This window comes from Equus caballus, chromosome 9 (assembly GCF_041296265.1).
Source record: "Equus caballus isolate H_3958 breed thoroughbred chromosome 9, TB-T2T, whole genome shotgun sequence".
Lineage (NCBI taxonomy): Eukaryota > Metazoa > Chordata > Mammalia > Perissodactyla > Equidae > Equus > Equus caballus.
The window spans coordinates 68,768,429-68,839,294 of record NC_091692.1 but is presented as its reverse complement, the minus strand read 5'-3'; the positions used below and the strand labels follow the sequence as shown (position 1 = coordinate 68,839,294).

The following is a 70,866-nucleotide window of genomic DNA, read 5'->3' as shown; positions in this document are numbered from 1 at the left end:
TAAAAGGATCATTCACCATAATCAAGTGAGATTTATCCCTGGAATACAAGGATTGTTCAACATATTAAAATCAATAAATGTGATAAATCACATTCATAGAATGAGAAAAAAATCATACCATCAGCTCAATAGATGCAGGAAAAGCATTTGAAAAAATTCAACATTTGTTTGTGATTAAAAACTCTTAACAAATTAGGAATAGAGAGAATGTACCTCAACATAATAAAGGCCACATATGAAAAGCTCACAGTTAACATCATTCTAAATAGTGAAAGATTAAAAGCTTTTCCTCTGGATCAGGAACAAGACAAGGGTGACAACTCTTACCACTCTTATTTAACACAGTGCTAGAAGTCCTAGCTGGAGCAACCAGGCAAGAAAAAGAAATAAAGTCTTCAGAATTGGAAAGAAAGAAATTAAATTCACTCTATTTGCAGTTGACATGATTCTGTGTGTAGAAAATAGTAAAGACTCCACCAGAAAACTGTTAGATCTAATCAATAAACTCAGTAAAGTTGCAGGATACAAAATTAACATACAAAATTCAGTAGGGTTTCTATCCACTAACTACGAATTATCTGAAAAGGAAATAAAGAAAACAATCTCATTTACAATAGCATCAAAAAAATAAGATACTTAAGAATAAATTTAACAAGTAGGTGAAAGATCTATACACTGAAAACTATAAGACACTAATAAATCGAAGAAGACAGAAACAAATGGGAAGATATCTCATGTTCATATTGGAAGAATTAATATTATTAAAACATCCATACTACCAAAACTCATCTAAAGATTCAATGCAATCCCTGTCAAGATTCCAATGACATTTTTTACCAAAGTAGGAAAAAAACTCCTAAAATTTATATGGCACCACAAAAGACCTCAAGTATCCAAAGCAATCCTGGGAAAGAGGAACAAAGCGAGAGGCATCACACTTCTGATTTCAAACTCTGTTATAAAGATATAGTAATCAAAACACTATGGTACTGGCATAAAAACTGACACATAAACCAATAGAACAGAATTGAGAGCCCAGAAATAAATCCATGTGTAGTGGTCAACTAATATTCGACAAGACAGACAAAAATACTCAATAGAGAACGGCAATCTCTTCAATAGATGGTGCTGGGAAAATTGGATATTGACATGTAAAAGAATGAAAACCAGACCTCTATCTTATACCACTCACAAAGTTAACTCAGGATCGATTAAAGACATAAATATAAGGCTGGAAACCATAAGACTCCTAGAAGGAAACATAGGAAAACGGCTCCTTGACTATGGGTCCTGGCAATGATTTTTTGGATTTGACACCTAGAGCCCAAGCAACAACATTCAAAATAAACAAGATGGACTACATCAAACTAAAAAGCCTCTGCACAGGAAAAATAATGATTAACAAAATGAAATGACAACACACGAAATGGAAAAAAAACATTTGCAAACCATATATCTGATAAGGGGTTAATATCCAAAATATGTAAAGAACACATACTCAATAGCAAAAAAAGAAATAATCTAATTAAATAATGGGCTAAGGACCTAAATAGACATTTTTCAAAGAAGACATATGAATTGCCAACAGGTATATGAAAAGGTGCTCAATAATACTAATTATCAGGGAAATATAAATCAAATCACAATGAGATATCACCTCACATCTGCTAGGTTGACTGTCATCAAAAAGACAAGAGAGAACAAATCCTGGTGAGGATGTGGAGAAAAGGGAATACTTGAGCACTGTTGGTAGAAATGCAAATTGGTACAGCCACTATGGAAAACAGCATGGAGGTTCATCAAAAAAATTAAAAATGGTCCTACCATAAGATCCAGCAATTCTATTTCTGAGAATATATCCAAGGGAAATGAAAGCACTGCGTTGAAGAGATATCTGCACCCCTATGTTTATAGCAGCATTATTTACAATAGCCAAGACATGGAAACAACATAAGTGTCCATTGAGGGGGATCAATGGATAAAGAAGTTGTGAGATATGTATATATATGAATATTATAGCCATGAAAAAGAATGAAATCCTGCCATTTGCAACAACATGGATGGACTTTGAGGGCGTTATGCTAAGTGAAATAAGTCAGACAGAGAAAGACAAATACTGTATGATCTGACTTATATGTGGATCTAAACAAACAAATACACATCACGCAGCAGTAACCAAAAAAAAACACCTCATAGAAAAAGAGATCAGATTTGTGGTTACCTGAGGTGGGGGTGAGGGGAGGAGGAATTGGATGAAGGTGGTCAAAAGGTACACAGTTTCAGTTAGATGATAAATAAGTACTAGGGGTGTAATGTACAACATGATGACTGTGATTAACTGCTGTGTAGTGTATTTGAAAATTGTTAAGACAGTAGATCCTAAGGATTCTCACCACAAGAAAAAAACAATCTTTTTTCTTTTTCTTTTGTTTATATCTGTATGAGTTGATGGACGTTAACTAAACTTACTGTGGTAACCATTTCATAATATATGTAAGTCTAATCACTAAGCTCTACACGTTAAACTTATACAGTGCTGTATGTCAATTACGTCTCAATAAAACTGGGGGGTAAAAAAGAAAATTATCCAGCCCAAAATGTCAGTATTGCTGAGGTTGGGCAACTTTGCTTTAGCATAACCTAAACAAAGGCAGATGACAAGGCAGTTTTGTAGTGAGGTTCGCAGGGTCCTTGCTCCAGGATAGCTGAATGGAGCATAAAAGAGTAGATTTGCATCTCAGAGACAATAAATAAATGACTAGCACAATCATCCGTCTGGGAAGATCTCATTCCTGGATACAGAGAGGGTGTGAATGTCCATGGGCCAAATGAAGTGTGTGAGGAAAGAGAAGAACTATGACTAATTTTCAAAAGCAAATATAAATAGTTGGAGATTTTTCCAGTATGAGGTTACATGGCAAAGAGGTTAAAATATGAAGGATATGTCTGGCATGATCTGACTAGAAATATAGCTCAGGTGGTGTACATGGAATTCACTTTGAATGCTTGTGGGGGCACAAGTGAAAAGCAGACATCCTCTGTAAAGCTGCATCTGAGGTACAAGGAGAAGCCATTGTCATTGCTGATCCAGACAGATGATCAGGTAACACTCGGTTAGCACTCCAAAGATACTAGATCCTATAGCTAAAGAGTTCTGTGAATTTGTTATTCTTGTTTTATCTCATTACTATTGCTGTGTAATAAACTTCCTCAAAATGTTATGGCTTAAAACGATGACCATTTTATGATCCTTATGGATTCTATGGGTCAGATCTTTAGTGAGATGCAATGGGGAGAGTTGCCGCCCGTCCATAGTGTCTGCGAAGACTTGATGGCTGAAGGCTGACATTATGGGGAGGCTCCTTTACTCACATCTGTGGTTCCTGGGCTGGTTTAATAGAAGACTAGGGCACCTGATCAGAGCCTCCACATATGGCCTCTCCATGTAACCTTGCCTCCCCAGAGCATGGTGGTCTCAGAGTAGTCAGACTTAAATGATGGCACAAGGATTCAAGCTCAAGTGTTTCTGTGAACCCAGAAGAAGCTGTATCACTGTTATGACTCAACCCTGTAGTCACATAGCATATTCTATTGGTTAAAGCAGTCACGAGCTTGCCCTGATTCTACATGAGAGTGACTCCACCTCTAGACGGAGGTATCAAGGTCATATTACGAAGGGTGCATCCAGTGGTGGATATGGTTCTTGCCCTCTTGGGAGAAAAGTATACTCAAAATAAGTACTTTGAGAGAGGAGGGATGGGGTTTTCTTCATAGGAAGGGAAAACTGGTATAGTGGGAAGTGTCCTGAATCCCAAATGCTGTGTTCAAATGACAGCTCTGTCTCTCCGATTCTAGTTCCATAACCTTGACAGATTACTTCATTTTTTGGCTACAGTTTTTTTATCTGGCAAATGGATAATACTTAAAGCTCTTAAAAATGTAGGATTCTTTAATCTTAATGAACTCAACTGGAGAAAAGCTTACATGATAAATGAGTACCCACCGTGTATGTGACTTAAACAAGAAAGAACAGAGGCTTCCAAGGAAGCCAAGATAGAAAATGCAGGAAAAACAGTAGAGATCAAGTGGCATGAAGAAATGTTTCAGTTTATGGTCATTACATTTTTATTGCTAGAAAGAACTTTGGAAATGTGTCAATCTAATCGCTATCATTTTATGGTAAGAAAACTGAGGCCCTGAGAAGTGAAGTGAATGAGGGAAGAAAATGTCTTCATTAGAGGATTTACAGGTACAAGATCTGGAGAATCTTTTATATTCATTTCAGATGCTAATTTTTGAGCTTAGTATTAGGAAAACAAATGAATATTTGGAGAGATTTAACATCATCCTTTTGAACAGGTTAAATTTACAGAAAAGTGCATTAAATTTTTTTGTCTTGGTCTTCCCAGGACTATTTGAGGTGGGTGAAAGGGATCTGTTAAAAACACAAGGTTAAATTATTTAGTTAGAGTTGCTATTCCTAAGAGCTTTTTAAAAGTCTTCATAGAAAAATGTAAAAACATAAAAATAAAAATTTATAAAAACACAGAGTAAATTTAATGAAATTTTCTTACTGAAAATAGAAAAAGCCAAACAGAGAATTTAAGTATGCAGTGACTTAAATTACGGAGCCCATTTCTTTTGCAGTTACTTGTTAACTTTTCATTAGAAACCAGCAGCAATGTATGAGCATTTAAAAATATTGAAAATGGGGAAGAAAATATATATTAGCTCTATGTGATGCATTACATAATTCTTCATATTTGACAAAGGATTTCATAGCCTTAGCATGTTATTGAAACACTAAGGGCCGGCCCTGTGGAGCAGTGGTTAAGTTCACACACTCACTTTGGCGGCCTGGGATTTGCAGGTTTGGATCCCGGGCATGGACCTATCACCACTCACCAAGCCACACTGTGTCAGGATCCCACATAAAATAGAGGAAGCTTGGCACAGATGTTAATTTAGGCCCAATCTTCCTCACAAAAAACAAAAACAACAACTAAAAACCCCATTAAGGTGGAGCGAAACAATAGAACAATGTCAGTAGGAAACCAAATAGAAAATGGGAACTATGCTGAAAGCCCATTAATTATGGGGAAACTATTGTGCATGTTGGATTGATATTAAGTAAGTGGTTACCTGGTGTCAGAAAAAATTATGTATTCCTTTTCAAAGATTTAAATTATCTTAATTAGAGTAGCTGTCCTTTTCATAGTTGCACTAGTTGGAATATGAACAACTTATCTCTGTAAAACAGCAAGAATTATTTTAAAAGCTGGACCAGATTTTTAGTTTTTCAATAAAATCTTATACCCATTTTATCTATCTCCCTGTGTCTTTCCTTTCTTACCAAGTAGAACTTCCAAAAGAAATAAAGAATTATTGTTATTTCCTTTCTCTTGTTTCCATTTTCCTCTTCAGGCACTGTTCCCTGGTTTCTCTCTTCAACCCACTGAAAATCTCTTTACTGAGATGGCAAATTATTTCCTAGTTTCCAGCCCAGGAGTTATTGTTCAGTTCATGACTTTTTTTTTTTTTAAGGATTGGCACCTGAGCTAACAGCTGTTGCCAATCTTGTTTTTTTTCCTTCTGCTTTTTCTCCCCAAAGCCACCTGTTACATAGTTGTATATTTTTTAGTTGTGGGTCCTTCCAATTGTGCTATGTGGGACGCTGCCTCAGCATGGCCTGATGAGCGGTGCCATGTCTGCGCCCAGGATCTGAACCAGAGAAACCCCAGGCTGCCGAAGCAGAGCTCGAAAACTTAACAACTCAGCCACGGGGCCGGCCCCCATGACATTTTTTTAAATGACTTCTTTGTCTTTATTTATTTTTAAAATAATTATTTGTTTATTTCCACTTTATTGAGGTATAATTGACAAATAGAATTGTATGATATTTAAAGTGTGCAGTATGATGATTTGATATATGTATACATTGTGAAAGGATCCTCCCATCTAATTAGCACATCCATCACTCACATATTTACCTTTTTTTTTGTGAGCAAATTTAAGTTCTACTCTCTTAGTGAATTTTAATTGTACAATACAGTGTTACCAGTTATAGTCACCATGTTATACATCAGATCCCCAGAACTCACTCATCCTATAGCTGAAAGTTTGTACCCTTTTATCAACCTTCCCCTAACCCCCCCACCCCCCAGCTGTTGGCAACCACTTCTACTCTCTGTTCCTATGAGTTTGACTTTTTTTTTAGATTCCACATATAAGTTATACCATGCAGTTTTTGTCTTTCTCTGTCTGGCTTATTTCACTTAGCATAATGCTCTCCAGTTTTATCCACGGTGTCACAAAAAGAATGTCCTTCTTTATCATGGCTACATATTCCATTGTGCATGTATATATACACACATCTTCCTTTTTTTTTTTTTTTTTTTGGTGAGGAAGATTGGCCCTGAGCTAGCATCTGTGCCAATTTTCCTCTATTTTGTAAGTGGGTTGCTGCCCCAGCATGGCTTTGATGAGTGGTATAGGTCCATGCCTGGGATCTGAACCCGTGAACCTTGACCCACTGAAGCGGAGTGTGCCAAACTTAACCACTACATCACTGGGCTGGCCCATACCACATCTTCTTTATCCATTCATCTGTTGATGGGCACTTAAGTTGTTTCTATATCTTAGCTATTGTGAAAAATGCTGCAATGAAGATGGAAGTGCCAATATTTCTTCAAGATACTGATTTCATTTCCTTCAGATATATACCCAGAAGTGCAACTGCTGGATCTTATGGTAGTTCTATTTTTAAGTTTTTGAGGAACTGCTTTCCATAGTGGATCTACTGATTTACATTCCCACCGACAGTGTACAAGGGTTTGCCCGTTTTCAAAATTGATAGAGTCCAATGGAAATTGGCCAAACAAACCTGCTTAGAAGTTTGGTGGGCTTAGCTAGTTTCTCTGTAATGAGGCCAAATCCAAGTGTCGGCAAGGAGTTCCTTTCTGGCGGCTCTGGTAATGAATTAGCTTCCAAGCTCATTCACGTTGTTATCAAAATTCAGTTGTAAGTAATGTAATTATAAGACTGACGTCTCTGTCTCCTTGCCAGCTGTTTCCTTCTTTCTTTGCTGGCTGTTGACCAGGGGTCATTCTCAGTTTCTAGAGGCCGCTTATATTCCTCGACTTGTAGCAACTTTTCTCCTTCTTCAGGGGCAGCCATGGCTGGTTGAGTCCTTCTCACACTGACTTCTCTGCATAATCTCTTCTGCTTCTTCCTTATACAATTTCATGCTTTAAATAGGTGCAGCTTATTTATTTATTTATTTTATAAATTATACCTCAATAAAGTTAATTTAAAATATATCCCAATCAAGGCTTATAAAACTGTAAGACCAAATAGGATATTTGAGGAACAAAATATTGAGATGATGTAAACTGATGGAAAAAGTTCAACAACTTGGAAAAATGTTTATGAAGTTAAAATTTTCAGTTGTCTTATTTATGGTTGTATTTTTTCTTTTTAAAAATTTGCTGCTGTTAAAAATGCTTTCTGAGCCAGCCCTGCTGGCCTAGTGTTTAAAGTTTGGCGCTCACCAATTTAGTGGCCCAAGTTTGCTTCCCAGTCACAGAACCAAACCATCTGTCTGTCAATAGCCATGCTGTGGTGGCGGCTCACATAGAAGAACTAGAATGACTTACAACCAGGATATACAACTATGTACTGGGACTTTGGGGAGGAAAAAAAAGAAAGAGAGGAAGATTGGCAATAGATGTTAGCTCAGGGTGAATCTTTCCCTGAAAAAAAAGGAAACTTCCTTATGAGGAAATTTTTGGAGTGATCAAATGTTTTATATCATGACTGTGGTGGTGAACTCAAAAGTCTATACATTGTCGAAACCCAAACACTGTGCAAAATAACACCCCACCAGAATGTGAGACTAACTCAAAAGGAAATATAAGCTATAACAAATAAACCTAACATTATAAATTAACAAAACCTTACTGAGAGGGATGGGAGAGTAAAGAACAACCTGAGTTACTTTGCAAAACAAAGATAAAGACAGAAAGACAAAAATAATTATACACAAATCCAATATTTTAGTAAATGTTTCTAACAGGAGTATGGGTTGGCAATTTAAAAACTCTTCATGTATATGGTGAGGTTCAGTAAATAAGTAAATATGTTTTAGCTAATGAGAACTAGATTTCTCACTGTTAGAGAAAGAAGATACAAATAAGGAAAGGGAGCACACTAGAATAAACACTTTGAGATTTGAGGTACTGCATTGAACTCATTGTTTTCTAATATGTGTATTCAAATAGGTACATACAAAAATAAATTTTCTGTGTGTGGAACCATGGGTATGTGTGTGTGTGTGTGTAACTAAGCTCTGTCTGTTGAGAGGGCCTAGAACCAATGACACCCCAGTAATAGTGATTACACCTAGCACCCAGACCTTGGTTTCTTACAAGTCATTCTCTAACATAAGGAGAAGTGCCTGACTCCAAGAAGTGCTTGATTCCCGGACTGAGACATGAAAAATATAAATGAGCCCAGAACATCTTATGGTGGCAGAAAGTAAAGAATTACTGAGAAAAGCATTGGAAGAGGTTCATGTTGAAAACTACTGGAGCTAATCTGAGAGGGCTCTCAATGGCCAAAGCTGGAGCAATTTGAGCAACAAAAAAATATGAATAGTATTAGATTGTAATTCAAAGAACAAAATAAAAATTCATGAGTTCATACTCATACAAGTACATTATTCAATAAATACAGAAATGAGAGAGAAGGGACAGCTCTTCCTCACAGAAGAATTCCAGTTAATAAATGTGGAAGGAATGAGAAGAACAGAAAATCATCATGAGAACACCACAGTCATAATTGTTGCAGGCAAGAACCATCAATCAATGGTAAACTTTGTGATCTAATGTTTGAAGAGATACAGAATGTTTGCACAGTCTCACAGTAGCCCCCCACAAGACATTGATTACAAAGAGAAAAATAAAGGTACGCCAGTTCTGTGGTATTTTGCCACAGATGTACAATCTCAATCTACAAGAAAATATCACAATTCTCAATCACAAGAAAACATCAGAAAAATTTAAGGGATATTGTACAAAATAGCTGACCAGTACTCTTCAAAAGTGTCAAGGTCATAATAAACAGGGAAAAACTGAGGAACTGTCACAGATTTTACAGTTTTACAGTTCCTTATATTAAAGTCTTTTATCCACATGGAATTTATTCAAAGTATCGACAAACACAACCATAGCAGATTTAAACATATCACTTTCAGTAATTGATAGATTAAAAAAAAATTAGTAAGGATTGGTTGTTGGAGCATTTTTTTATAAAGACTTTCTTTTCTTTTTTTTTTTCCTGAGGAAGATTCTCCTTGAGCTAAGATCTTTGCCAATCTTTCTCTGTTTTGTATGTGGGACACCACCACAGCATGGCTGCCAACAAGTGGTGCGGGTCTGCACCCAGGAATTGAACCTGGGCTGCTGAAGCAGAGCGTGCTGAACTTAACCAGTAGGCCGCAGGGCCAGCCCCTGGAGCATTTTTATAATAGCTGCTTTAAAACCTTTTTCATATAATTCTAATATCTGTGTTATCTTGACATTGGCTTCTATTGATTGCCCTTTCCCCAAGTGAGGTAATAGAGAGTAGAACTATTTTTCAGGTAGAATCAGCAAATCTCGATGGTTTTGTTTGCATTTCATTAGAGATATGTATGGAGTGAGGATGAAGAGGATGAGGAATGAGGTAGTAGGTAAACCTCAACAAATTTCCAAGGCCTCTGGTTGGATGACTGGCTAAATTTTGGTTGCATTTACTGTAATTGGATGTAAAAGAGATGACTAGAAGACGATGAATTTGTTTTTTCATGTTGCAGAGGTTAAGATGCCTGTGAGACAATTGTATAGAGGTACCCAACAAGCAGTTGGGTCTTCAAGTCTGAGCTCACAGACAGGGGCACACCTAGAGATACAACCTGTGAATTGTTAGTGCCTAAGTGGTGTTTAAAGCAGTAAAATGGTTTAGAATGGTTGATTGAAGAAATTAAAGTGAGAGCAGAAGTATTTTATGGAGTAGACAGAAATAGAGGCCTAATAGCAACTAAGAAGAAATAGTTAAGGAGATGGGGGAAATCCAGAATGTGTAACAGAAGTCTAGAGTGGAGAGTTTCAAGAAAGGAAGAAATCCACATAAATGAAGCAGCAGAATAGCTGAGTAAGAGAATGACTGAAAAGCTTTTGGTCACTAGCGACATTTGCCAGTTTCAATGTCTTGGTGGAAGCAGAAAAAGATCAATGGATTATGGAAGGAAAAGGAAGCAAGGAAGTGGAGTTAACAAGTGGGTCCACTGTTTCTTCAATCTTAGCTTAGAAGGGAAGGCATGAATGAAGCATACGGTGAAGCACACGGAAGCATATGGAAGAAGAACATGTGATTCTTAGACTTTGTCAAAAATACTTTTCCAAGTAATCACTTGTATTTGTCTCATCTCATATGACTAGAGCTTCATCTTGGAAAACGAGAATGGACTAGGAATATTTTGGCAACTAAAGTCCAAGTATCACAAAGCCACAAATAGATCTTTGAGAAGCCCAAATCCCCAGAGCTTCTGCTTGAAAACAAAACCCTTCCATTTATTTTGACCTGCTGTTGCCATGCAAAAGAGGCCAGAGGTAGCTAAGGCTTTGTAAATTAAGAATAACCCCTTGAATCTCCTCTTGTACACACTGGCGGATGTGGGTACAAACTACTTCCCTGTCTGAGCTCATTAATCAAAAGTGGGCTGCAGCCCTCACCTCCTGCCATGTCCCTGGTGGTCATCACATGCTTAGAACACTAAATAGACCTACTACTAAGCAGAGGCTGCCTTTCTCCCACCACCTGTTAATAGTAGCAATTGCACATTATGCTTGTTTTCCTGGTTTCTTTCCACTGCTGTTCTCAGTGTTGTTTATAATGTGGGTCCAATCAGTTTCCTCGACCCTTCTAGGAGGAAGCCGATTTGCTAAGGACACTCTGATGATCAAAAATAGAATTGCAGCAACACAACTCCAGATCTGCAAAAAACTGTTTTTCAACTCAGAGAATTCCTTTGTGCCATGAGTTTTCTGGTTTTAGAGAAGCTACAGCATCAGTGGACAATTTTTGGCTTTGCAGAGTGATCAATTCAACCTATGAAAGTTAGAAAGAAAATTTCTATTTTTATATGCTTCATTTTTTGTTTTAGGAAAATAGTTTATCTACCTCTTAACTTAGCAGGGTAGCGGGGGACAGAGTATTCCCTATACTGGTTATTGCCCCCAAACCAATAACCGTCTATAAAGGAATCAAGAAAGGAAAGAACTGAACCTGGATTCTCAGTGTTACCTGATAACAGCATCAGAGACCTTGTCACTGGATGAGAAGGGTGGATATGATGATTCTGGGATTGTCCAGCACTGTGCCCCTCAACAGCCTAAAAGGGAGCCAGGGTAATAATTCAAAAACTAAAAAAAAGAACAGATGAAAAAATAAAAGGATTTGGGTTATTTAATCTGTATAACAGAAATATAATGGGAAAAAAGTGACTTTGTGAATGATGACCAACTCTTCCCAAAGTAAAACTCATGTTAGCTATAAGCTAAATGGTCAAGATCCCAAGGAAAGTCTGTGTAATTACTGAACTATCATGCATTTAATACGTGGGCTGAATTCCTATGTGCTGCAGAATTATCCTACACAGAGAAACAAATGTACTGGGTGAACTAAACCACTAAAGGGTCCTATTTACTTCAAGACTTCATGATGTTGATTTTATGTAAACTTTAAGTTCATAGACGTAGCACTTGGGCTTTGAGCAGATGACTTGCAAATAAGTAATTATATGATGGATCATGGAATCTATGCTGGATGGGCAGCAGTGACAATAAGAAGAGGCTGTTGAACAGGGGAAAAATGATGAGGTTATAAATGGAGAGTCTAGTTGAGGTAAATGAAGTTTCAGCAGGAGTTACAGAGTGAGGGAGCTGGAGGATTGGAGATTGTCGTCAAAAACAGCTACTTGAAGATTTTGAAGGTGGTGCTAGGGGGCAACATAGAAGTGTGAAACTGAGATATGACTGGAGCAAAGATCATTTCGTGAGAAGATTAGGAAGCTTGCAGCTAAGGTGCTGAATGGGTCACCCAGAGGCTATGTAAACCACTGAGAATGAAGACTGGGCAGAGACGGAAGAGAAGGAAGTGAACCAGAAGCTCAGACTCAAATTATCTATCAAGCCCACTTCAATGTGTGAAGCAGGCCACGTGGAAGCCAGATAAGCTGGACATAGGGATTTATTTTATGTAGATTTTCCCAATTTTAAGTGTTGGCAACTAATTTAATTTTAAAATGATACTGTGCAGCCCAGACAAAATATATTTTCAGGCCAGATTTGGACCACAAATTCCAGTTTGCCACCACTGAGCCGAAACCTTCACTGAGTGAGGGGAGTAACTGGGACTCTGGTATATGCATCACTGAGAAGGAGTAGCAGGTGATACAAGGCCACTTTGTGACAGGATGGATCAAGGAAAAAAACAAGAGCACCCTGTAATCATGTCTGAACACAGACAAAACATGGAAAATGATCAAACAGTCTCCTAGGCTAGCTAGTATGAATGATTACTACTTCTTTATTAATCACATATCTCGTCTTGCTTCATTCCTTCCAACTCATAGATAAGATTCATTAAGATACCCAATCACAGAACTACTTTTGCTTCCTGACAGCATCCATCCCAGAGCAAAGCCCTTCTTGCTTGGACATTCCCAACACATGCTCCAATACTTGCTTGAACGAACCTAACACAAGATCAAATTCTATAGGTCCTTTGTAAGTCCTGCTTACTGAGATGGCCCACAGTTCCACATGGCATATAATCTCCCTCTTAGAATAAATCAATAAACTCAACTTTGTTCAACCACAGGTGTGTTCCTGGTGGTCTTTGGCCAGGGGGCACTAACATGACTGTCTTGCGTCTTATAAAATCTTTTCTCCCATTGCAACATTCAATTCTCCACTACTTCAACTACCAAAGGAGCTATACACCAAAACAGATTCACTGTCAAAAGAGATGGGAAGAGTGAATTTCATATTCAGTATGGCCTTGGAAATATCACCTTAATTTCTATGTTTATGTGGGTGATGGTTTCAAATCTTATGACATATAGCACCAGTCTATGAAAAATGAAGAGTTTCCAGATGGATCCTCATTTGACTTGATTTTTTGGCACTAAGGATTTCATTGGAACTTCCCTATCTCTACCATTAATTGATTTGATGAATTTTTTAAAAATCAAAAAAATTCCGTGTGTCACTTAGGATAAAAGTAAGGGCAAAAGTTCTGAGACAAAATCAACTATAATTTGTCACCAATTGGCTCTGTTGGATAAGGAGACTCATTCCTTGCCTCATTCAACAGTATTTATTGTGTCTTTATCATGTGCACTGCATTTTTGCAGTTACTGGAGGTATAATGACAAACAAAGCAGATATCTTATAATCTCTTGAGGATGGGCATGAGTAATGAGAAGATGGATAAACATATATGCAAATAAATAATATATTTTCAGATGATAGTATGTACGACGAAAGACATAAAATGAATTAAGGAGCTAAAGAGAGATGGAGGCGAGCATAAGGAAAGCTGCTCTTGACAGGATGGTAAGGGAATTAATCTCTAAGGAGGTGACATTTGAATACAGACCTGAATAGTATGAATGAGCATAAGGGTCCTGATACACACATGAGTCTAACATTTTTGTAGCAGGAGAGTGGTGTCCAAGGGGTAGATGATGACGAGTGGCAGGTGACGAGGTAAGAGGTATGTAGGGAGCAGGACACGGAGGGCATTGGTGTACCATGTTAAGGATTGGGACTTTATCATGGGTGTGATGGGAAGATATTGGAGGGATTTAAGCAGGGGAAGAATGGGATCTGATATACATTTTAAAAGATCATTTTGGCCAGGTGTGGAGATTGGAGAGGCAAGAGGGAAGCAGGGTCGTCAATTAGGAGGTGATTGGAATATTCCAAGTTAGAGAGGATGGCGGTTGTACTATGTGAGGGAGCAGTGGAGTTGGTGAGAAATGGCCAGATTAGGAACTATTTGAAGGGAGAACTCATGTGACTTGCTGATATATTAGGGGCGAGGTTTGGAATGAAAAGAGGAATCAAGGCTGATTCCTAGGTTTTGACCTCAGTAATAGTGAATGTTTGCATTATCCGTTGAAATGGAGGAAAACTCAGGGCGAAGCGAGATTTGTGGGCAGATCAAGAGCTGTCTTGGGCTATCCTGTGTTTATAGGATGTTCCAGGGCTATGCCTAATGTTGGAACACAAAGGGGAAGAAATATTTATTTACTTTAGTATATAGAGTACGAAGCCACCTTCTGCTTGTACTTCAAAAACTCTAAGGAAAGTTAGTTACCTCATTCACAAAGACTTAAGCTTATTCATGAGAAGGCAGACCATGTCTACCCAGTCACTTCCAGCTAAGAAGTCTCTTCCAGGTTTTTAAGGAGAAGGGCTTATTATAACAGATCCTATTCCATAATATCTGAGTCCTTTCTCCATTCACCATGACCTCCCCATTATGCCTGGTTAATACGAATTTTGGGCATAATTGAAACTTCTCTAGGCGTGGGTAACCCATTGATTTGATAAGCATGGGCCCTTGGATTCATTTGTCCTGCAGACATTGTCCTCTGGCATCCTGTCTCCACCTGGAGGTTATTTATGTTTTGCTTCGGGAATGAGAGTTACGTACTATGACAGTAATGCTGTGAAGCAATGTTCTAAAAAATGAGGAACTTTGAGAACTGTGGATTTAGAAGCGGGAGCTATATGTCAGAGAAATTGAAGCAGAACAGACGAGACTAAGGCACAGTGAATGCAGACCTGAAAAAGTCTATTCCGGGAATTCAGGAGCTGCATTCTAGCAAACACAGGGCTCAGTAAGGGGTCATTTGACTAGGAGGGGACAGTTTATCTAAATTAAAGGACTAGATCTGGAGCTTAGAAAAGGAAGAACTCTACTCTTTTTAAAATTTGAGTTCATAATAGTTTACATCATTGTGAAATTTCAGTTGTACATTATTTCTTGTCTGTCACCACGTAAGTGCTCCCCTTCACCCTGTGTGCCCACCCCCTGCTCCCCTTCCCCTGGTACCACTGAACTATTTTCTTTATCCATGTGCTTGTTTATATTCCACATATGAGTGAAATCATCTGGTTTGTCTTCCTCAGTCTGTAGAGCCCTACTTCTTTAAAGACCTAGCTTGCTGAGAAAGAGCTCAATTTGGGCTCGAAAGTAGAGAGAACCAATAAGAGTGGGGCCCCAAAGGTGGGATCTTCTAAATGGAAGGGAGTGAAACAGAAACTATGTGAATGAGTTCATGTTTAAGCTAATTGAGTTCTATAAGACTGATAGCAAAACTAGTCATCCACATCTCAGAGAATACCATTCTTCCTTTTAAGGTCTCGAAAGATGAGTTTAAATGCCCATCACAGGACATGTGGAAAGTTTCACTGCTCCCTACATATTTCTGCAGTTTCTCAGGACACTTACATTCTCATAATCCTCTTTGATTCTAAGTTCTTACTTCTGCTGAAGAAGCAATTCAGTAAAGCAGTTGTAAAAGAGCAGGACTCTGGAGTCAGATTACCTGGGTTCAGATCTTCTTCTGCCACTAATGCTGTGTGTCCTTGGGCAAATTACTTAATTTCTCTGTGCCTCAGTTTACTTATTTGAAAAATGGGATCCTCACAGGATTGTAATGAAGACTAAAAAAATCAATATACATAGACGTCTTAAACCTGTGCCTTGTGTGTTATTACTTAGTTTGTGATGCCATCTCACTTGTGCTGTCCTTGATTTAATGCCTTTTTCTTATTTCTCATCAAAGCCCACTCACACAAAGGTCTTTGAGTATGTAGTGGGCTTTACTGGAGCAGTGCTGTCCAACAGATGTAGGACTATAAGGTGAACTACATATATAATTTTAAATTTTGTAGTAGCCACATTTTTAAGAAGATAAAATTAACTTTAACAGTATGTTATATTTAACCCAATATGTCCAAAATACCAATATAACCAGTTTCAATCAATAAAATGTAATTATTAATGTGATCAATAAATATAATTATTAACATAGTAATTAATAAAATAATTTATTGAAATATAATTATTAAAATATAATTATAGTCAAATCGTATATATATAATTTTTTACTTTCTTCTTATTCATACAAAGTCTTCAAAATCCAGTGTAGATTTTACACTTAGATCACACCTCAATTCTTTCTAGTCAAGTTTCAAGTATTTAACGGCCACCTGTAGCTTAGTTGCTGCCATAATGGACAATGCAAGTCTAGAGTGCCAGACAAGTTAAATTTAATTATTAGATTATTTTCGTTTCCAAAAGTCTTTTCCCTGAGGAATTTTTAAAGGCCCTGGCATTCTATGGGGCATCCTGGCCTCTTAATATCTGTTTAATTTCTTTCTCTTCTCTTCTCTCCCTGTGTTCTCAGGAGCAAAAGAGAAAGAAATCAGATGGAAACGAATCCATCCAAGTGGATTAGGTAGAGCAAGTCAGCTTTCTTTAACCCTGAGCTCAAATTCCAGCCTCTCCTTGAAATACAGGTAGTTCTTTATTTACAGAGCATTATGTCAACACAGACTTGTGCATATGGGAACTGGACACTTGCTTTGTATGTTTCTTTGGTAACTGAGCTAGGAATGCCTGTAGTGTTTTTAAGGTTTTGATTTCTTAGGCAAAGACCAACCTTCTTCTAGTCCCTATGGGATGAGTGGGTGGGGAGAAGGATTTTGTTCTTTTGCTTATATATTTATTACTCATAATCTGATGTTTCTGTGCACAGATTTAAAACTTCTTATTTCCATGTATTGATTTAGTGTGCTTTGTATGGCTGGAGAAGTACTAGAAAAAGAATTTCATTTCAGATGAAAAACTGTGAAGTTGTCCAAGTTTCAAAGAAATGTCACTTTTTTCCCTAGGGTGAAGGTGGCAGAAAGTTGCCCACCTAATAATGGGGAGTCTCATTTGGGCTTCCTTAGGCTTACCCATTTTATCCTTTCTCATTATCAAAGGAAACTTAAGATGGTAGGACTAATTAAAAGATCTCTATTTTTATACCCGAGATAAATTTTTAAATGTCATTAGATTGTAATCAATCATATTTGAATCGTTTTAAAAGATAATGCATGATCAATCAATCAATCAATCAAATTAACAATGAACTTTTACTAAGAGCTTTTGTATTTAATGGGATTCCAGAAGATGAAATTCTAATGATCATATTAAACAGATCCTTGACATAGCAAAAGCTAACTTCATTATAAATGCATTTCATTTCTAGAGGATTTATTATTGTACCTACTCAGGAAGTTCTTGTGGCCAGACTCATTTGTCTTCTTTGCTCAGGTACAGAATAAATTATGGGCTAGAATTTTTTATGTCAAAAAATCCAGTAAATTCCATGCTTTGACACATTCCTAGTCCAATAAAAATTTATGGTCTCGATGATGACCCTAAGGAATTCAAAATCCCCATGTGCTTTTTGAATTATTAAAGGGAAATTAAATGATACGCCTTATGCTTTCTTAAGAATTTGAGACTTTATAGTTCTTTAAAAATTATTAATCCAAGTATATAGTACATATTATATCTTTCTGAAATGTATAAATAACTAGATCATTCCATTCTGTTACCATAATATATAAAGTTTATTGTAAAAATAAGAGGATTAAAAATTAGAAAGGGTTTTCATACTGTCACTATTATAAAAGAAAGTAGAAATGTGCTTCAATATTTATAATTGAGACTTTTTGGAGAAAATATTTTTTAGGAGAAGCATTATCCTTTTTGTAATACTCATTATAATATCTGTCAACTCAGTCTTTTTTTTTTTTCTTACACATTCATCTGAACCTCAAAAGTGAAAGAAACTAATTGAGATAGAGAGGATAACGAGGCCTTCTGTGCTGTGACATCTCACCTACTGGACATATAGAGTGAATCAGTTAGTGAACCGTTTTTTCTCTTAAAACCTCTTTCATTTTCTTTGTTTCTTTGATCTTCACTATGTAAACAATTCCTAATCAATAGCTAGCTCTGATCTCTCTCCTGGGCTCAGGTCCTTCATTTCCAACCACCCAATGGACATTTGCATTCGGGCCACATCAAAGCTCAGCATGTCTACGGCAAGTCTACAGTTAAATTCCCATTCTCCCAACCCAACATTTCAATGGCATCATTCTCCAGCTTACTTTGACTTGAAACTGCAACTTTACCCCCGGATTCTTCATTTTCCTTCTCATCTCTATCCATTAGCCAGTTGACCCTGCTATTCCTTTGAAAAGTCTTTAGTAGCTTCCTGTTCACACTGTTTTCATTCTAGTTGCAACTCACATCTAGGTGTGAACCATGACAGTAATTTCCCATCTGGCCTCCTTGTATCATGTGTTTTTCTTCTCCAGCCTGTGCTATTACTTCCACCATAATTAAAATCCTAAAGTAGTCAGGGGGCAATGCAGGCAGTTTGAGACCAACCAGAAGAAACCAGGACCAGAAAGGGTCTGGCTGATCAATGTTGTAGGATGGCCAGGTGAGAGGTCAAGTTCAAAGAGGCACAGACTGGGTGGAAAAATCAGTGGTTTTTATAGGCTGAGTAGGGAAGAAGTTGAAGCTCAAAAGAATCTGCTGAGTCAGAAAGGATCAGGTGGCCAGGCCCAGTTAAGTTCTAGAAAAGGAGAATCTGGAGTCTCAAAGTCAGAAATGGTACAAGTGAACAGGAGGAATAGCTGTTGTATCCCAAATAGATGGCCAGCTCCCTCAAGGCTGGAACCGTTCGCTAAAGATCTTGGCACTGTCCCCTCTTGTCTAGAGCATGCCTCCCACGTGCACAGAGCTGTCATTCCATGGTGGAAGGTGCTCATCTCAGCCCTGTTTACTTCTCCCTGCTGCTGCTGGATTACCCTGGACCTACTGTTGCTAACCATCACCAGACAGCAGTGAGAGGACTGGGCCTGAACTTTGCCCGTAACAGACTAACTCTACTAGTTTTACCTGGAAGTCCCCCTAGAGGTGGTAATTCCTAATTAACACCTTTCAGTAGCTCCCTATTATCAACTGGATGAAGTTCAAACTTCTTATCTTGGCGTTCAAGGCTCTTCAGAATCTGACTCTGACTTAATTCTCTAGCTCTATCCTGCTATCACCTAGTCTTTCTACCTAAATGCTCTCCCGCTCTACTTTGCCTGTCAAGGCTTATCATGTTGATCTGAAGTCAGACTGCATGGGTTGAGTCTTTACCATTATCTAGCTGTGTGATGTGAGAAAATTACTTAACCTGTCTAAATTGTAATTTCATCGTGTGTAAGAAAGTAATGATAATAGTATCTACTTCACGGGGTTTTCGTACAGGTTAAATGAAATAATAAATGAAAAGCATTTAGTACATTTCCTGGGACTTATGATAATGTAAGTAATAAAATGCTAGGCTTATACTATTGCCTAAACCTCACTCATCTTTCAAAGTCCAGATCAAATACTACTAGCTAATATCCTGTGTGATTAGAAGTGTGGGCTCTGGATTTGCATCTTAGCTCTGCCACTTAAACTAGCTGTGTAACTGTGAAAATTTCCTTACCTCTGCAAATGGTGATAACAGTATTTCCTACTCCATGGGCTTATTACTGGGCTCTGACATAGGCGGAAGCCTGACCATGGAGCATGTTCTGACTAGGTTGCCTAAATGCACATTATTATCTAGTGTTATATGAGCTGCTGAATCATAAAAATATTGGACAGGAACAACAACATTCTATTATAAAGTGGGAATAGCTGAGAGGTATTGGATCTAAGGAGATCCAGAGGCACAAAGAAACTGCATAAGCAGGTGATTCAGAGTCATGTTATCTGCTTCTATCGCTTTGCTGCCTCTATCTCAAAATAGCTTTGGCCTTGCAGAGAATTCCTGTGACTAATTTATGGAGAAGGAAAAAAAATGTGGGCCTTACTGATCTATCTCCCTGATATACTGGCATCAGGCAGGAGTGGATGCTGTCGCACTGTGGTCTCACTTCAGGGAGACTCCACAGACAGTAATGAAAGTGTATGGGTACCACACCACTAGGCAGAACTTTAGGTGAGACTGGTTGCTCACTTTGTATGGAAAGGGAGAGCCTGAGTTATAGATCTAAACTGACTTGTGGGCAGGGGCTAATGGGCTGGCCAGGTGGTCAGTGCTTGGAGACACAATTGGAAAATTGAAGATAAGGAAAGATATGTATATGGACCTCTTGGAAGGGCTTCTTCCTCTTTCTGGAATGTTCTTCCCCATGATCTTCACATGACTACTCATCTTTCAGAAGGACAATGTTTAGAATCCAGGCGCTTCTCTTGGTGCTTGTTAGCACGCTAGTGTCTAATAGTTCTGCTCAATGGAAATAGCAACAACCCCCAAATGACAAGATGATCAAGTACTTGGATGCTACAGGTCACTCTACATAAAAATCCCTCTGTGATTGTGGTGTTTGCAGATGGTAAAGGAAACATGAACTGGGTAGCGGAAAAAGGCAACTTAAGCCTCTTGATCAGCTATGGGAGTGGGGACTGAAGCAGCTATGTTTTATGTTAACAACTTATGGTCTGTCTTTTTCATCTTACTGACTAGTAGGAAAATATGTCTAATGTTTTAGATTTCAAGTGGTATGATAACCAAATTATTGGCTTATGATGAGAGTTTAGCTACCTGGGTTGAAGACAGGAACTCTTCAATTGGATGAAGGACAGGAGTAGATGCTTAAGAGCAAAAGCAGTGGACTTTGGTGGGTATTATCTATTTGTTCCTCCAAATCCACACCCTGCTGCCCCCTGGTCTATATCCTAAGAAGCTGACCTGTCCAGATCAGATCCTCAGCCAGAGCAGTAAGTAACAGAGTCTAAAACCAGCGTTTTATCCAGAATATCATACATAGTTGCCTCCCTCTGAAGATGCCTTTGTTCTCTCAGCTCAAGGATAGGAGACCCAACTTAGCTGTGGGGGAGGGGCTGAGGTACCCCCTGGCAGAGGTCTGCAGTAATGGATGCAGCTAGTGGCAACGATGGACAGGTACTGTAATGATATCCAGGGGCAGAACTGCTGTATAGCTGTGTCTGGTGGTGATGTCCTGGATTATTCTTCCTGATGCTTCGCCCTCAGAGCCTTCTTGGTTCCAGTCTAATTTCCCAACCTGCTCCTCCAGCTTTCTATCAGCTGAGCTGAGCCACAAAGTATCTTTCAAACTGACTCCAATATATCCATTTTTGTTTTAAATTGCCAGATGGAGATTATATTCTAGTGGGTGGAAGGGCAGTGTCAATAAACAAACAAATAAGCAAAAGAAATATCACAAGGTGATAATTACATGTAGTAGATTGAAACATGTTTATTGAGAGGTTATTTTATATCAGGTATTCTGGGAAGACCTCAGTGTAGAGACGACATTTAGGATGAGATCTGAAAGGTAAGAAGGAACCAGTCATGTGAAGATTATGAGGAAGAACATTCCATAATGAGGAAGCAGCTACTGCAAAGGCCTCTAGGTGGGGAACAAACTCAGTGTATTCGAGGAACCAAAGATAGAGTAATAGGGTCAGAGAAATGAGAAACGGCAGGAAAGGCAGGATTATAGGACTTTATAGACCAGTGAGGAGTCATCCTAAGTGTGATGGGAAACAATTGGAGGGCTTTAAGAGGGAGGGTGATGTGATGGCATTTACATTTTAAGAACGATTTCTTGGGCTACTGTGTAGACAATGGATTAAAGAGAGACAAGAGTGGAAACAAGGAAACTGTATGAATTAGGATCATAGCCTAATGATCTCTACTCAGAAGGTTCAAGAAATTTAATGAAGGAATTACTTATAGAAGAGTGAGGAGGTTCAAGGAAACCCACAAAGGATATTAAGGCACGCAAAGACCAGCAATGGCAGAAATGTTCAGGCCTCCTCCAGGCCTGAAGGAGAAATGGGAACAAATCATGTAACTAGCCCTATGAAAGCTGTGAGGCGGAGTTGCTCCACAGAGACTGTGGTCAGTGAGAGACACGCCTCCAGCCAGAGATGTGGTCCCAAGGAGGAAAAGGGGAAGAAATACCTTGACTTTTCTTTTCTTCCACTTCCTGATTTCCTGCTGGTGCCTCTCTTCTGCCAAACTCAACCAGAGTCTGGCCAGCAAGGGAGTCTAGATGATGCAGACTGTAGAGTCAGACTTCTGGGGCATAGAGCAGAACACAGAAAGATGGAGACTGGATCTGGAGGAGGTGGTGGGCATGGGACAATAACTAGCACAGAGACCAATTCGGAGGCCATTGTAGCAGTGCAAATGAGAACAACCGTAGATTCTTTTAGGGACTTTTAGTGTAAGTAAAGAGAAACAGATGAACTTAAGATATTCTCTGGAGACAGAAATAATGGGACCTGTTCACTGATCAGATATGGTGGAAGGGGAATGAGGGAAAGGAAGGAAGAAAGAAAAAAGTGATAAATCAATACTGCTTTACTAAGAAACAAGGGGAAGGGTGTCTAGGGAAGATTTTCAGATAAGCTAAGACCAAAATGAGTTTCCCTGGATATCCCATAGCAGATGGGCTCTCTGGGGGTTTTAGAGCACAAGCCCTTGACTTGGAAGCACCAACATCAAGTAATAACTTAAATATATTTCCCATGACAATTTATTAGGAAGGGTGTAAGCCCATATGGTAAATCAAGGTGGTACAGCTCCTTCCAGAGAATTAAAGATGACTTGGAGATGTCTGGCTCAAACCGGAGTATTAATTTAGCACATTTCATCATAATTGTATTAATATGTTTCTCTTACTAGCTGATTGAAGGAAGGCTGGGTCTTACTTATCGTTTTCTATCTAGTTCTTCACCCATTGTTAGTGTGAACATAAAGTAGGAATGGAATAAATGCTTGCTAAATGATCTTACATTGACTTTGAATAATAATAATAATAACGATAATAATAATAATAAGAAGAAAGTATTCTTATTTAGTTGCAAAGGCAAGTAGTAGAGACCATTTAACAACCACTTTCTCTTTTTCTTATTTGTGTTTTCTTTTTTTCCCTTACTTTCATTTTGTGTCATTTTATAGATGTAAAATGATTGAATATAGCAAGAGAGAAAGGAATCATGTATTAGGTGTTGGAGCAGAAGCTTGTTTTACCCTTTGCAGGACATTTTTGTTTGCTATTTTGCTTTCTTCTTTTGACTGAGAAGAAGATAAAGAGAGATCAAGATGAAGAAGAGGGAGAAAAGAGCAGTGGGGTTGAGGGAGAGTCAGAAGTGAAGATAGGCATATAGAGGAGAAAAGTGAGGAACAGAAAGGAGAGCTGGGACCAAGAGATGAGGATGAGCGTACAAGCAACCTGGGAGAAGCTGGGAAGGTACAGGAACGCCGGAGAATACGGACCTTCTCCTTTCCTGTCTTGCTCTTCCTATGGCCCCATTCCTGTGCTGCTAGTCTACATACGTACCCACCCACATACACAATTTAAACGTGAAATCCTTAACGGAACAAGAGACTCTTGGGTGCAGGTGGTATATCTGGATGAAATGGCTAAGTGAGAACTAATAGCCTTTCAATTTTGGTTTCATAGCTTCAATTTAAACACTCCTGCTGTGCTTTCTGAGGACTAAATATAGTCAGCATACCTGTTCCATCGCTTCTCAGTTATTAAATGTAAATTTGTCTCCATGAGGCCATGCTACCGGCTGTCTCCCCTGGGCACCCTGTGGAGAGAGATATATGTGGGAGTAGAGAGACCCATGCAAGATGTTGTGGAGGTGTGAAGGTCACACACAACTTGAACTCCTATGAGCTAGAGAGGAATCTTCTTTCTCCCCTTTTCCTCGTTTTTTCCATGTAAAAAATTAAAGCAAAAAGGATATTTACAATTCAGGTAACAATGTTAATGGCTGTATTGTTTGGCATTCAGTTGTGGAAAAGATTATCTACTCTAGCTGTATAGCTAGAAATCTACTTTAGCCAATTTATGTAAGGATGTATTTATTTTAGGGTCTCAAATCGCTTACGGAATTGTTGGGTGGGATGAGGCAAAAAATTCTACATTGAGCTTTCAGGAATGAATCCCAAAGCCATATGCAAAATTGAGCCTTTAGAAATGCTGCTGCCTTTTCTATGATCAAGAATCTGTTGATTTCAGTCCAAGTCACCTTGCCACAGTCAGGGTACCCGACAATCAGGAAGCTGTTGATACTGCTGCCAGGGCCAGACCCATACCACCTCTTACAATCCGTACCTGTACTTGTAAAATGGTTGCCCAATATGTTGCTTCTCAATACTCACGAAGGTAATGACTGGACTTTGGGACTTTTTCTAATATAGCCAATGGAAAAGCAAAGGTATCCACAATCTTGGTTGACAGCAAGAGCAAAAGCAACAGCAGAAGCAGAGGAGGAATAAAGAGTACGACATATCCCTCGTTTTTGACTTTCAAATTTTAGGCAAGTTCACCTTATTCCAAGACTAAATCACCTCCAGGTCTTGGCAGTGATTTCTTTGCTATGACACCAAAAGCGAAGGCAACAAAAGCAAAAACAGACAAGTGAGGGGTGGGAGGTGGGCACAAAGGGTGAAGTGGTGCACCTACAACTGATTGAAATTTCACAAGGTTGTAAACTATCATAATCTTAATACAAAGTAAAAAAAAATAGGCAAGTGGGGTTACATCAAATCAAAATCTTCAGCTCGGCAAAGGAAACAATCATCAGAGTAAAAGGACAAACTATGGAATGGAAGAAAAGATTTCCCAACCATATATAAGGGGTTAATATTCAAAGTATATAAGGAACTCCTAGAACTCAATAGTAAAACAAACAAACCCCAAACAAAAACCAAACAAACAAAAACCCCAAATAATCCAATTAAAAATAGGCAGAGGACTTAAATAGATATTTCTCCAAAGAAGACATACAAATATGTTTTTATGAAGCTTATCCTATATGCTAGGTACTGTGCTAGATGATAGATAACCAACAGGAAAACAAATAAAAACAAAAATGTGGTACCTGCCCTTGAAGGACTCAGTGTCCAGCAGAAAAAGATTAAAAAAAAAGAGCCAATAAAAAGGTGCAGTTATGTAGGATAAATAATTCTAGAGATCTAATATACAGCATGATGACTATAGTTAAAATTCCACTGAATACTGGAAATCTTCTAAGAGTAGATTTCAGGCGCTCTCACCCTACCCACACACACATAAGTGGTAAGTGAGGAGATGGCATGCTAATTACCTTGACTGAAGTAATCATTTCACTAAGTACGTGTATATCAAATCATGTTGTACACCTTTCACATATACAATTTTTATTTAAAAATAAAATTTAAAGAACAAAGCCAAATGAAATCTCACAGTTGGTAATGAAAAAAACAAAGAACTAAATCTCCTTCCGAATTCTGTACTCAAGGGATTGTGGGAAATAAAGATTTTAGCTTTCCAGCCTCTGTAGTAAATAAAGGAATAAAGGGAGTTGTGCTAAGAGGAGGCCGGAATGATACTTAAAACCAAATCACTGTCTCCACTACAGTGTTTCTGGTCTTCCCATTTGGCACAGATGTTATTACACATAGGACACAAAATGAATTTCCTAAAAGGTAATTCCGATGGCAATTTAGAGTGTGATGGAAAGGGAAATGCCTGGGACTTGGAATAAGACACACCTGGTACTCATTTTCTTTGTGATCCAGTGCAAGTTATTGAACTTCTCAGAGCCTCAGGTTCCCCATCTGTTAGAGATCATAAACCCTATCTTGCAGTACCAAAGAGAGAATTAAATGTCTGTCTGTTGGCATATTAGGAGTGTTCAATAAACAATTACTAGCTGTTGTTGTTTTAATAAACAAAGAGGGATGTTTAAGGTTAAGTTCAAAGCTCTTATATTTCTAAGTTCTAATGGAATCCCTGAAAACTGACAATTCTTTGTACAAGACATTCTTTCTTTAGAATCAGCTACTCTGATTGCTTGGTGCAAAAATGCAGTTCTAGCTCCTACATCAAGAAGCGGGCTCTATCTGTTCTCTCCTAAATCTGGGCTGGACTCGTGCCTTGTTCATATTAATAGACTGTGGCAGAAGTGATGTTGTGCCAATTCTCCAGAGGCTTTGAGAGCTTCCACTTGCTCTCTTGGAAACTTGCCCCACTGCCATGTGAAGGCCAGCCTGCTGGACAAAGAGAAACTGCCTGGAGCAAAGACTACCAGTTCCCGTGGAAGCCATCTTACCCCAGTGCCCAGTCAGTTCTGCAGCTGACACGTGAATGGGCCTGTCTGTGACCTGATGAGTCACCCAGCTGAATCTCACCTAAATTAGCCAGGCCATAGATTTTGAACTAAATACATGATTGTTGTTTTAAACCACTAAAATTTTGTATTTTGTTATACAGCAAAAATTAACTGATTCAATAGGTTATTATTATTATTACTTTAGGGGGAAGGATAATTGTCAAGGGAAGTTGCTCAAGGGGAAAGCCCTTTTTTAAGATTTTCGTATTCTTCCGCTCCCACCAAAACCAAATTGCACATCGTTAATGCTCCAAGACTTTGCCATTAACAGAGTCTCTCCTTCCCTCTGGTTTCCTTGCTGCAATTGCCCCCAAGACTTCCATCACCATCTCCCACTTTCTTGGTGCACCCTTGCTGCCTACTTCCCCAATATTTTGGCTTGCACATCTCCTTTTTTTTAAACACTACTTGGACCCAGAGAGAGGATAGAAAGACAGACAGTAGTGAAGAGTCAGTATGGGATTTAAGGCAAGTGATCCCTCCTGAAAAAAAATAGGCCTGAGGACTTCAACAAAATGGGGACTGGAAAATGGTTGCAGAGAGGCAGCATGTTTGTTGCACTAACAGTAAACTTTTATATGTATTCTTGGGGATGTGTAGGGGCACTGGCCTGCATGCCTTTTAAGAGCCATGTGTCCTTGAGGCACCTTGTCTGTGCTATGTGCTAGCACTCATGATGATAACAGTCCTGGGCTTGGCCAACCCAGCTGTTTCTAGTGGATAGTTAGCATAAAGACCACTGTGGTCAGAGGGAACATGGGGACCCCCTGGGGCGAGCTATGGTCCTTGGAATGTAGGTCATACAAGGACAATCCCCTTTGGCAAGCCTGCAGACCTTGTTCCCCTGCCTACCTAAGCAAGCTTCTCTCAGGGGACGGGAGCAGTGCCCAAACTGAGTCTACCCAGCCACCCTGGGACCCTCCCTGTACGTAAGTCCCAACAAATCTATATGTTTTGCCTGCCATCTCCAGTTCCTTTCTTCAGTCTCTCAGCATGATACCCACTGTCTTAGCCCAGCTGGGCATGTGGCCAAAACAGTGTGACAAGCAAAGCATGGATGTAAATTTGAAGCTGTCTCCTATTCTGAACCTTCAAAATGTCATCATTTTCTGTTTGAGAGATCACAGACAAGGTGAAAAGAAAATGTGCTTGGGCGTTTAACAGATGTGGGTTTAAATTTCAGCTCCAACACTTATTGGGACCTTAGATAACTTTACCTTCTCAGATCAGTTTCCTTATCTGCAGAATGAGTATACTGATAAACTTAAAATGCAAATAATAATAGTCTAAGGATAACATCTATCTTACATGTTTATAGTGAGTAGTCACCGTGATAAAGAACATAAAGGGCCTGGGGCGCAATGTGCTGGGCACTTAATAAAATAGTACTTGCCTTGTTTCCAAGCACCTACAATTTTTATTCTTTAGAAACTTAAAGCTTTTGCATTTATCACCTATTTGCACAAAATCTTTTGGTGCTTACCAATAGACATAGATCTATGTCTTGTTCACTGTTGAATTCTAGTTCTTGGTACAAACTATATGTTTCATAAACATTTATTGAATTGATGAATGAATTAAGAATTGAATGAACAAATGGTTTCAAGTTAGTTGTCCAAAGTACCAAATTGGCAGTGAAGCAAAAACAGGATTGAATTTCAATGACTTTTTTCACACAGACAACAATTATTTGATGTCTTGTAAACAGGCATGTATTTAAATGTTTGTGTTCTTCTACAAAAAATGAAAAAAAAAAAGATTTAAATAAATGAAAACAAATTATATGTGCCCTACAAAGGATTTGCAAGGAGAGTAATAAGATACCAGATGTAATTGAACGTTGAAAGCTTTAATGTCTAATGTAAGAGCAATCCACAATGTCACTATCAGTTTACAAGATAAGAATATAAATACTATTTTTTTTATCTTCATAAATGTATTAGGATGAATATTGTTTGGGGGCAAAGTTGTTCACTTAACAAATATTTACCAAGTGCCAACTAGGCACTGTGCTTGTTGTTGCAGATAAAGAGCTTAAAGAGGTACCGTTTTTACCCTTGAAAAGCTTACATGCTGGAAAGGGCGACAGACATAGAACCATGCAGAGGAAATTTCAGTATTTCAAATATTTCTGCAAGGCTCTCTTTCCACTTTGAATAACTTGTGGTGCCCTCACTATGCCTTCTTCTCCATATCCTGATTATAGGTGCCTTTGACCTCATCGATTTAATTTTCAGTCATTGGTGGATGGTTTTAAGAAGAGAAGCTTGTTAGAGGTTGACCTCACAATCCTTAGTGGCTGTGAGGCTGGGCTTCTGACTCACACCTGGGCGCCCCTAAGGCTTGTCACCTAGAGTAGACTCAACTTCCCTCAGATTGCTCACAGGGGTCGTGCTTGGTGTCAGAGACTCGACCCAAACTATGCACTGGAGAATAGCAAAGAATATTGAAAGGGTGGGGCTCTGACCTTGAGAAAGTTTGTGTGCGTGATGTTTCTTGATGAACATTTCACCTTGGTTTCTTGGTCTTACCAATGTGAAATCTTGTCTCAGCTATGACTTTACTCATTAAAAATCTACTCATAAGCTTTTACTTGCAACTCCTGGATTTGACATGTCTGTTTACGACAACAACAATAGCAATAACGACTACTTTTATGTGCGTACTCTATGCCAGGTATTTAGCATACATTATTTTAAGCCCCTCAAAAATTCTATTAAGAAATAACTTTTTAGGTGGGAAAACCGAGGCAGAGAAGTTAGGTCATTTGCCTTAATTAATACAGTTAGAAAGTAACAGAAGCAAGAACTCGTATTCTTAAAACATGTTTTCCCATGGATACTCAAAAAAATGTTTTTTGTCAAACTATGTATCTTCTGGCACATTTTTAGGTTTACATCTATTTTTAATTTAGTAATTAATTTTTAATAAAGATTATTTTTAAGAACAGTTTCATCTTTACAGAGAAACTATGGAGATAGTACAGAGAGTTCCCATACTTCTGCAGCCATTTTGTCTTGTTATTAGCATCTTACTGTTATTACGGTACATTGTTTACAATTAATGAACCAATATTGATGCATTATTATGCTTACCTTTTTCAGATGTCCTTGACTTTTGCGTATGTCCTCTTTGCGTTTTGGAATCCCATTCTGGATACCGCATCACATTTAGTCATCGCATCTCATCTCGGCTGTGGCAGGTTCTCAGATTTCCCTTGTTTCTGATGACCTTGACAGTTTTGAGGAGTACTGATCAGATGCTTTTCAAGATGCTCCTCTATTGAGATATGTTCATTGTCAGGATTAGACTGGGAGTAATTAACTTTTAAATATTATTTTTAGTTAATTTTTAATCATTAAAGAAATGCAAAAGATGTAATTTTTGAAATATTTTGATATTTATATTTTAAGCAAAACTAGAGAAGTGCTTTTTTAAATGTATATATCATCTAAAAACTCTAGCAATTTCATAGCCACTGCCATTCATTTTAAAAATACAGGAGGGAACCAGCCCTGACGATCTGGTGGTTAAAGTTTGGCACGCTCCACTTTGGCTCCCCAGGCACCATACCTGGGCTCGGAACCACACTGCTCACCTGTCAGTAGCCATATTGTGGTGGCGGCTCACAAAGAAGAACCAGAAGAACTTACAACTAGACAAAACTACGTACTGGGTCTTGGAAGAGGAGAAGAAAAAAAAGGAGGAAGATTGGCAACAGATATTAACTTAGGGTGAATCTTCCTCTGCAACAAAAAATTAAAAAGAAAAGAAAAATACAAAAGGAAGCTCTTTTTTATTTATTTATTTGTTTTCTTTCTCTTTTTTTGCTGAGGAAGATTCACCCTGAGTTAACATCTGTTGCCAATTCTCCTCTTTTTTTGCTTGAGGAAGATTAGCTCTGAGCTAACATCTGTGCCAGTTTTCCTCTATTTTGTATGTGGGTTGCACCACAGCATGGCTGATAAATGGTGTAGGTCCATGCCCAGGATCCAAACCTGCGAACCTGGGCTGTTGAAGCGGAGAGTGCCAAACTTAACCACTATGCCATGGGGCCAGCCCTGGAAGGTCTTTTTCAATTGTGAGAGATTGAACATCATTTTCTTCTTTAGCTCTAAATTTTATTCCACTTCCTCCACAGTTTTATGTTAAGAGAAAATTTTTCTTTTTTGGTGAGGAAGACTGGCCCTGAGCTAACATGTGTTGCCAATCTTCCTTTTTTTGCTTGAGGAAGATTGTTGCTGAGCTGACATCTCCTCCAATCTTCCTCTATTTTATGTGGGACACTGCCACAGCGTGGCTTGACAAGCAGTGCTAGGTCTGTGCCCAGGACCCTAACCTGTGAACCCTGGGCTGCTGAAGCAGAGTGTGTGAACTTAGCCACTACACCACTGCACAGCCCCAAGAAAAATTATTTTTATGCTTAAAATTCTTTCATTGATCTCCTATCAAAGCTTGTTTTTAACAAAGCTATAGTTATAAATTTAAATTAAAATGTTTTATTATATTGGAACATATGTTCTGGATCATGTTATCATTGCATTATGAGCATGCAATTTGGTTAAAATAATATACATGTGTTATAATTTTTGATAATCATTTAACAAAGACAATTTAATTAAGTACTTATGTGATGAACTGTACTTTTCCCCCCTAGTTAGTTACTGTAACCCTAGATGAATACTATTTATTGCTTGAGTGGCATATGGAGGGTTCAGCATCAATTCACATAGGTAAGTAGATGAGAATGAAATAGATTTTGTCATAGTGATTTCCCTTAATTCTTTAATACTTTCTGAATCTTGTGCCAAACATCTCAAAGTGGTTTAGCATCAAAACTAATTTTTAATGATCTATTAGCTGAACATTCTATTAAGTGTGCCTTCAATTTTGTTGAGAGCAAAGAATTAAAAATTAGCTCACTTGCAAAGATTTGTTACCCAGTTGTTGGAGTCATTCATTTTCTCAGTTTTTGGGAACTGTACCAAAAATGCTTTACCAATACTTTTTAAACGCCTATTTGTTATATCTTCTGTTTTTGCACTTAGAGGCATGTGGCACCAATACACTTAGAAAGAACTGAGACATGAAATAATAATAATTTCAATATACATTGTCAATATGATAGTTTGATAACTATAGCTTGTATCTCCCATAATCCATATGCTTTAAACATGTTTTTGTCAAAACCTTGGAGCTTCAGGTTTAGTACATTTAATTAATTGAAAATTTCTCCTCTGTAATCTAATCAGCAAAGCCTGTCTTTGTTGAGAACCCATCAATCAAATCAAGCTTACCTGTTGTTAGAAAAAGTCTGGCTTTATTTTTTAATTCAAGTAAATGAGTTAATGTATGTGCTTCAACAATTGTTATAAAAAGCACTGAAAAAAAAAAGGGGCTGGCCCCGTGGCCGAGTGGTTAAGTTCGTGCGCTCCGCTGCAGGCGGCCCGGTGTTTCGTTGGTTCGAATCCTGGGCGCGGACATGGCACTGCTCATCAGACCACGCTGAGGCAGCGTCCCACATGCCACAACTAGAAGAACCCACAATGAAGAATACACAACTATGTACCGGGGGGCTTTGGGGAGAAAAAGGAAAAAATAAAATCTTTAAAAAAAAAAAAAAAAAGCACTGAAAAAAAAATTATGGAATTCATGTTGTAAGATAGATCACCAAAAGCAGTCAAGTCTTATTTAAAATGTTATAGAATCTAATATAATTAATTTTTCTAAATCGTGAAATAAAATATACCTATATGTTACTATGTTTTAGTAGATTTTATTTTTTAGAGCAGTTCACAGCAAAATTGAGACTAAGGTACAAAGATTTCCCATATACCCTGTACTCCTATGCATGCATAGTCTCCCCCATTACCAATATCCCCCACCAGTGTGGTACATTTGTTACAATTGATGAACCCAATTGATACATTATCACTCAAAGTCCATAGTTTACATTCGGGTTCATTCTTGGAGTGTACATACTATAGTTTTGGAAAAATGTATAATGATATGTGTCTACTATTCTGGTATCATACATCACTGCCCTGAAAATCCTCTATACCTATTCATCCCTCCCTACCCACTAACCCCTGGCAACTGCTGATCTGTTTACTGTCTCCATAGTTTTGCCTTTTCCAAATGCTATACTGTTGGATTCATAACAGTATATAGCCTTTTCAGATTGGCTTCTTTCACTTAATAATATTCATTTAAGTTTCCTCCATGTCTTTTCACGGCTTGATAGCTCCTTTCTTTTTAGAGCTGAATAGTATTCCATTATTTTGATGTACCACAGTTTATTTATCTATTCCCCTATTGAAGGACATCTTGGTTGTTTCCAAGTTTTGGCAATTATGAATTAAGCTGCTATAAACGTCCATGTGCAGGTTTCTGTATGAAATATTTTCAAATCCTTTCAGTAAATACAAAGAAGTATGATAGCTGGATTGAATGGTAAAAGTGTGTTTAGTTTTGTAAGTAACTGTCAAACTGTCCTCTAAAATGGCTGTACCGTTTTACATTCTCACCAGCAGTGAGTGAGAGTTCCTGTGGCTCTACAGCCTCACCAACACTTGGTGTTGTTAGTGTTTTGGATTTTGGCCATTCTAATAAATGTGAGGTGGTATCTTCTTTCAATTTTGTTTCCCTGATGACATATGATGTGGAGCATCTTTTCATATGCCTGTTTGCCATTTATATATCTTCTTTGGTGAGATGTCGATTAAAGTCTTTGGCTCATTTTTTAATTGACTTGTTTGTTTCCTCAGTGTTGAGTTTGTATGTTTTATATAACAGTCCTTGATTAGATACTTCTTTTGCAAACATTTCCTCCCAGTCTGTGATTTATCTTTTTATTCTCCTGGCAGTGTCTTTTGCAGAGAAGAAAATGTTTAATTTTAATGAAGTCCAGCTTATCAATCTTTTTTTCATGGATCATGACTTTGATGTTCTATTTAAAAAGTTATTACCAAACCCAAGGTCACCTAGATTTTCTCCTATGTTATCTTCTAGGAGTTTGTTTTGCACTTTACATTTTGGTCTATGATCCATTTTGAGCTAATTTCTGTGAAGGGTGTAAGGTCTGTGTCTTGATTCACTTTTTTGCACATGGATATCCAGGTGTTTCAGCATCATTTGCTAAAAGACTATCTTTTCACCATTGCGTTGCCTTTGCTCCTTCATCAAAGATCAGTTGACCATATATATGTGTGTCTATTTCTGGGTTCTTTCTTCTATTCCATTGATCTATTTGTCTATTTTTCATTAATACCACACTGCCTGATTATTGTAGCTTTATAGCAAGTCTTGAAGTCAGGCAGTGTCAGTCCTCCAACTTTGTTCTACTTCAAGGTTGTGTTGGCTATTCTGAGCCTTTTGCTGCTCTATATAAACTTTATTATCAGTTTGTCAATGTCCACAAAATAACTTGCTGAGATTTTTATTGGGATAGCATTTAATCTATAGATCATATTGGGAAGAACTTATATCTTGACAATATGGAGTCTTCCTATCCATGAACATGGAATATCCCTCCTTTTATTTAATTCCTCTTTGATTTCTTTTGTCAGTTTTATAGTTTTCCTTGTATAGATCTTGTGCATATTTTATTAGATTTATACATAAGTGTTTCATTTTTGGGGCTGCTAATGTAAATGGTATTGTGTTTGTAATCTCAAATCTCACTTGTTCATTGCTAGCATGTAGGAAAGCGATCGACTTTTGTGTATTAACCTTTTATCCTGAAACCTTGCTATACTCACATATTAATTAGTTCCAAAAGATTTTTTGTCAATTCATTTGGATTTAGACAATCATGTCATCTGTGAACAAAGACAATTTTGTCTTTTCCTTCCCAATCAATACACTTTTTATTTCCTTTTCGTGTTCTATTGCATTAGGTAGAACTTCTAGTATGATGTTGGAAAGGATTGGCGAGAGGGGACATCTTTGCCTTGTTCCTGACCTTAGTGGGAAAGTTTCTAGTTTTTAACCATTAAGTATCACAGTAGCTGTAGTTTTTTTGTAGATGTCCTCAAGTTAAGGAAGTAGTCCTCTATTCTTAGTTTACTGAGAGTTTTTTTTAAATTTTTATCATGAATGGTGCTGGATTTTGTCAAATGCTCTTTCTGCATCTGTTGATATGATTATGTGATTTTTCTTCTTTAGCTTGTTGATGTGATGTATCACATTAGTTGATTTTTGAATATTGAATCAGCTTTGCATACCTGGAATAAATTCTACTTGGTAGTGGTGTATAATTCTTTTTATGCATTATTGGATTTTATTTGCTAATATTTTATTGAGGATTTTTGCATTTATGTTCATGAGAGATATTGGTCTGTAGTTTTCTTTTCTTATAATGTCTTTGGTTTTGGAATTAGGGTAATACTGGTCTTATAGAATGGGTTAAAATTATTTCCTCTGTTTCTATCTTCTGAAAGAGATTGTAGATAATTGGTATAATTTCTTCCTTGAGTATTTTGTAGAATTCAGCAGTGAACCCATTTGGGCTTGGTGCATTCTGTTTTGGAAGTTTATTAATTATTGACTCAATTTTTTTAAATAGATATAGGCCTATTCCAATTCCTATTCCAATGTGCAAGTTTTGGCAGATTTTGTCTTGCAGGGAATTGGTCCATTTCATCAAGGTTATCAAATTTGTGGGCACAGAGTTGTTCACAGTAGTCCTTTATTATCTTTGTAATGTCCCTGGGATCTGCAGTGATGTACCCTCTTTCATTTCTCATATTAGTAATTTGTATCCTTTCTCTCTCTCTTTTGCTTAGTGAGCCTGGCTAGAGGCTTATCAATTTGATTGACCTTTTCAAAGATCTAGTTTGTGGTTTTGTTGATTTTCTTTATTGATTTCCTGTTTTCAATTACATTAATTTCTGCTCTAATATTTATTATTTCTTTTCTCCTGTTTATTTTTACTTTTATTTATTTATTTTTGGTGAGGAAGATTGGCCCTGAACTAACATGTGTGCCAATCTTCCTTTATTTTATATGTAGCATGTCACCACAGCATAGCTTGATGTGAGGTGTATAGGTCCATGTCCAGGATCCAAACCTGTGAACCGGGGCTGCCATAACAGATTGCACAAACTTAACCACTACTCCACCGGGCTGGCCTCTTTTCTTTTGTTTGTTTGTGATTTAATTTGCTCTTCTTCTTATAGTTTCCTAAAATAGAAACCCAGATGATTGATTTTAGATCTTTCTTTTTTTCTGATATATGCATTCAATGCTATAAATTTCCTCTGAGGACTGCTGCTTCTGTATCCCAGAATTTTTATGTTTGTACTTTAATTCAAAATACTTTTAGTTTGTTTTGAGATTTCTTTTTTGACACATAGATTATTTAGAAGTATGTGTGTGTGTGTGTTTTTTTTCAAGATTGGCACCTGAGCTAACAACTGTTGCCAATCTTTTCTTCTTCTTCTTCTCCCCAAACCCCCCCACCCCCACCCCCAGTACATAGCTGTATATTCTAGTTGCGAGTGCCTCAGCTTGTACTATTTGGGATGCCACCTCAGCATGGCCTGATGTCTACGCCCAGGATCCGAACCAGTGAAATCCTGGGCTGCCGAAGTGGAGCCTGCAAACTTAACCACTCAGCCACAGGGCCGGCCCCAAAAGTGTGTTGTTTAATCTTCATGTTTAGGATTTTCCACTCATCTTCCTATTATTAATTTCTAGTTCAATTCCACTGTTGTCTGAAAGCAAGCATTGTATAATTCTTATTCTTTTAAATTTGTTAAGATGTGCTTCATGGCCTGGAAGGTGGTCTGTCTTGGTGAATGTTCCAAGTAAGTCTGAGAAGAATGTGTATTCTGCTGTTGTTGCATGAAGTAGTCCATAGATGTCCATTATATCCAGTTGACTAATGTTGAGTTCAACTATGTTCTTACTGATTTTTTGCCTGCTAGATTTTTTCATTTCTGATAGAGCAGTGTTGAAGTCTCCAACTATAATAATGGATTCATCTACTTTTCCTTGCAGTTCTATCAGTTTTTGCCTTTTGTATGCTGATGCTGTTGTTAGGAATATTCATGTTAAGGATTATTATGTCTTCTTGGAGAATTGACTCCTTTATTATTATGTAATGCCCCTTTTTATCCCTGATAACTTTCCTTGCTTTGAAATCTGCTCTGTCTGAAATTAATATAGATACTTTTGCTTTCTTTTAATTAGTATATCTTTCTGTACCCATTTACTTTGAATCTATACGTGTCTTTATATTTAAAGTGGGTTATTGTAAACAATGTATAGTTTGGTCTTGTTTTTTCCATCCTGACAGTCTGTGTCTTTTGGCCGATGTATCTAGACCAGTGCCAGCCCAGGTGATCTAGTGGCTAAGATTCTGTGGCACCATGGCTATGGTTCATTTCCTGTTCAGGGAACCATATCACCTGTCTCTTGGTTGTCATACTGTGGCAGCTGCATGTTGCTGTGATGTGAAAGCTATGGCACCAGTATTTCAAATATCAGCAGGGTCATCCATGGTGGACAGGTTTCAGCAGAGCTTCCAGACTAAGACAGACTAAGAAAAAAAATCTGGCCACACAGTTCTGAAAAAATTGTCCATTAAAACCCTGTGAACAGCAGTGGAGCATTGTCTGATAGAGCACTGGCAGGTAAGAGGATGGTGTGAAAAGAATGGGCAGGATCAAGCTCTGCTGTCCACAACGTTGCTAGGAGTCAGAACTGACTCCACGGCACTAACAACAAAATGTAGACCAGCGACATTTAAGTTGATAATTGATATAGTTGGATTAATATCTATCATATTTCATTTTTCATTTGTAGACCTTGTTCTTTGTTCCTATTTTCATCTTTCACTCTTTTTCTGCATTTTTTGGTTTTAATTGAGCATTTTATATGATTTTATTTCCTTTCTTAGCACATCTGCTATAGCTTTCTTTTTTTTTTTTTTTTTTACTTTTTTTAGTGGTTGCCCTAGAGTTTTCAACATACACTTACAGTGAATCCAAGTCCACTTTCAAATAACACTATGCCAATTTACAGGTAGTGTGAGTACCTTATAACAAGATAATCTTAATTTCTCCCTCCTATCCTTTGTATCATTGCTGTCATTCATTTCACTTATATAAAAATGTACGTAAACATATATATAAAATATATAGGTCTGAGTTTCTGATCTATGTTATTTTCCTTCTCACTAAAGAACATCTTCCAACATTTCTTGCAAGACACATCTACTGGCAACAAATTCTCTCAACTTTTGGATTTTTTTGAGAAATTCTTTATTTCTCCCTTACCTTTGAAGCATAATTTCACAGAGCACAGAATTCTAGGTTGGTGATTTTCTTAACACTTTAAAATATTTCATTCCACTCTTCTTTCTTGGTTTCTGAGCAGAAGTTGGATGAAATTTTTATCTTTGCTCCTCTATAAATAAGGTGTTTTTTCCCTTTGACTTCTTTAAGGATTTTTTCTTTATCTTTGTTTTTCTGTAGTTTGAAAATGATGTAACTAGGTGTAGTTTTCTTGGGCATTTTCCTCCTTAGTGTTCTCTGAGCTTCTTGAATCCATGGTTTGGTGTCTGACATTAATTTAGGGAGATTCTCAGGCATTATTCTTTCAAATATTTCTTTTGCTTCTTTTTCTTTTCCTTCTAGTATTCTCATTATGTGTATGTTACATCTTTTGTAGTTGTCCAACAGCTCTTGGATGTCCTATTCTGGTTTTTGTTTTTTTTCTCTTTGCTTTTCAGTTTTGGAGATTTTGATTGTGATATCTTCAAGCTCAGAGATTCTTTCCTCAGATGTGTCCTTTCTACTTATAAGTCTATCAAACGCATTCTTCATTGCTGTTACAGTTTTTGATCTCTAGCATTTCTTTTTGGTTCATTCTTAGGATTTCCATGTTTCTTCTTACATTGACCATCTGTTTTTTCATGCTGTCTGTTTTATCCATTAGAACCCTTGGCACATTAACCATAGTTGTTTCATATTCACAGTCTGATAATCCCCGTATCCCTACCATGTCTGGTTCTGATGCTTGCTCTGTGTTTTCAAGTTGTGTTTTTGCCTTTTAGTATGCCTTGTAATTTTTTCTTGATACATGATGTACTTGGTAAAAGAAAGTTCTCTAAATAGGCCTTTAGTAATGTGCTGGTAAGGTGTCAGGGAAGGGAAACATTCTATAGTCCTAGGATTAGGTCTCAATCTCTTAGTGAACCTATGCCTCTGGACTGTGAACTTCATAAGTGCTTCCCATTCTACCCCCACCTCCTTAGGTGGAAGAGAATGGCTAGAGTGGGCTAGACGTGGTTATTTCCCTTCTCCCAGGTCAGTTATGCTCTGTTAAAACCCTAGCAGATTAGAATATGGATGAATGGTTTATCCTAAGGGCAGATGTTGTTATGAAGAACAGAGTTTTCTGGCATATTTTAAAATTTTTTTTTCTCCTCCCCCTGCTGGAAGCATGAGGGGAATCTCTCTCCAATATTTACTGTGAGAACTTGGCCAAACTCTTGCAAGTAAGACTCAAAAAATTGTGGGAGATCCCTTTATGACTTGGTCCCCCTGGAGATTTTAACTCTTGGAACTATCCATTCTGAGCTTCCAGCAGTTTGTCAATTACAGCTCTGCTTTTCCTACTGTGGTACTGCCTCCCAGGGAGGTTTCAACTCATTTGTTCCTGCTCAGTTGTCATTCTCTGTGTTTGCCTGTCAGTCTCTCTGATTTTGGAGGCAGTAGTTTGCCTTGTGACCCTACTTCTCTCATAGATCTAAGAAGAGTTGTTGATTTTTCTGTTTGCTCAGCATTTTACTTCTTGTTAGGAAGGAGTTGCAACTTCCAAGCTCCTTATATGTGGAACTAGAAACTGGAATCTATGTGTTATTTTTTATTATTTAATTTGTATTAGTGCAATGTGATAGATACCTAAAATAAGTAGTTGTGAGGAGTATAATAAATCAAATATAGTGTGATTTTCCCAAATGGGTTTTTAAGCATGCATTGAACTGTAGTATCAGTTTTTGGGAAGTGTTAAATGAAGAATCATACATAAATTTTCAGATTAACTCAATTTTTTGATATAATGATAATGTCTTTCTATGTACTTTATGAAAGGAAAATATTTTTATTGCTAAATTTACCTGACAACTAGCATATAATTGTATATTATGTAATAGGGGATAGAAAGTATGAACCACTTTATAAGATAGACTAATATATAATTGGAATAAGTATTTTACAGTCTGACTTAGATATACTTCGATGACTTTATTGAATAATGCACTTGAATCTAAAGAAAGCATGAAATCTTTATTTGTGGATACACTTTCCATTATGACTAGCAAAAATTGAATAGTCTTGGAAACTATTTCAGCTACTCTTAAAAGACTCAGTGTCACCAAGCTACACTGCTTTGACAAAAAGGTGCTTTTCTTTCATGAATACTATGAATATCTGAAAAAAATTGCTCATTTTATAAAAACAATTTTTTGATTTTAGTATTTTCTAACAATGTTCTTTTCACTTTGTTCTCCTCAGATCCTCTCTTAGGGAGCAATGCATAGAGTCTGGGTAAGGAAAGAGGTGAACACTGCCTACTCTATAATATATGTAATTTTAGAACATTCTCACAAGGGCAAACACACTCCATTTCTAACACCATATGCTTAAGTTTTATCAGAAATGTGTGTAAGGCAAAGGTAGACAGGAAGGTGGAATCTTGATTAATCAATAAAGGAGGTTTTCCTGCATACACTATTTAATTGTCTTTTGCTGGTGCCCTAGATGTTTTTCCACCCTAGAACAGTGACCATTAGAATCAGGATGAGTCATGGGGGTGTCTTTCTCATATAAAATGGGAGAAGAGGGTTTTTTTTTTTTGGTGAGGAAGATTGGTCCTGAGCTAACATCTGTAGCCAATCTTCCTCTTTTGCTTGAAGAGTGACCCTGAGCTAATATCTGCGCCAATCTTCCTCTATTTTGTATGTGGGATGCTACCACAGCATGGCTTGATGAGCAGTGTGTAGGTCTGTGCCTGGGATCCAAACCCACAAACACCAGGCCACCACAAGGGAGCACGTGAACTTAATGACTATGCCACCAGGCCAGGCTCCCCACCACACCCCCGCCACGCCTCAAGCTATTTTGAAAGGGGATGTGGGGGGAAGGGAATCTACTTGATGATAGGAGAGAAGGCCTGTGAAAGTTGAGGAATTGAAAATGGATTCCCTTAAAATCATACCCCCATACAAAGACCACATTTTAGACCTCTCCTGTCCCTGTCACAATCCCAGCTTGGTTTCTGCCACAAAAATTTTATCTTACCATTGCTCTCTCAGTATGATATTCCAATCTTGTTCTATTTCTTGCTTTGTATATTTTAGCTTCATCTTTGAAAAACAGAGAACAAAAGAGCCAGTTCTAGTCATATATTTCCTGGACAGATAATGCCCATTACCTCATATTCAGGGTCCCTAGCAACATTGCTATTCTTTATAGTTGTGCAACACCCTGGCCCTTCATGAGCACCATAGCAGCAACTAGAAATTCTAGTATGACCAAATCAGAGGGCTAAGCTAATGACTATAGATTGAGTACATCCTCTTTTTTAAAAAGAAATCATAAAATACATGCACTTAATAGCATGTATTTTAGAAATCAGAAATTAGAAAATGTAATAGGAAAGAAGATAAATACTGTCACTTAGAAATAACTGCTGTGAATATTTTGAAGCATATCTTTCTCTATCTTAATAAATCTATCTTTGAAATTATACAATGCAAACTGTTTTGAAATTTAAGTTTTAACTTGCCAGAACATTAAGAACATCTTTCCATATTAATAAGTGAACCTCTACAGCATAATATTTAATGGCTGCAGAATGTGTCATTGTGATTGAATCACAATTTAATCGATCAATCCAGTAGAGTTGAATGTTTAAGTTGTCTTCAGTTTTTCACAGCTCCAAACATTACATGATTAACATCTTTGTAGCTAAATATTCTCATTCTCCCTTAGCTATTTCCTTGGAAATTATTCCTAGAAGAGATAATTCTGTTTCAATATTTAAGTCTTTTGATACATAACCTCCAGAAAGGTTGTATCAACATATACTCCCACAAGCAGTATATAAAAGTCTTCTTCAAAAGATTATATGCCTCACTTGAGGAGAGTTAACATACCCAGCCTTAGTAAGGAGTTTGTGTTAGAGGTAAGAGAGTGTGTAAATTGTATAGTGATTCATGTACATGTAAATAATCTTTTCCTAGATGGAAAATTATAGAGACCTTTGATTTCCCTGCCTTGAAGTTTGGTTTATTTTCCTGTTTGAAGAAAGTTTGCTAACTTGAACATCAGAAAGCAGCAGAGGCAGATTTAGAGAGGAAAACTATTTACATAATGCAGAGGAAAACCTGGTTTTGTGTTCTTTATTTAAATAATTATGGGGCCAAAGCACCAGTGCTCCCAGTGAGTCCAATAAATAGTTGTCGCCTGAAAAATTTCCTGGTAATGATGGTGATAGAAATAGGATATTGAGACAGGTGGTAACATTCTCTTTCCTAAAAAGGAATTGAATGATGACTTGAACTGTCCATAACACAGAAATTGTTTTCTTCCACAGTTATAAGTATGTGAAAGGGACACTATGAAACAAACAATATGGATTGGTAAAAAGACTGTCTAATGATAGAATAAGACCAGGGAGATGTATGTGTCATAGAAGAAAGAGACTGGACATGTATTTGGCCTTGAGTTACTCATTTTTCCATCCATTTAACAAATCTTATTGAGTATTCGCTATATTCCAGAACTTGAACTAAGTGCTTGAATACAGCAGTGAGCACACTGACATAATCTCATCCTCATAGGCTCAGAGTTAGGCAGAAAAAGGACATTATAAAGTAAATATGTTTTTGGGTCCAACATGTAAAGAGGTTGAAAGTCTTCACTCTCATCATTACCAGAACTGAACAAACTGAACATTAATGACTTTTCTTGGATCCATCAGAGAAATGAGGTCACAGGGCTGGGTGTCAGGCTGAGATTTGGAGAGACAGGTAAATTTGGAGAGTCACAGCTGAGATCTGCTTACCTAAAGCAGAAGTTAAACTGGTATGAACATTTAAATGGTGATTTTGACAAACTTTTAGAAATCCTTTAGGAGGTCAGCAGACCATCGGATGGAATGCAAACTCTAACTGTATTATAAATGTATGAAACAGCCTCACTGAAGGGATTGAGGAAAAACTGGGGACCTAAGTAGCATTGGAAATGAGCGGAATCTGTAAGACTAAAGGCAAAAAGAACTGAACATAAGCACTGTACTATAGTTGATAAAGTTGTTTCCCACAGGGGTATGAGTTAATAATTCTGGCACCACTATACGTGTACATCGGAATTGAACAACTAAGTAAATGGATGGTAGATGGTGGGATCCTGGTTTCTCACTGTTGCAGTGGGGGGTTATAGATAAGCAAGGAGAGGAGGCTAGAATAATCCATGTGGTAATGGATTAGAGTTAGAGATATCAGTATGAACTCATGTTTAGTTTAATATTGATACAGATGGCTATATAAGTATGTATACATGTGTATGTGTTTGCGCATGTACATAGGCTAGTATACATACTAGTATATAAGCTTTTTCTTATTCTGTCAGCTGAGAGGGCCAAGAAGCAATGATACCCCAACAGCAATAAGCACACCTAGCACCCAGATGTTGGTTTCTAATACGATTTTCCAATAAAAGGAATTAGGACTCCTTGAAGAAATGGCTGATTCTAGGACTGGGGCAGGAAATATACAAGATAATCCTGGACTATCTTGTAGTGCCAGAAATAAGGAAGAAGTACCAAGAACAAAAATAAAAACAACTCCTCTCTACCCCCCAATACACTTTGAAAAATTGTTGAAGAGTTTTAACCAAGGCACTGACATCATGTTTTTGAAAGGATTTCTGGCTGAGGTATAGAATGTGAGTGAAAGGAGGGCAAGAATGTGTGTGGGCTAGAACAGTTAAGAGGCTGCTCCAGTGGTCCAGGTGAGAGACGATGGCAGCTTAGCCCAGAGATGCGGAGCAGGAGAGAGAGCAGATGGAGTTGGAATTCCAGCTCTAACACGAACTAGCAGTGAATCGCAGTTTGAACATGAGTAAGTCATTGACCTTTCCCGCCTCTAAATTTCTTCTCTTTTAAAAATGTGACATTCAGGGCAGAATCCAATTCATAGTTGTCTCTTAAAAAATATTAACTTTCTACAAAATACTATGTTTGACTGTTATTTCAAAAAATAACATTATAGTTTATGTCATAAAACTTGAGAAGTAATTTTCCTGCTTAATAAAGCATCATGTTCTGTTTCGATCGTCACATTTTTAAAGAAGTTTTTAGTGCTGAGATCTTAAACAGGACCAATGAAGACAGGTTAAAGGGGTTGAAATTATTTATTTTACATAAAAAGAGGATTAAGTGATGATTTGATGATATCAAACTATTTTCTGATAAGAGACAAGTTATAGAAAAGAAGGCAGCAAATTATTCTCTCTTTCACTCTTTCAGGAGTTTTAATGAGAAGAAATGGCTTAAATTGCTAGGAAGGAGTTGGGAAGTATTGTGGACTATTATCAGTGATAAATACTAGCGTGGTTTATAGAATTTCTGTGCCTAAAATCTATGAAACTAGGTCAGACAATGATTCGCGTTGTGTTTTGAATTTTCCTTTATAAAGACAGGTGGTTGGACCAGAAAGCCCCTGGAGGTCTCTTTCAACCCTTTCATTCCACGAAAGAAGGGATTAGTATCTACTGATTCTCACTTAGTGAGAGCTGTTTTCATCATGTTCCTTAATCCTTACGATAATCCTATGAATTTGAATAATTATTCCTGCTTTATAAACAGATATTTCTTGTCCTTCCTTCTTTCTTCATGCTTCAGAAAGATCATCTTTTTTGATGTCAAGGTAAGAATAACTGGGCCCTGAAATCTGCTTGTAAATCTTTTTATGTGTTAAAAGGTTTATAGTCACAGACCGAGGGTACAAAAATAAAACCTATTTCTCATTTCTGCTTGGTGGTGAAAAATGTACTTTTGCCTAGGTGAGGAAACTCACTCATTTGCATTTAGGGCTCAGTGTCTAGTCTGCCTCCTGCCCTTTCTTCCCCTTACCTCCTCTGGTGGCATCTGGGATTAGGGTCTATGTAACACCATGGGGTGAGGTGATGTGGGGGATGGATTCCGTGGTAGTCTTCTGTCCTTACTTGCCAGTCCTGATGGGTGCCTTGTTCTTGCAGTTCCTGTGGGGGTCAGCACCTGCTGGCCAGCTGTATCAGCTGACAGTGTCATTTCCACCATAGCCTTCAGTTATCTGGGCACCACAATCTGTATCAGCCTTATGTCAGCTATGAGTTTTCCTTTGGCCTACTGGTTAATTTCTATGCCTCTCTTGGGACCTAAGAACCTTTAGATACTTTGCCATGTGATTTTAGATCTGGAAGACCCTTGGGGGGATGTATCAGGCCCATTTTTTCTCTCTATCCTTCACCCATCGCTCCTCCACTCTCTGGTGTTTGGATGCAGAGCTTCTCTCAGAGGTTTGTAGTTTCTTTGTGCTAAACTATGAGAAGAAAGGCCGTATCATCAAGCCCCAGCATTCCTCTAACTGGTGGGCCAGTGGGATTAGAATGGGGTGGGGAACATGGCAGAGGCTCCTAGGCTCCAAATGCACATCTAACTCTTTTGCTTTTCTCTTTGAATTCTTCCTTAGTAGACCATAAAAGATTTTAATCACCTGTCTGGGTGTTAAGAAAGCTATTCTTGTGTCATCACATGTTCTTCTCTGCTCTATGTTTTGAGTTTTCTAGGCTTTGCTCCTAATCAATAACGCCAAGCATTTAGAATTCTCCCAAGTCCACTGGAAACTTCCTACAGAAAAATCAAGCCACATACAAGCCATTTTCTTTTAAATGCCTGGTTTTTGTAATGGAAAGCCACTGCTTTCAAGACTATTTTGGAACCAAAATCCAAAAATTTGACAGTTTTTTCTTACTGGATTGTTTTATATTCTCTCTTCTGGGGCAATAAACCCCAGCTTTATGGTCTACGGTTTTGTTTTTTGCTTTAAGTAATTTTGACAGTGAAACATCACCTACATATAGAAGAGTGCAAAAAAAAAGTGTATAATTTATTGGCATACTACAAAGTAAACATCAGTGATACCACCACCCACAGCAAGAAATAGAACATTACTAGCACCCCAGGAACTCCTCAGCCCCCTCCCAGATACTCTTCTTCCTTCAAAGGTAACCACTGATCCAACTTTTAATACTGTAGGTTAGTTTTGCCTGTTTTTGTATTTTAAATAAATAAAATCATGGAGGATGCATTATTTGTGTCTGACTCGTTTAGCTCAAATTTACATTTGTGAGAATCATTTCTATTGTTGGGAATAGCAGCAGTTGGTTAATTTTCACTGCTGAATATTCCATTACACGCATATTCCATAGTATATTTATCCATTTCATTGTTGATGGATATTGAAGTTGTTTCCAGTTTTGGACTATTGTGGACAATACTTCTAAAATCACGCTTGTAAATTTCATTTAGCACACAAGGTTTGCATTTCTGTCGGGTAAATTCTTTGAAGTGACAATCTTCATCTTTTAATTGGAGTGGTTAGTCTAGATACATTATCATTATTTTAATAGCTTCCTATCTTGTCTTCTTGCCTTTCTGTAATACCTTCTCTACACTAGAGAGTACTCTTTCTAAAAATCCAATCAGATCCCATCATTTATATTCTTAAATCCCTTCAACTGTGTCCTATCGCCCTGGGAATGAATTACAACCCGTTTACATGGCCCACTGGGCCTTCTACAATTTGGCTTCTGCTTGCTGCAGCTTTCAGTCTTTGCTCTAGCCAAACCTGTTCACCTCTCCTTCATGTGCTCTCTCACAAACTGCTTCCTCTGCTATAAACCCAGTTTTCTGTCACTTCTACCTCACTCCATGATTTTATCTGGCTAACTCCTACTTACCTCTTGAGTCACAGCTTGTCATTTCTGAGATAACACTGAAGGTTGAATTGTCAAATTCAGAGCACACAGACAATTGGAACACTCAAATGAATCACGAAAAAGTCTGAGCCCATCAACAAAGTAATCCAAGTCTGTTCTTGCCATATTAGGATGCATATTAGAACATATGAGGTTCTAAACGGTGCTTGAATAATCTTCACAAAGGGAACCATTTCCGTTATGGAGCATCTCCTTTATACACCCTGTTAATTACACAGCTTACATGACATTTTCTGATGAGCTATAATTTCAAGTTTGGTTATAATAAGCGAATTAGGTAGATCATAGTTAGACCATCTCATAGAAAGGACTCCCCGACACTTGCCTGGAAAATACCATTAGGTCTCATGTTTACAAAGGGATTTGACTGTGGCATCTGTTCCTAGGCATCCCCCAGAGGAAGAAAATAGATTCCAGACCTGCTGCTAATCCTCTCCTTCCCAACTTCCTAAGGTAAGCATTTCTGACCCTCTAAATCTGGACAGGTGTCTCCATTAATATTTTCATATTTCCTTGTGTTTCTCCCATCCAAATGATTTCTGATATATTATAACTTCTTGGTTACTTGTTGCCTGTAGGCCCCTCAATACTGTGAACTCCATTAAAATGGGGATTATATATATTTTATTTACCATTGTACGTCTGATGCCCAGCACTGTTGCTAGAACATAGTAAGGATTCAATAACGTTTGTGAATTATTAAGTTGCCTAAATATATCTGTGCCTTTAAAATAAGGTCATTTGTTTACTCTGTATGACATTGTTGGTTTTTAAGCTTGTTTGAATAAAGCTTATATGTAGTTAACTTTGATGAATGATTCTAGCATAGCAGGAAGGAAAAGATTTATGGGTTTCCTGTACAAACCTTGTCATAATAATTAGATTTTATATTCTCATTGAATATAAGGCATAATATGTTTTTGACCTTTCCAGAAATGTATTATTTATACCCAGACTTATTTCCGCTGACTTTATCTGTTTCATTGTCCTCTTTTTTTGTCATTTTGTCACTCTTCTCCATTTCTCTCCTATTTTCCATCCACATCTATTTGCAGTGTGCATTTTCTTTCTTTCTTTAAAATCCAATCTCTTCCTTAGCTTTTGTCACTTCACAGAGATAATTTTAAAAATTAAATTTCCCTGCATTTGAATTTAAAGTAGAAACAGTGAGCTTCTTGTTTCCATAATTAGTGGCTTAGACCTACCTTTGTTCCACAAAGGCTGACCTCTAGTTTATCTATGAGGTTGATGGTAAGATTATGATAAGACTAAAAAGACTGAAAGATTATGGGCTTTGTCTGTTTCTAAGTCATGCCAAAACATCTCAATGAAAAGGGCTATATTCACTCTTTTATTTGGATTCAAACAATACCTCACTCCAATGCAGTTCATAATAATAATCAGTTGATGTGACAGCTGATGTTTTCCTTAAACTAAAGTACCATTCATGAAGAGATATGGTTCCAGCTGCTATTACATGAGTTCTTTTGAATTAGACGTGTGTATGCTTTCTTGTGGCCTGGAACGGTTCAATTGTACCAGTCCTTTTTCTTTAGCATGTTTCTCTATTCAAATTACTACTAAATCTCTATTCCAATAGCATGTACAATCTCATTTGGTCTTCACTAAGAATATGTCACTTACGTATTTATCTCCCTCTATTCTTATCCCATTAGCCATTCTTCTCAGTGACAATTCGAGTGCTACTGCTTGGTGTCACATCATTATAATCGTAAGTGCAAATGAAATTATCTAGCAAGTCAGCAATAAGTTGGTCATCTGGATGTTTTAGGATAAGTTGATAGTAATTTTTTTCAGATAATTATCAAAATAGATACACAAAATTTAAATTTTGGAAGTAGGGCCCAGAAATCTGTGTTTTAGCTTTTTAGTGATTCTGATGCACATAAATGAAAAGTAGGGTAATATGGCTAGGTGTATTCTAAAATATGCACATGACTTGATATATATGGCATGAATCATTTAATAGGATTCAATCTCAGCTATATAATGGGGCAAGGTTCTTATCAGTTTAAAGATTTTATTTTTTTTTCCGTTTTCTCCCCAAAGCCCCCTGGTACATAGTTGTATATTTTTAGTTGTGGGTCCTTCTAGTTGTGGCATGTGGGATGCTGCCTCCGCATGGCTTGATGAGCGGTGCCACGTCCGCTCCCAGGATTCGAACTGGCGAAACCCTGGGATGCTGAAGCGGAGCCCGTGAACCTTACCACTCGGCCACAGGGCTGGCCCCTCTTATTAGTCTAAAACACCAGGAAGGCAGTAGTAAAATAAGGCTATTCTAAGACTGGAATACAGGGAGCCACGAGCTGGACACTAATTCTTATCTGTGAAGGTAAAATTAAGCCAAGAGAGAGTGGGGGTCAGAGAGTGTGGACAGTGTGTGTCAGAGAGCAAAGAGTGAAATCCCAGGATTGGGAATTCAAATGCAGTGGCTATGGACAAACCAAACCTAGGTTCTAAACCAATGGGAGACAATAATTTGGTGACTTTCTGCTGCTGTGGAGAATTATTTGCACCAGATAAGATGCTGTTATTGTGAGAGGGTGTAACTCTATCACCTTTAAAGCTATCGTGTCTTGACAATTATGGTTTAAAGAGATATCTTGAGGGCTATTATATGACATCGCATTTGGGAATGTAACAGAATCTTAAGATGAATGACATCCATCTGGCCAGCACCTTCGCTCAGGATTTGGTGTGCGCTTCACTTCTCCAGGCAGATTTTCCTAACCATAAAAGGACAGGTGAAGTGTGCCTCCCCTGTGCTCCACGGTGCCCTGAAGTTCTCCTTTCACAGAAATCTCATTCTGTAACGTAAGGGCCTTTTTACCTACCTGTCTTCTCTAGTAGATTATAAATTTCGTGAGGGACTATGTCGAGTCCTCAGGACTCCCCCACTTTTGAAGATTCTCTAGGAATGCTCACGAGAGTCTTCATATAGATGTCCTCGTGAATAAGATACATTACAACTGTGTAATAAGGATACACAGCTAGATCAGAAGGGAAAAAGACAGGCAGAGTTTGTGGGAATCCGTGTGCAGGCTTTCTTATGTTCTTTCTATGCCATCAGGGGTCACACAGAATGTGCTCTTCCCTCAGCAATGAAAATGCAGGAAACTGCATGCGATGTTTCTACCCAGGGAAGCCCATTAGAGACACAGTGCCCAGGACGTTTACGGACCGTTGGTCCCATAGGCATCCTCTGCAGAGTACATAACAAAATTCTAGACTCCCAGAAGGAAAGCACGTGTACAGCACTGTCTGGCCAAATCTAGACCTTATCAGTTAACTGTTAACTGGGGACACTCCGAGTGCCAAGTTCCCAGACGCCAGGCAAGGCCCAGCTCTGCAAGCAGGCCCTTCTAAGGATGGCATGTCAAACCTACTATGCTAGCTCTTTTCCGCACAAGGACCATGTCTGTCATATTCCTTGCTATTTTCCCAGAACCTAGCCCATCGCCTGAGACACAGAAAATCTTTGGAAACACTTGCTAAAGGAATTTCCTAAGGCAAAGCTGATAGGAAATAAACAACATAGTTCTCGAAGCTTTGGCCTGAGCATGCTTGAGCATGCACACACACACACACATGGCAAACACTAAAAAATTGACTATAATCCTTTGTTAAGACTTACTTAAGTGCCATAGTACTATAGAAGATTGGGTTTCCAGATAATTTGCTATCTGTTTGAGGGTACAGATCACTGACTCACTGGAGCTCTTTTATGAACTGACAGGGGACCTAGGGCCTGGCTCAAGCCTCAGAGTACCCTTCAGTGCGGCCTGGGGTTAAGGGTGGGGATGGATATGTAAAAGCATAAGATGGAAGCCATCCTCTCTTTCAGCATATTTTTGAGGGCAATAAATCTCTTCTCTCCTTCCTTTCTTCCATCCCTCCTTCCCACTTGCCTGCTTTCTAATCTCTTGCTTCCTCTTGCTTTCTCTCCAATGCATGTGGACATGTCAGATGTGGGGTAAAATGAGTATCTATCCTTGTTGACCATTAACTCAAAAGGCATCCCCACCAATGCTCTCCAGCCAAACACCAGGAACACACCTGGAGTTCATCGAACTGGATTTATGACTTATTGACATGAGGGAGGGCACGCTTTAAGGGGTGTCTCGGTAAAAGGGTATTAGGTAAATTTATTAGAAAATTTGGGGAGGGTTTAAAGAAGCAGGATTTTGCTCTTGATTGGATGCTATCAGGAATCAGGAGTAACTCTATGATTTTTTATCTCAATAGATCTTACTTAGGAGAAGGAGTTTGTGTCTCAAAGAAAAGAAGCGCTGCCTTTGTGTCAGCAGCAAATAGTTTTCCTACAGTCACTTGGAAAAGCAGCTTCAAAGATGTTATATTGTCATGGGTGTGTGTCTATGTAAAAGGGAGGTCTAAGCACTGTTCTTGACTCTGCTCGTTGTTCTTGTCCCATCTTCGATATTCCAGGCACTGGAGTGGGGTTGATCAAGTACATAAAGAGCTGCTCTGTCCTTCCTTGGACGACAGTCACAGTGAAGACCCTTACATTGTCTGCCTCGTATAAGTTTACCAGTCAGCAGTGGAAGAACCAATCAGGGGAGTCTCAATGTACATTAAGAAAGCAACAAGACTTAAATCCTTTCTGTAATAATGCCTTTTCTTTATTTTCTGTTAGACACTGTACTAGGAAACTGGGAAAAAATGATGGGAATGATTTGGTCTCTGCCCTCAAGGAACTTATACTTTAGTGAGAAAAACAGGAACGAAAAGAAACAGATTACAATATGATATGATAAATGCGAAAGGGAACTTGCAGTTATAGAAATAGCATACAGGAAGAACTTTCTTCTTTACATAGGAAGGCTTCAATATGAAGTTATTTCTAAACTGGGTTTTAAAGGATGAATAGAAGTTGTCCAAAACCAAGGGAAGGTGGAGGGTGGGAGGGAGGAGTTAAAACTAGGATCCTGGTCATACCTAAAACCACAGAATGAGGACTTCTCCTTTTCGCAGTATTGTGGGCTAAGGTGCTATTAGAGCTCTCTTCACCACAGCAAAACACTTCTAAAATGATGCGTTAAGCTCACAGAAAAGTATGTAAAATCTTGAAGGGCCAGAAAATAAGAGAGAATGCTGAAATGGATGAACAAAACAGCCATGGAAGCTGCCCTGGGGACAAAAGTCTTATCCATAAGTCAGAGTTTTATGTATCAATGACCACTAGGTGGAAAGACGAAGTCTGGGGTATATGACTCCAGTTAGATAATACTCACAGATTCAAAAATACTGACAAAAGCAGAAGACTAATTCTAGACATTATCTTTCTATGCAAATCTCTTTGCAAAAATGTAGGACAGAATAAGTTTATGGATAATCAACATAAAATGAAAATACTATGTGATTGATTATGAATGTGTACTCAAATTTCTGTCTTGTGTGATAGTCAATACTTTGAAATTATAATAGCAAGTATAAGAACTAGAAAATAGGAAAGAACATAACTAGGGGAGGATGAAAATTAGAAAGGGGTGCTAAAACTAGCCTAATAATTCTAGTCCTCTGTCACAGTCGGGGGCTTGGATAGTAATGAATTTGTACTTCCCAATGCCACAAACTTTTTTTAGGAATCAAAATTCTTCCCAAAGCTAAGATAAATAGTAGTTCCCAAGACAACTCTCTGAAGCTGTGCAAGCAAACCTTTTGAAGAATTCCCATAAAGAACAAACGATGACTGGAAAAATGAGTCATTTAGAGCCCACGCAGGAACATAAATGAGGATAAGTGAAATGCTGTCAAAAGTTACAGAAAGTAGCTGCAGGAGTTAAGTCATTAAAAGGGGGGAAAGAATAAAGTCTTTGAAGGATTTTCATATTGTAGCTGAATGTATGAATATCACAATTTGCTCTTTTTGAAAGAAAGATATTTATTCATTCATGCTTGAATTCATTCACTTAATAAACATTGAAAGCTAAGTATGTGCCAGATGCTGTGTCAAAAGATAGAGATACAAAAATGAATGGGACTCAGTGTGTGCTCTTCTGGAATTCTTAGACCTAAGGTAAGGCCTTCATGTAACAAATGATTATAAGACCATGAGATAAAGGCTCTACTCAGATATAGTGGTGACACTCACAGCCTGGGATGGGAGAGTGGGGAGGAAAGTATATCATCTCTTTATCTGAGAGAACTGTGTGAACTGAGCTCCCGCTCAACAAATATGTTTAAGCGTTTAGTATAGAATGATAACTCAAAAGACTCAAAAGTCTCCCTAAGGACTAAATTAAATGTATTGTTCCCTGTGATGAATATGTGCTTATTCCTATGATCTTCCTTTAATTTTTGGAGTGGGGTGCACCAAGTCAGTGAACAAAACTATTTAAGATTCCTAAGTCAAGGTTAAGAAGCGATCTTCTCCTTCAGTCACAGAGAGGCCGTGCGCACTCTGTACACATCGTCCATCTCAGAGAGAGTTTTGAAGGAGAGAACCTAGGGAAGAAATAGGTTTAGGGGCTTCTGAATCTCTTTCTAAGCATTATAAGTGAAATTTTATACAAGTTATATTGCTTTCTAGGTATACTCCAGCCGGTGTATACATAATACAAGAAGAAAATAAAAACATAAGAAAACAAAAACCAAAAAACAGTAAACAAAGATAAATTGAGATATACAATGGAAATAAATTAAATTATATGAATTTTTGTACATGAATCTATTTCCATTCATAGTATCTTTGTTTAGGACTGGGGTCACACAGATAATTATAAAGAAATTACTTACTCAAGAACCTGCCGTGTAGGGTGATGATTAAAAGTGTGAGATCTAGAATCTGCACGGTTGGGGCTTAATCCAGCGGGGACCTCTGACGATGCCTCAGGGACCTCAAGCACAGTGCTTAATTTAGCAAAGTCTTAGTTTGCTCATCTGAAAAATGGGGATGTAATCGCAATTTTTCCTTCATAATGTGATTTTGAGGATTACATATTGCTTGCAAAGAGCTTAATATGTGTGACGACAGTGATAATGATGAAAAGCCACTCAAGCTACAGGAGTGGGGTCTGGCCAGGGGAATACCTTGGTCCAATGGCTCTCAAAGTTTTCAGCATATTAGCATCCTGTGGGGCAGAGCCAGCTTCATGGGTCTGTGATCTGTGCAGTCAAATGCGACCTTTTCCAAGGAAGGGCTTCGCACTTGCTTTCATGCTCTGCTGTTGCCATCTGAATATTTTTAGTTTTTAAACAACAGTCTTACATCTTCATTTTGAAATGCGCCCTGCAAATTACGTAGCTGGTCCTGCCTGGGGAACATTTAAAAATCCCAATGCCTGAGGCCCAAGCTGTATCAATTAAGTCGGAATCTCTGAGGCCAGGACCAGAGATTCTTGCTATCTTTTAAAGTTCCATACATGTGAGTCTTATAGACAGTCAAGGTGAGAACCAGGGCCTTGGTTTTCTGGTTGGCTGCTAGCAGTCCAGGGGACTTTTTTGCCTCGGTGGCCTATATAACCTTGGTGGGGAAACCTTGTTTTTAGGTATGAATTCCAGTCGCAAGAGAATTAAGGTATATTCTCCAACTTTGAATCATGTCTAGAACTAGGCTGCACATACTGGGAAGTCCACCAATATGACTGCATGATGACTGGCCCTGGAGTCAGAACGTAGGACACTTACTCTGCTTAATCTATAAAGTGGGGCTTAAAATAACACCTACATCTTATGGTTGTGTGAGAGTTAAATGAGATCATTCATAGTAAATGCTTAACAGAAAGCCTGACACATAAGTGTTCAGTAAATGTTCGCTATTATTAACATTATGCTTCCTACAGGTTGTTTTGGTTTGACTAGTAATGGGATCTTTTGATTACCTAACAGACTCGTATCACAGGAACATCAAGGTACTTATTTCAAAGCCCATATTTAGCTATTCTTTAGAGTACAGAAGTATAGAAGGCATTTAGTCAGAAGGGGAAGAAGCATAGAGGCTTGAGGCAAGCCACATGACAGCACAGGGGCAAGTTGTCAATAATTTACTCATCCTGACAAGCTGTCAAATTACTGAAGAGTTTCCCAAAGCAGCATCTGACTCGGTTTCTCAGACCCCCCTCTTTTAAGGAAGACAGGGCTAATTGGAGGAGAAAAAATATCTTCAGTCCTCATGCCCTGTACACATCAAAACAGGCCATCTGTCACTTCTCTCCTCTCAGTTACTACCCTGGCCAATTAAATCTCTCCGTCCTCAATTGATGTACTTATATTTGTTCCTTGATCATTATTGATCATTATTTTTTTTTGTTTAGCCCGATGCCTTTCATTTTTGATATTAAAATGATAGAATTGATGCTACAATTCACTTTGTTTAGAGCCTCAAATACTGCTATGATGTACATAGATAAATTTTAAGCTTAAGAGGAGGTTGAGGGCAAAATATAAATGTTGTTTTAAGGCATAAATAAGCCATAAACTTACCACCTTAATTTTTCACCTTGAAATTTTAATTTCCTATTTTCCTTCATTTGAGGGATTACTTGGCATTTTACTAATTCCACAGGGGGAAATAGTTATGAGTGCCTTTTTGTGGAGAATTACAAAGAACTACGCAAATGCTAGTTTAATTAGAATTCAGCAAGAAAGCCAAAAGCCAGAAATTATTTATAGGCCTGACACCTGGTTGACATGTTTACTTGGCATGGCGGTTCCTAACCTGGCAGCACTTCAGGATCGCTTGGTGAGCTTAAAGAAATTCACACTGAAGCCCTGGCCCACCCTTGACCAGTTAAAATGGAATCTTTGGGCATGGAGTCTGGGGCACCATTTTTTTTCCCTTTTAAATAAACATTTTTTTAGAGCATTTTCAGGTTCACAGCAAAATTGAGCAGAAAGTACAGACAGCTCCCATATATTTCCTGCTCCCCCAAAAAACAGCTTCCCCCACTGTCAACATCCCAGAATAGAGTGGTACCTTTGTTACAATTGACATACCTACATTGACGCAACATTATCGCTAAAAGTCCATAGTTTACATTACACTTCACTTTTGGGGTTGTACATTCTATGATTTGGACCAGTGTACAATGACATGTCTCCAAAATTGTAGACTCCTATATTTCTCTGCCCTAAGAATTCCTCTGTGCTCTGCCTATCCATATCTCTCTCCCCACCAACCCCTGGAAATCCCTGATCTTTTTATTATCTCCATAGTTTTGCCTTTTCCAAATGTCATATATTTGGACTCACACAGTGTGTAGCCTTTTCAGATTGGCTTATTTCATTTAGTAACATATATTGAAGATTCCTCCATGTCATTTAATAGCCTGATAGCTCTTTTCTTTTTAGCCCTGAATAACATATTCCATTGTCTGGATGTATCACAGTTTATTAATCCATTCACCTATTAAAAGACATCTTTGCTTCCAAGTTTTGGCAATTATGAATAAAGCTGCTATAAACATCTGTGTGTAGGCTTTTGTGTAGATGTAAGTTTTCAGTTCATTTAGGTAAATATCAAAGAGCACAATTGCTAGGTCATATGGTAAGAGTATGTTTAGCTTTGAAAGAAACAGCCAGATTGTCTTCTAAAGTGGCTGTACCAGTTTTCATTTCCACCATCAATAAATGAGAGTTCCTGTTTCTCTACAACCATGCCAGAATTTGGCATTGTTAGTGTTCTGAGTTTTGGCCATTCTGATAGGTGTGCAGCAGTATCTCATTGTTTTAATTTGCATTTACCTGATGACATATGATGTGGGGCATTTTTTCATATGCTTATTTGCTATCAGTATGTCTTTTTTGGTGAGGTGTCTGTTCACGTCTTCTGCCTATTTTTTAATCAGGTTGTTCATTTTCTTATTGTTGGATTTTAAGTGTTCTTTGTATATTTTGGATAACAATTCTTTATCAGATATGTCATTTACAAATATTTTCTCCAAGTCTGTGGCTTGTCTTCTCTTTCTTTTGATGAGGCATCACATTAAAAAAAATTTCCCAGGGTGATTCTAACATGTAGCAGGGTTGAAAACATGGAGCTCCTGCTGTAAGGGAGAGGGATTCTTGTAGAACTCTCAAGGGCTACATGCTTTAAGGTTTTGAGAAAGTGCAAAAGCAGTTAAAAAAAAAAGCCCTATTTGATTCTGATTGAACTGTATCTGTAACCAAACGATAATGTTGATGTTTGGTTAAAAAAGCACTCACAAACATACCTTCAACCATGCAGGCCCAAGTAGACTCTTTGATAGTAGAAATTTCTCAGTGCTAAAAGCAACCTCAAGGCTTCTAGCTCCATGGCCCTGAGCAAATTTGGTGCAAAACACAGTGTGGCTTCTTTTTTCCATTGACTCTCACTTTTAGGCTCTCTGCATTTAGCTCAGATGTGTGGAATTCCCCTTGCACACCTCAGTTAGACGTGAGCTCCCCCGAAAGGCAGCCACATAAGCCTTCCTTCATTCCCCAACTGAACATGGGGAGTTTTTCTTCATTATTGTCTCTGCAATGCAACCGTACTCACTGCTGCCTTCAGGTTCCTGAGGGACCTGATACTGTCCCTGAAGAAGTGAATGCCTGTTTCCGAAAGAGACTTCTACCTTGAATCGCTACCTGTAGAGAACTGCCTGCATGATGTAGAAGGAAGTGCAAAGGTCTCCTTTACTCTAATTCCCAAAAGCCTACATCAGTCTAGAACCTGCTTACTTCCTCTCGGTGCACCATCCTGTCCTCTGTTAGATTCTGAAACAAAACAGTCCCCTTAACTACAAAGGCAGCTCTTGCAGGCCAACTCCATGTTGGGAGTGACTCTATGAAGGCAGAGTAGGAAGAGGAAGGGACAGAGGTAGAAAGCATTTAATTATTTAATAATTACTTAGAGTGAGTTACCCAGTGTAAATAATTTGGATTAACAAGGTATGAAGTCTCTTCTTCACCCAGTAGCTAGTCTTCGTTATGTAAGTCAGATCCTGTCACCCCTCTTCTCAGAAATCTCCAGTAGTCTCTCAACTCACTAGGAAGAAAGTTCAAAGTTTTTTCCAAGGCCCACAAGGCTCCATGGGAACCACACCCCATTGGGTTCTGCATCCCAGTCTCCTGCTGCTCACTGACCTTTGACTGCCTTGGCCTCCTGGCTGTTCCTAGGACACACCTAGCACTTCAGTATTAAATGCCATTTCCTGGGTCTGCAAGGCTTTTTCTCCAGAGGTCGGCATGACCCCTCCCTCTCTTCCTTATGGGAGAAGCAAGCTGCCTCTCCCTATTTAAACACCATCTCTACTCACCTCTCCCTCTCTCTCTCCCCTTACCCTGCTTTATATTTCTTCATAGCATTTATATCCACACACATCATGGGAATCCTTGGTTTACTGTCTGTCTTCTCCCACTAAAATGCAATCTCCACTATAGCAGAGGCCTTGTCTTTTCCCTGACTACGTTTCCAGTGCCTGGATCAGTGATTATTAAGCCTACGTTGGTCTCAAGTACCGTTTCAGAAACATATGTGCAGGGATCTTTCAAATGACACCTCTTAGCAGAGATCTCTCTCCAGAATGCTAAGGACAGCTGTCCGACATTTCCACTTGAATGTCTCAGTGTGTTAATAGATTGGAAGCCACAGCAAGGCAGAGACTGTATATATTGTTTTGTTCACCAATTTCTCCTCAGCACCCAAAACAGCGTGGGTCTATAGCCTGTGTTCAATACATATTTGTTGAATGAATGTTCAAAATGAACCATCCCATCCTCTAGCCCAACCATAAACCTGGGAGTCAACCCTGACTTTTTTCTCTTCTTCATCCTGTGCATCAAATCATGTATCAATCCTCATGGATTGCATCCCATGTATATCCATGAAACATATAGGACTCTTTCTAATCCTATGGCCATTACTCTAGTCTAGGCTTTGCATATCTACAATATTCCTAGTCAACAGGATTTCTGATACAAAAATATCAAAGATTATGCATTCTGGAAAGAGAACTAGGGAACCTCTATGGAGATGTCTCTAATGGAAATAGTCTTAATTTTCAATATTGGAGAATTTATGGTGTGAGTTTTAGCTATTTTAATGTAAGTCAAAGATTAAGACTTATTTCAGGGTGGTGGGGGTCAGGTAGATATTTTATAAACACTGCCTCAGAAGATGAATGTTGAGGAATGACCAGTGGATGTATTGTGCATGAACGTGGACAGAATGCAACATATCATTCTGATCTGTCAGCCTATTGAAAAAACTGGAAAAAAACCCCCAAACTTTCCACATAAAATGTGTATTGAATTTTCTGAAGCTCAACAAGAGAGAGAAAAGAAGCTGACTTCCCAAAAGGCTTTCTCTAAGTTTTGAGTAATAAGCCATTTGGAAAGAACATATACTGCATCTAAGAGTGGACTACGGGGAGCAAAAACATTCGCTGAAAAACAGAATTTGAACCTGTGTCAAAGGCAGTTTCACAAATAGTTTCTAAGACTAAAATAAAAAGAGAATTAGATTCAGATCTCATGGTTACTAAACCAGTGTTCTGTTGCATCATGCCAATTTTATTGCTTTTGTTCTATTATGAGTACTGATCTTTTAAGTTCTCCTGACAGAAACAATTAGAATGGAATTCTGAATGTCTTTCTCATTTGATTACATGTCACCCAAAACCCTGTTCCCTAAACCTGGCACACACATGTATTTGTTTTTCTGAACTGTAGTTACATTGAAAATTGGAAGACCACCTGTCTTAAACTGACTCTTAGTGGCATTATTATGTGATGAAAAGATAGTAGGCTTTGCAGTTGGGCCTAAATTGAATCCTGTTTCTGCTACTGATAAGCTGTGGGAATTTGGAGTTACTTCCCTTCAACCAAATGGAGTTGCCTCCCATGTAACATTGGGGACATGATATCTCCCTCCTAGATCTGATGTAAAGAATACGTGAGTATTTGATGTGCTCATTACAGAGTAGTTCTAAATGTTTTCCTTTCTAGCTTGACAAACTCCAGGCCAACTCTAATACAGTCTCCTCATAAATATGGTGGAAGGCAGGACAGGGACAAAAAGTGTTATTGATGGCAATGCATCTTGCAGTGGTCCTTGGACGGTGGGTCGCCACTGTCAAATTCTGTGTTCTGATGAATGGTGTTTCAGAAGGGATCTAGTGTACTTGTTAACCAGCTTAGAAGAAAAAAGCTCATTAACCTTTTGTTTGACATTTGATTGTTCATAAAAAAACCAAATAGGGGGCTGGCCCCGTGGCCGAGTGGTTAAGTTCGCGCGCTCTGGGGCAGGCGGCCCAGTGTTTCGGTGGTTCGAATCCTGGGCGTGGACACGGCACTGCTCATCAAACCACGCTGAGGCAGCATCCCACATGCCACAACTAGAAGGACCCGCAACGAAGAATATACAACTATGTACTGGGGGGCTTTGGGGAGAAAAAGGAAAAAAATAAAATCTTTAAAAAAAAAACCAAATAATTAAGCACTAGTATGCTACTTACTTTCAGTAAGCACAACTCTGCATGTCAGGGCTTTCCTCTGTAAATTAGGGATGATAAAATACAACCTAAGTCTGGTTGTTTTGAAGTTTCAATGAAATATTGTATAAAAAGTGCTGGAATCATGGAAGTCATAGTCATAGGGAAACCCTCGGATGCAGACCTGTGCTTACGGAAACTAAGTGGCAGATTCAGTGTTTAAACCCAGACCTATCTGATTCTAGAACGGGGCACGTTGACTTCACCACTCTGCTTTCCTAATGCTTTTTTGAAGTGTATTAGTGTTTTGAGGCTACAGGATTATTTAACACACCCTAATTATCTTATTCATATTATAATTTTAAGAATTTACTTTTCTTTGCTCCTTTCTACATTCATTTCAACACCTACATATTCTTTTATTACTGTAAAAATTTGATTCCAACTTGATGTCTAAATAACCCAAACTCATACTTCTAAATCATACTCGTCTTTCCATTCCTTTGTCCCACCTTCCCTTCTCCTCTCCTTCTTTGGGTATTGAATATTATATACGCATGTACAAATACGTATGTATAGAAATGTATCAAAAAATTCCAGATGTCCAGGGAAGAAGTGACGCTAAGACAAACATAGCCTCCTTCCCAGTTTCACCTGTTACAGCTCTGGCCATGCACCATTCATCTTGTAAAATATGGCTGGTATCTCTGAGCTACAACAGCCTGGATCAATCCTTCTTCCATGTCCTCTCTGAGGTTGGGACATGTCTGGTCCAAGAAACGAGTCAAAAGCCCTTATAATTTTAGATGTATACCCTCTAAACAAAAGAAACAATATATAATAAGTTGACTGGCAGCTCTTTACTCTTTTTCCTTCTGCAGAAGCACATTTTATCTAATTTTCTTCTATTTGGAAACATTTCACTAGCCATTGAACTAGAGCCTTTGGGGTTTATTCATGACATACCACATGAAGAGCTGGAAAATACTCTGGCGTAAATCACCAGAAAAGGCACAAAGGTGGGGAGAATTGCTGAATGGAAAAGAATGAAGGGTCAACATATATAAAAACTAACTGCAATGAGGTGAAGTGAAATGAATTCCAATGAAAATGGATTCCCATGGATATATGTGTTCTGGTTCTGGACTAAGTTTTTTAGAAAAGGAAAATAAGCATTTTAAATGATAAATAATTAAGGAAACTTTTATATAAAAACTTTAAGAAATTAAGATATTAGTTAAAAGGAATTTTTTCTTGCCCTTTTCTGTGAGCATGTCTGCCTAAGGTGATTTACTTGGCTTACTGGTTCCAAGGCTTCTGTTTATTTGTGTGTTTGCTTAGAAATCTTTCATTCACATAATTATCACCTGTGGGATAATTTAATGAGGTTATGCAGAGTAAACAATCACATCTGAGCTTCTTTATGCTGCTGCTGATGTCCTAAATGTATATGCTAAAGAATAGATATGCAGGGCCAGCCCCATGGCGGAGTGGTTAAGTTTGCGCGCTCTGCTTCGGCGGCCCAGGGTTTTGCCAGTTCGAATCCTTGGCGCGGACATGGCACCGCTCATCAGGCCATGCTGAGGTGGCGTCCCAAATGCCACAACTAGAAGGACCCATAACTAAAAATATACAACTATGTACCGGGGGGCTTTGGGGAGAAAAATAAAATCTTTAAAAAATAAAAAGAATAGATACGTTATAAAAGTATGTACCTAAAAGAGTACATTAAAGAATATGCTAAAGGCTAGGTACGTGGTAAGGGTGATGCTCTAGTTGGTAGCATCAACTCACCCTAAAAATGATGGAGGCATATATGTTACTAGAGTAAAATCCTCAAAAACTGTGACAAACGTGCAATAATTACATGCCCTATATTTCCAACACAGTCTTTGTTCTCATATCTTCTGCTCCCATATCGGATACCATGTATATGTTATGGCAGATGTCTTAGGTTTCAGATTAGGAAATACTATCACAGTACATATGGATAAAATAACAATAAAACAAACAAAAACCCACAAAAGTATCTAGCTATTTCCTGTTTACACGAGACCTATGCAAAGGAAAGAAAATCAGGACACAGAAAGGCTAGAAATGATAAGATGAAAAAAAATGTACTAGGAAAATATGAACAAAGTAGAAGAGAGTGTGGCAATATTAACAGAGGAAAAGTACATTTCTGTGAATTACTATAATGCATCTTTCTGGGATGAGAGTATTAAATGAGACAGAGATATTGCATATTTTAGAGGACAAAGAGATTTTATATCAAACAAGTAGATATGGTCTGTATACATCTAAATGTATAGCTATGGAATATGTAAGGCACAAATATTAGAAATATAAGAAGAAATGGGCACACCTACAGTTGTTGCAGAAAAATTTAACATTTTTCTCGGAAATTGATTGATAAAGAATAAAAAAGAATATAGCAGATTTAAATAATTAGCAAACTATATCTAATAAACGCATAAAGAACTTTGTATCCATGAACTGAGAATATGCAGTCATTTTTCATATACACGGATATGGAAAGTCTCACTAAGAAAAGATATTACATATTAGTTCACTAAATATAAAAATTATTTAAAAACATAGATGTAAGAAGGAGTATGTTATTTCATCATAAAGAGATCAAATTAAAAAAGATCTTTATAGCAAAAATCTAATCACTTAGAAATTGAATCCTTTCTAAATAAATTTTGGGTTGAAAAGGAAATCAAGAGAAATCAAAATTTATATTATAAGCAAACACAAGTGAAAACGTGATTTGAGCACAACCCTGACATCGAAACCAGGTAAGAAGAACACATAGGTGCATACACATCCAAAGACTGTTAGACCACTAACACAGAAGATATAACTGTATTTATTTGAATGTAAGATTGGAAAAGCCAAAAAATAATAATGAAAGATGTTAGTGGTCTAGATTCAAAGTCAACATACAAAATTGGTGTCATTTTCTATACATCCAGAATAACCAATTTAAGAAGTCAATGGAAAAGAATCTCATCTACACTAATATAAAAAAATCTATAAGTTCTTAGAAAATAACAAATAACAAGTGTTCAAATCCTATCTGAAGAAAACTATACTACTTCAGTGAAAGACGGAAAGGGAGACTGGTATAAATGGAAAAACACACTGTATCTCTGTATGGGGAGATTTAGTACTGTACAAGTTCACAAACAAATTTATAATTTGATTCTTTGTCAATTAAAATCACAATAGAAGTTTTTGTGGAATTTGATAACTGGATTCTAAATTTTTCTGTAGGAGAACATGTACAGGAAATTTAGTAAAAGAAAAACAAGAGGGAAATAGCACCCCCAAATTTCAAAACAAGGTATAAAGCTAAGGTAATTAAAATAAAATGGTTTTGGGGCAAGAAAGAGAGAGGTTAATTCAGATGAGGACTCAAGAATCCTGTACGTGTGTGTGCATATATATATATCTCCTGTATATATACCTCTCTCTCTCTCTATATATATATAAAATCCAGAACCTAACCTATCCTATACACACACACACACACACACACACGTCTTGTATATATACATCCATATATGTGTGTGTGTATACATATATATTATTTGGGGAAGTTTTAAATATTAAGGTGTGAGCCCAAATGAATTGTCTCCCAAACAGCTGCAGGAGAAGAGTTGTCTGATTTTCTGAAGGCTGATATCAGAGGACTTCACCTAGGGGGAGATGTAACCAAGAGTATGAATAGTGTATATGATAAGTTAGCATTTCCAATCACTAGAGAAATAACAAATTATTTCATTAATATGTTACAACAACTGACTTTCTGTTGGAAAAATTATTAAATCTCATTTCTCTTACCATATTCTGGACATGTCAAAATGCAACATTAAAAAAATAGCACTAGAGAAAAACACAGGGAAATATTTTGACTGCCTTGACATAGGCAAGACTTTCTCAAGCAAGGCAGAAAACACAGAAATTATAATAGAAAAGATTAACAAGTTTTACAACTAAAGAATTAAAAACTTTTGTACAATAAAAGATACCATAAAGCATAATTGACCAAAGGGAAGAAAAGACAAATGATCAAATGGGAGAAAATATTTACTATGAATATAACAAGAATAAATATTAAAAATATACAAAGATCTCCTATAAGGCAGTTAGAAAACTCAATCAATCCAAAAAAAATGGACAAAGACCATGAAAAAGCAATTTGCAGGAAAAAATAATAAAAGCTCCAGAGAGAGAGAGAGCGCGCATAGCGTTATTAGTAATAAGGAAATTGCAATTTAAAATAACGCGATTTTTTTTGCCCATCAGTTTAGGAAAACCTTAAAAGATTGACATATTCAGTGTAGGTGAAAGTGTGGAGGAAGCATTACTCTCGTGCATTGTTGGTTGAAGTGTGAATACGTATAGTCTTTTTGGAGGTCAATTTAGCATTATACACCAAAATTTATAGTGCGTATGCCCTTTGACTCAGTAATTCTTTTTTTAGGCATATATCCTATAAGATTGCTGGGAAATGTGTGTAAAAATATCTTCATGGTGATGCTCATTGAAGCATTGTTTTTGACAGTAAAATGCTAGGAACAGCTCAGCTGTCATTGCTAGAAGAATGTAATTAAATCATGGTGCAGCCACACAATGGAATAGTATGTCATTGATCAGTGTTCTCCAATTTGCATAATGTATGGATCTTCTCTAACGGGATTTTTAAAAATTAATTCCCAAGGAGGCAAGAGGAATATCTATAAGTACAGACTTTAAAGATATAAAGTTATCTTAAACAAAAAAAATCAGGTTAGAGAATTTCATAGTTAATAAAACGTTTTTTAAGAAAACCAACAAGCTATATATTTGTTCTCTTTTTCTCTGTGAATGCATAGAAAAGACTGATAATACATATCCAGTCATTAATAGTGGTTACCGTTAGGGTTTGGATAGAGATAAAGAAACATGGAGCAAGCCTTTTCTTTTTGGTTTTTACTCTATATAAGTCTTCTTTGTTTTATTTATGTTTCAATAAGATTGTGGTTTTTAGTTAATTTAAAAAAATAAAAATAATTTTAGAAAAAGAAAAAACCTTATTACTCTAGAATTTATTTTAATCTCAAAAAATTTGCTCTGGGATGGGAGTTATGAGATTGAAGAAGCAGATTAAGCCATACTTAATTCCAATATATCAATGTAAAATGAATTTTTCATTAGGGATCTCTGGAACCAAGTATTCAAATCATTATAGGCATGAGAAAGTTCGGCATTCTTTGTTAGCTTTTTGAAGCGTTGTTTGTCACTGTAGCTTGCTCTAAAATATTCAATTACTTCACTGTTTCATTCCATGTGGTGCTGTGAACAGAAAAAGTTCAGCATTCGTTTTGTCACATATGAAAAGTGCTCCATGAGAAAGCTTAATAGTATGAGCCAAGGTACCTCAAAACTCACTACAGTTTGGGGGCCCAGGAACAAATCAGAGATGACAAGGCGGGTCAAATTCCATGCTAGCCTACCTTTTGCTCCTGACATAAAAATTAAAATATACAAATTCCTAATTTGGAGGGTAGGAATTAATGTCTTCATTTTACAGATGAAACTGGAAATTAGAGGACTTCAGTGAATGAAAAATCTGAGTAGCTTACCCTGCCAAGTGGCATTTATGGTTTCTTATTGGTTACAAAACTCACCAAAACACCAGGAATCGGGGGAAGGAGTGAAATGTACTGAAGAAGGATGCTTGTAGTGGTCTGAAAAAAAGTAAGGTCAAATTAGTTGAGTAACAAATCACATCGTAAGAACAAGGTTATATCAAGAATTTAGTCAATTTTTCAGGGCGGGCAGGGTTAGCATGGGGTAGTGATGGGGTAGGCAGCTATCAACATGCTGTGATGAAAGGGGGAGCAAAAATCCGCCTGCCCAAAGAGGTTTCTTGCAACTTTTCTGAAAGTCCTCTTGGAGCCATTTGTATTGTCATTGTCTCCAAGTGGATCAGGAAAATGAATCAGTGGCTCAGTGGATGGCATGATCCTTGAATCTCCTTTATAAAATGACTGTTATTTGGATATGAGTATCGGTGTCTGGTGGACCTGGGGTGGGGGCTCTACGAGCTGCAGCATGGTCAAGGACCATCTCAGGAAGTGACTCAGGCAGGTTAACATTCGTAATCTACTGATGATTAATAATTGAGTGACGGAATAAGGATTCAAACCTATGACTTTAGAATCTCAATTCTGTTCTTTATCGATTTCTACGCCATCTATCCATTCCTTTTCTTCCTTTTCTTTCCTGAAATCATCTTAACAATTTTTCTGCCCATTAGCATTCTTTGACATTGTCATGCTTTTTCATATTTTGTGCTTTTGCCCATAAAATTCCCTTTTCCTGAAAATGCATTTTTCAGCTTTTTTCTCTATCTCAAGATTTTACCTATTTTAAGGACCTTTCTTAAATGTTACCGTCTTTGTAAAGCCTGTTCTGATATCTTCAGGAAGAATTTACCACTTAGTCGGTGTGATTCCAAAGCATTTTGAAGATCTCTAGGCTAAAAAGCATATTTCATTGTGCCTATACGTATGTCAATCCACAATTGAGGATAAGGATGGCCTTGACCCAGCACAGTGCAGGGCACATTGTAATAAACTGTTACTTATATTAATAAATTATTAATTATATTAATAAATTATTACTTAATAAATGAGCTTTCATTATTCATACATTCACTGACTCCAATAGGCATGGGTCTATGAATTGGAGAATGTAATCCAAGCTAACTCTCAGAAGCTCATATTTACAGGAGCTGATATCTGATGGATTTATAATCTCAAATCATTGCCTTAGATCACAAAGTCTGATTTAAAAAACAGCCTTTGGGGCCTAACAGGCTATGCTTTAAAAAATTCATATCAATTCTTCCATTAAGTGAAATGGATTTTAGCTTGAACAATCATTTATTCAACTCTCTGCAGAGTACAGCTTAGACTTGGATATATGCAGACTCTTCAATCGTTCCGGGTTAATTCTACTTTTAATGCTGGAGGCTGCTGACATAGTGGGGTCTCAGAGGGGGACCTATGCTACGTACCCATAGTGGGTTCAGGTTCAGGCATGTCCAGCTGTGTCTGAATGGCTGACAGGGTAGGGTCACCAGCAATTGATTTTCTGGAGATGATCTAAAAGCCTCATTATAAGGAGCTCACCTACAATGAAGGAAAAGTTAAGGAATGAAATCTCGGTGTGAGTACAATGAGGTATTTTGAATTTAGCAGGAGTGTGACTTCTGGACCAACCCTACCGGCATCAATTAAATAATCTGTGAACTCAGACCATAACCATTTTTCCTTTTCATATTACTTGCATATTGATGATGGAATTATTTTTAGACTTTTAGAAAGTAGCTCTCTCAAGTTGTTCAAAATATAGAGGTGCCCCTGTAATTTTGTGTGTAAGCTACTCCCAGCTGATTCTTGGTCCACAGCTTCTCTCTTTCCTATACCCATTTCCCCAGAGAAATAATCTCCCCACAAGACTACTAAGCCAAGGCCTGCTGGCTAGTTCCCTGACATTCATGGCTCCTGCCTCCTTGCTACCCAAATCCTGATTTTACTCAGGTATCCATCCTTGAACCACACCATCTACATGACTAAGAGAAAACTGGCACAAATCCCAGTACCAAAGGTGGCTAATAGTCAGCCTAAAAGACTCAGAGCATGGCATTCTCTTGGCAACCGTTACTGATGCAGGAGTGGGATTTTGACTTTAGCTGGCTCAATCAGACTAAAGTGAAAGACTTATATTCCAGCCTTGGGCAGTAATTTTTTTTCTCTCTCTCTCCTTCTAGATGTGAACAAGACCTCATGATGCTATAGTTGCTGCTGGCAGCCATCTTGTGACCAAAACAAGAAGGGCTTTTAGGATAAAGGAAACACTCTAGACAGCAGAGGAGAAAGACAAAAACATCTGTATCCCTGATGTCATAGCTTGAGCCATGGAATCAAATCACCCTGCAGTTGGCTGTTGTACTTCTTGCTATGTGAAATAATACAGTTCCTTATTGTTTAAGCCTGATGAGTCACGGCTTCTGTTATTGCAAGTGAAACCATACCAACTGATTTATCATAGGGACAGCTAATTATGAAGACTGAGAACACAAAATATTGTGTTGTACTCAAACAAAACCTAAAGTTAACCTGACTCATTTAGTGATTTATATAATTGTCATGCCACATTAATTAGATATAAATTATAAACAATGCACACAAATGACTCATTTTCCAGGGAGATGGTGGTAGAAGGTGACATGGAACAATGAAAAGCAGACGAGGTTCCAAATTGTGAATAGAACTCTTCTACTCTGCTAATGTCTGAGAAAAGGAGCTCCACATAAATTTGTTATCAATAATCAGTTTCCAGTTAGAAAGGGACTGCTGTTTATTGAGTACTTACTGGAAACCAGGCTCTATCCTGGGCACTTTTTACACAACTGGAATCAAGCAGTCATTGAGCAGTAGACGTGGAGTCTCTCAGAACTGGGTCCATTGGTGCCTGTGCTGGAGCCAGCCAGTTCTGAATTGAAAGAGCAGAGAGCGTGCATGTCTTCCTTACTCTGCTTCATCCAAATTCCACACTCGGATTCCCACGATTAGTGTTTTCTTAGTTAAGTCACTGTTTCTCAGTGCACAACCACTATGCCCCAAGGGGCTGGTTTCAGAGGAATTTCCAAAATCAGCCAGAGGCAGTGTCAGAATCAGCCCTTCCACACAAACTCTTAGGTTCCGATGTTAAGGTTTGATCTGAAGCCTAGATAGCTACCCTTTTCATCAAGATAAATGGATTTCGGGTGCCCCATTGCGATTTCTTGCCCATGAAACCTGATTGGAGTAATTCTAGAAAGCCCCAGCAGCTCTCCCTAAATTCTCATTCAGGGAACAGAGTTGGGGCTGCGATCTTTGTCTTCCAGAAGTCCTCTGGGTCCCTAGGTAGTTCTTCTGAGATCATGATCTGATCAAGTTGGAAAGGTTTGGTTTTACACTAACTCAAGCGTGCTTTTCCCACACTGGAACAAACAAGGGGGCTGCTCAAGTGATTCTTTGCATGATAAAGATAAAGGATTGCTACAATTTATATATATTCAAATTATATATATGCATGTAAAATCAGATCATTACGCAATGTTGATCTATATCTTTTTGATGGTCCCATGGAATTCCATCTATAAGAATACCATAATTTACTTAATTTTCTAATGTTGAATTTTTAGATTATTTCTAATTTTTCTCTATTATAAATATTTCCTTACAATAAACCCAAGATGCATAAGTTTAATGTTTCTGTACCATTTTAAAAGGTCTTTTTACAATTGTGTATCATTCTTCTTACATGAAGTTCCTGGAAAAGGCCAATTCACAGAAACAGAAAGTAGAATGGAGGTTACCAGGGGCTGACGGGGAGGAGGAAATAGGAGTTAGGTTTTAATGGAGTTAGATTTGTACAGAGTTTGCTCAGGATGAAAAAGTTCTGGAATTGGATAGTGGGGATGGTTGTACAACATTATGAATGTTCTTCATGCCACTAAATTGTACACTGAAAAATGGTTAAAATGATAAATTTTATGTTATGTGTATTTTGCAACAAAAAATTTCAAATATGAAAAATAAATAAATAAAAGGCTTTTTCAAACTGAAAGACTGAACTCGGGGAAATCTGGGATCATTGTAGAATGAATTTGGGGGCTGCTTTGGAAAGTGGCACTAAGTCTACCGATGAGATTATGAGTGAGAACCATATAGCTGTTTCTTTTCAGTGCAAGTACTCCCCAAAGAATGGACCTTAACTCCTCTTCCTTGACTGTTTCTTTGCCCCATCATGTTGGACTCCATTTGCCCCCCACATTAACTTCCTCAGTCTTTTGTGTCTGTCTCCTCCTTGCTTTCCCCAAGGTGACCCTTGACCAAGGCCTTGCTCAGTTTCTGTCGACCAGGCACTGGGGTGCTTCTAAGAGCCCAGCCCAGTGCCCTTCTGCTTCCTTCCTCAGCCTTCTTTAGAACTGACAGCTTGCACCAGCCCTGTTCTCTGGTGAAGCATAAAGAGGTGAACACACGAGGCCTTTAAAGTGTTCAGAGTAGGGCAGGAGTTACGGGAAGGATGAAGAGCAGTGCTGAGGCCTGGAATGTGAAAACTTAGGGAAAACCCACTTTCAGAGCACAGATCCCACTTTTTTCTTAAGTGCATTTAGCCATGACATTCTACTTCCCCTTTCCGACCCAGACTAATGTTTCAGTGACTGCACCTGAGCTGCAAGGTTCACTCATTTTTTTTTTTTTGGAAGATTAGCCCTGAGCTAACATCTGCTGCCAATTCTCCTCTTTTTTTGCTGAGGAAGACTGGCCCTGAGCTAACATCCGTGCCCATCTTCCTCTACTTTTTTTTTATATGTGGGATGCTTACCACAGCATGGCGTGCCAAGTGGTGCCATGTCCATACCCAGTATCCGAACTGGTGAAACCCGGGCCGCTGAAGCGGAACGTGCACACTTAACCACTGCACCACCAGGCTGGCCCCGAGGTTCACTCATTTTTATCTTCTACTTGCAAGCATCTGGGCTTCTACATTTTACTGAGATGCTCTAGCTTCGGACTCTATTCCTCCTTCCATCCCTTCTTGGATCTCCTGGAGACCCAGGTGCCTCTCCTGCATCCAGCTCTCTTGGTAATGAAGAGGCTGTGTTGCTCTGTCATATATTCAGTCATTCATATTCATAAAAAAGCATGAAGACAATTTTCTTAATTACAGTACTTGATGCTGCGATGTGTCTCCCAATTTTCTGTGTGTGGTTTCATCTGTGTAACAGGCACTCTGCATGAATTCAACACTTTTAATTGCTGGGGAACTTTCTCTAGGAGAGTTAATGTGCAAAAAGGGAAATGACTTCCAGGATTTCATTTAAAGAATGCTTATTTGACTCTAGTCTTATTGGGTTCCTGGGGACTGGCTGAGCTGTTGCTTTGTGATTTGCATGGACAAAC

At 38.0% G+C, this 70,866-nt stretch overlaps 1 long non-coding RNA gene across 1 annotated transcript; it reads left to right on the top strand.

Annotated features, from left to right (window-relative positions):
* Positions 1-46,545: 46,545 nt before the first annotated feature.
* LOC111775096 (uncharacterized) lies at positions 46,546-69,503 on the top strand. The gene is made up of 3 exons (XR_002810595.2): positions 46,546-46,874; positions 48,098-48,153; positions 67,683-69,503. It is a non-coding gene; the product is annotated as an uncharacterized lncRNA (long non-coding RNA).
* Positions 69,504-70,866: the final 1,363 nt, after the last annotated feature.